Source organism: Syngnathoides biaculeatus, chromosome 3 (genome assembly GCF_019802595.1).
Source record: "Syngnathoides biaculeatus isolate LvHL_M chromosome 3, ASM1980259v1, whole genome shotgun sequence".
NCBI classification, from domain to species: Eukaryota; Metazoa; Chordata; class Actinopteri; order Syngnathiformes; family Syngnathidae; genus Syngnathoides; species Syngnathoides biaculeatus.
Genome location: NC_084642.1, coordinates 24,996,965 through 25,057,912, shown reverse-complemented (window position 1 = coordinate 25,057,912; position 60,948 = coordinate 24,996,965). Strand labels below are relative to the sequence as shown.

The window sequence follows — 60,948 nt, the reverse complement described above, 5'->3', positions numbered from 1 at the left end:
CTGCAATGTGAACTCCTTACATTTGCCACATGTACGATTCACAATAAAAAAATACAAACCTGACTTAAATAACCCTGTTTAGGTAGATTAATGCAAAATATTAAGATGATCCAACATTTTTGTGACCAATTATTCAGCGAAGTTGAGTAAATCTTGACCCGCACTAGACAGCCATGTGGCACAGACCACAATGTTTGCAGTGAGCAGCGACCTACAGGACGTTGCTCTTATTATCAGCCGAAATCTGACCTGCATTGCAGCTAGTAAGGTTGTTGATCTCAGCAAGTACTTTTACAGTTTTACTATATTATGTACTTTTGTTGTTCTACAGCGATGTGGGATGGAACCTTTTATATTCAGCAATGTCTTCCAAGAGATTTGTTTGAATGCATTTGCGTTAAATTCCCTGATGCAAGAGCTAATTCTGTTTAATGCTGCAAAAGTATGGAAAGACAAGAAGCTCACTGTAGGCAATGGCAGTCTTTTTATTCTCCATTCAACCATTTTAAATTTAACACATCTCACATGTATAATTTGTTATAAAAGGGCAAAACACTGTGTGGCTCTCCACATTGTAATAGAAAGAATATATGAAAGTCAACTAATATTGTCATATTAACCGGGCTCACACACAACGACAGATTCAATCACTTCACTCATTAATAACATGTCTATCATTTGTCCACTATATTCGCTCAGGCGTGGGATTTAACTGTATCGACTCACCCCAGAAGTTCTATGCTCATCTTGTACTTTCATCTTACCTGCTAACTACCCTTGCTCTGTCGATCACCACATGACCGCATGCTTTCCATTTTTTACTCAAAACAAAATACATCGTTGCCTGAGTTGCCATGAAAAACACAACCATGATTTCGCTGTTTCTGAAGGTCTTGCTCTTGTGATTCCTTGGTGCCTCTCTCACGTCTCACTGGAAGTTTTGTCAAAATTCACATGAAATGAAAAGATCAGACTTCCTCAGTGACCTCAATACTCAAAGCCTCAACAATGTCAGGGACGGCCTCTGGGTCTTCCTGGGCATCCCCGCTCAGGTTAACGTCCGTTTTCAGCTCCAAGTCACTCAGCTTCTTCATAGGTGACTCCACTGACTTCTCCATACCATTAACACATTCCTCTGTGTGCTCTCCATTCACAATCGGGAGAGCCGCTACTTCCGTCACGTCCTCCGTATCCCCGTTTTCCATCTTTGTTTCCACCGCACTCTCTGGGCAAGGCACATTTTCCACTGACTCTTCAACACTTACATCAGATCCTGCAGGTTCTGCTACGTCTGGTCCATCTGATTCGTCATTTGAAGGCATACATTTGTTGTTGATTTCCTCAGCATCCCCAGTCTTACGTTCCGTGCTGTCATCTGTGGCCACTGTTGGATATGGCTCATCTTCTTGACCTTGTTCTTCAGCTCGAGGTTCCTCTGTGTCAACCTCCTGTTCTGGCTCTGGGTCATTCTCAGTCACTGATTCTGGCTCAGGTTTTGTTGTCTGGTCAATTTCAGTCTCCGAAATTGTCTCTTGCTCTATTACAGGTTCAGTCAGCGGTTCAAGTTCCTGAACAAATGGAGGTGGGGCTGTCACCTCTGAAATGTCCTCGGCCTCTGTAAGAGTCACTAGATTAGGTTCTGGCTCTTTGCGTGGCTCCTCTGGACTGGCAGGATCCACGTGAGGTTTTTTCACAGTTTCTTTAGATGGAGAAGATTCTTCGATAGGTTCGGGTGCAGCTGCAGACTCTGGTTCTGCCCCAGTTGTTACAGCCTCTTTGATTGTAGCTTCCTCTGGTAATGGTGACGTTGCCTCAGATCCTGCAGCAGGTTCTTCTAGAACTGGAACTTCCTCCTCTGGTGTTGCAGTAGGTTCTTCTAATACTGCAGTTGCTTCCTCTTGAACTGGAGCGACTTCCTCTGTGCTTGCAACTGGTTCCTTTGGTATTGAAGCCACTTCTTCTAGTACTAAAGAGGATTCTGGTGTAATTGTGGCTGGTGCCTCTGGTGCTGCTTCCTCTTTGAGTGTGGCCTGTTCTTCTGATACTGGAGCTGGATCTTTTTGAATTGGCGCTACCTCTTCTTTGACTATGATGGGTTCTGTAACTGGAGCAGCTTCTTCCTTGACAATGGCTGGTTCTTCTGGAACAGAAACAGCTTCTTCATTGATTGTGACTGTCTGTTCTAGAACTGGATCTGCTTCTTTCTCAACTGAGACTGGTTCTTCTGGAACTGGAGCTGGTTCTTCCTTGATTAGGACTGGTTCTTCTGGTCCTACTGCTTGTTCTTCAGGTGGATCAGATTTGGACTGTTCAGCAGTTTCCCCCGCTTCGGTTACTAGTACAGCTGATTCAACAGCTTCCTCTTCCACGTTGCCTGATTCAGTTGTTACATGAGCTTCTGTGAGTGGTGCTGCATCATCCACTTTACCAGACTCCTCAGCACTCGCAGCTGGTGCTGCAGCTTCATCTTTTTTTTCTTTGGGATCACTCACATCATAGCCCTTCTTCTTCTTGCTCAGTTTCCCTCCCATGGTGTCGCCTATAAAAAGAGGTTATAAAGATTAAGACATTGCATAATCCTGGAACTTGTCTTAATTTGATCTTGATTAAATAAACCCATAGCAAGACATGGATAATAAATTTAATTTCCACTGGCAAATTACATAATTCAATTCACCTGGTGAACACGAGTTTCAACACAGGATTCTCTTGATGTAAGACTCATAACCAGACAAGCATGACACAGGTAACTTTCATTCCATACTCTATTTAAAACTGTTTTTTAGTTTGTATTTCATTGCATACCTACTGTATGTCCCAGTAACCCCAAAAGACCTTTCTAAATTAGATTGGGTCTTTGATTTTAAAGCCCAAGTGTCATCCCTATAAACATCCTAAAATAGATATTGTAATGAAAAATACATATAACATTATTCACTTCAATGTCTATACGAAAAAATAAATGTGAGCGGAGAGCCATCCATGCATCCATGCGCAAATTTGCAGAAATGTCATTCTACGATATCCAAGTGGTCGTCATATTGGCTGCATCCTCCGTCCGTGATGTCACCCGGACATTCCCCAATGAAAACACGCGATGCACCCTAAATATGGGAGACAAGCAGGCCCCTTCTGACACGGACACGGAGGACACCACACAACTGAGTGAAGTTACCGGGGCAATATTACACTATTGTTTCGAGCCCTCGGGGTAATATTACACGATTGTTTCGAGCCATATTCAGATGAACAACAGATCAACCACATCACTGTCCGATCCAGGCTCCGGCACTCCTGCCACCCTTGTGAGAATAAGCGGCTCAGATAATGGATGGTTGGATAATAATTTAGGGAATGTTTCAGAGTAAGTTTGGACAAAAATTAATTATTTGCAGCCAGGTTTAATGAATATTCATGCTGAAATTATCTTCAAGGCCCTTAGCTGCTGCCCACTGTACTGTGTCATTTGTGTATTGTACAAATTAAATTTGGAATAAATTATCATACATACACTGGAATAGTTTTTTTCGAGCCATATTCAGATGATATGCGATCACGGCCAAACATCATCCCCGTCCGATCCACTTCCGCGGCGGAGATGAGCCATCGTGGCGACGCGCAGCCTTCGCAGAAGCAGTGACTGCCGAACGCGGCGCCTGAGCCGGTGTGGCTGATTTTCGGCACCGTGGTGGCATATAATGGTGGTGAGCCACGCTGCTTTTAGGGGGATGTTCAAACCCGCCGCAGTACTTGTTGAACACCGTCGAGCCGGGGCACATTACTGCCTACCTGTTATTTGGAACCCATGAAGCTCTCATCCTCTGCACCTGTGCAATCTATTTTTCACAACGAACCGGGTCTCCTGCAAACTCATGAAGGCTAAATCCATTCACCCGAGTGTTCAAGCTATGTCCAGCAATGCAATGAGCTGGAATTTTGGCTAACACGAAGGAACAACGAGCTACCTTCCCGGAGGTAAAACTAATAGAAACAAACGAGTCCACTTGGGGGCGCCGCTGTCCTCTACGTCACTTCCTGCTTCTTCTCAAAAACAAATCTCTCGAGAGGATTTTCATGGCGGAAGTTACAAAAAGCTGTATAGGTCAAAATCATGTTTTGTGATGAAACAAACGCATAGACCCATATTGGCTGACATTTTTACATCCTAAAAATCATCCATTTCATGACAGGAGCCCTTTAAGAGTCCTGAGCTGACACACGCATTTACTGTATATGTCTGTGTACCCCCTACACACCATATAGTACATACATACTGTACATATACATGTTTCCCCAAATTGCCAGTTGTGTCTGGTAAATCTCTTAAAATCTGATTAGATAACTTGTTTTTCCCCTAAATTTAATGATACATATATTGTAGTGAGCTACTCAAAATGTTATTGGCCCAACTTTGTTACATTCAATTTTTGTCCTTTTTTTGTACTGAAATAAAAATTCAGTATTGAATAACAGATGGAAAGTAAGCGTTTATAGTATCACCAAATACATTATATATAGCCATATGACATTTCTGCCAAATACTATGTTAACACTAAGCACACGTTACAGATGAATGCGCTTGTCACAATAATTCACATTCGTCACAATTTGTAATCTGTATTCTGTTCAATGAGGTGTTCTTTTTCAGAGTTTGTGATTTCGAACTACTGTAAAATGATGCTATTACTGTTCAACATCTTTATTTTCTCAATTTGTGATGTTTAAAATCTCAGAAAATGTATAAAAGTAACCATTTTCACCCGATCTTGATCATCTGAAAACTATGTGGTCGACGCCAATTTTCGATCACGTGCTTGGATCGGGTCATCCTGATAATTGGCATTTAGTTGTTTTAAATGAATGGAATGGGGATCAAGTCATTCAACTGTTCTTTGTTGTTAAAAGTAAATTTAAGATTCCGCTTTTATTTTTAAAGAAAAAACAACAGCAAAAGGATAAAGAGCTAGCTAAATCATGCATGTTACTATTTTGTCTTTTTCAAAGGGGTTCTGGTCCTTCCCCTTCAACAATGAATTACGATATCTTTTTTGAGAATAGTTTCATCATTCTTGTTGCACTGTAGCATTCTGCAGTGGTTAATTATGACGACATATTCTAAAACAGTCTTTTTTAGTTGGAACTAGATAAGCGCATAACACAGTCTGTGCGTGGAGTGAGTGTTCAATGAGGATGTATCAAAGGCAGCAGCTGATTACTACACAACTGGACTTCCTTTCAGAATTTAAAAACAAAAAGGAGAACTATGTGTTCTCTTCCATTGTGCTCGCTGTTATTCAACTGAGTTAGAACAGAAAGCAATGTGTTTGAAAAACCTGCTTCAGATGACACGGTAACAGAAGCAAGATACTTTTTCAATTCATTGATTCCGACCAAAGATGCTAATACATTGCAACCATCCTTGTGTTATTAAAAATAAACCAATCAATCAAAAATGGGCAAACATAGAGACATAAAGAAGCCCAGGTGAGGACAACATGTGGGCATGGGCACCAAAGTGAAAGACCAAGGAACTGTCCATTGTGCTGCAGTGGAGCAGTGAAGCCACACCGTGGCCACGCAGCACCGTGCTGGGGAGTGGCTGCAGATCCACTTCACCTATGACCACTCCCCACTACGCCATTTCACTCCAACTGGCTTGTGTCTGCTTTCTAGGTGAAAAAAGTCCATTCGGGCTATTTCTTGTTGTGCATGTTAAACGGTGAAGTGAAAATATTTCACGTTTTCTCGATGAAACAGACATTTTTATCCAGGAAATATAATGACCATGAATCGAGATGACTACGTGAAGCAGATGTTTTTGGAGCAAAGGAGGTGAATCCTCATCACAAAAACAGAAAAAATGGCTTTAGACAACCAATTGAGTAATGCGGAATTAGGAGATAACTGCGCTTCATATTTCCAACCACTGTCCATCCCCCACTTTCACCTACCAACGCCTCTCTCTCTCTCTCTCTCTCTCTCTCTCTCTCTCTCTCTCTCTCTCTCTCTCTCTCTCTCTCTCTCTCGCTCTACTCTTTTTGTTCACCGGTTTGAACACACAAAAAACTATTTCCAATCATCATATTCTGTGAAAAAAAAAAAAAAAAAAACGAAAAAAAAACAGTCCTCCGGTATATAACCAAATAGGAACGTGAGAACTTTATTCCCTTCTCTCTCTCTTCTGCATTTATATTTCACTGGATAAAAAAAATGAAAACATCAAAGCTGCTGCCGGTAAAGACGCACCAGAGCAAGCAAGCTGAACTGCAGCCTCGAGGGAAAAAAGAAAAAGAAAGAAAAAGGAAACATCGGCGGCTTTATTGTTGTATGGGAATACATTTGCATAATTTTAGAAAAGGAATGGTGAGAACAATAGAGACTGGTACTTTTTCTTTCTATCTATTAAGAAAGGAGGGTGACGTATCTCGGTTGAAAAGGAACGCATTTGTTTAAAAAAAAAGGGGGAGGGGGAGGGGGGGAAACATCGATTTGACCGACCTGTGGTGAGGAATGGAATCAGTTGGTGTCCAGACTCGGCTCGAATTTGATAAAAGAGGTGAAAGCCTTGCGAGTGACAGCTGCGGATTCCGGTCTTGCTCTCCGAGGGTGCAGTGTGGGTCTGAGGAGGAGTGCCCCTCAGACATCTGTCGCGATCACAATGCAGCCTAGCCCACCAGCGCTCCCACTGCAAACCCTCCCGATTTTAACCCCTCCTCTCCCGCACACACCCTCTCCATTGCACAATTACCTAGCGACGAGGATTATCACAAGGCAACAATGTCAAATTCGCCAAACCAAAGATGTGAGAAATTATATTAGGGGTCCCCCTAGGGGAGTGTCATTGTAACATAAATTATGCATGGGAGGCAACTGGGCACCGTCACTCTGAAAATCACACTAATAGTTTGTTACATTCATCTTCAAATTGGGGGTTAAAAAGATGCTGCGTCACTTTTCTGCTCATTTAGAATAATAATCAAAACGTGAAACGTCAGACCGAAATCTCAAGTCTAAATGCTAAACATATATTCCACAGTTAAATATATATGTAAATATAAGTCTTAAACACGAAGGCTAAATTTATGCATAAATTTTACATGGAAATCTTACATTTAAATATACATTTTAAAAAGCCGTTTTGAATATATATTTAAGTAGAAATGTCAAATGTAAAGGTGAAATGTAAATGTTTCAAGTCAAATTAAACATTTAGTGAAAATACAAATACATACTGCCAAGACACAAAAGTAGCAAAATCGTGCTGCGTGTAAAAAAAAAAAAAAAAAAAAAAAAGACTAACTACTAACACTCTTGCCCTAGTTTTTTTCCCCAAGTCCACCTCCAGGGCTGACGTAGGTTCTCTCGTAGCCGGCAAGCAAGCACTGTGAGGCAGCCAGGCCAGAGGGAAGCACCGGTCTCCTGCTGGTTCTCCTTTCTTCCCCCAGCTTCACAGTCTCCCGCCCCGCTCGATATTTCCGCGAGATGCTTCTTCATAAACACTCACCGTGCTCATTAAACAAAGTTTCCATAAGTGGTTTGTTACTTCAGGTAGTGGTAATGTATTTCTAAGGATCTATTTCCCCCTTATTTTTTTAATTTCATTTTAATTGATGTTGTTTGACGCTACAAATACACAGCTTTTATTTTGGTGTTTCTGCTTCTTGGTAGTGTGAATTAACAGTTTAGCTAAATATGTAGAAACATGTATATTTAGCATTGAACATTTACAGTTAATATTCATATTTATATTTAATATTTACTTTTATGATTGTATGAATTTACATTTAGCTTAAATGTCTGTATGTGTATATATAGGAATCTGATCCAAAATTTATATCCATCCATTCTCTGAGCTGCTTATCCTCACAAGGGTCACAGGAGTCCTGGAGCATATCCCAGCGAGAACCGGTTGCCAGCCAAATCAGTTAAGATTTATAATTATATATATATATTTACAATTTAGATATAGATATAGTTAACATATAGATTTCAGCTTTATATTTAGATATACATATTCAACATTGAAATAGATGCTTAGAACCAGTTCAGGGTGTACCCTGCCTCCGGCCCGATGACAGTTGGAATAGGCTCCAGAGTCCAGCACTCCCGTGACCCTCGTGTGAATAAGCGGCTCATAAAATGGATGGCTCGATGGATACATGTTTAACATGTAGACTAAAGGTTTATGTGTAACATTTCAAATGTGGATTTAACTATAAAGTAGAGAAATATGTTTTTCTAAATGTGCAGACAAGTTACTCGAAAATCCATAGCAGTTTTTTCAACACGTTTTGAAGCTAAATGTGACACACCATTTCTGGAACTCAAACTCAATCTTCAAAAACTGAACCTCGTCGGGAGGAATCATGTCAGTGAAATCTCTACTTTTCCCTCTCTCTACTTCTCTACATTGAACCTACAGAAAAGGTTAAATGATATGAGTCTTATTCATAGCTTGTAAAATATTTGTTTTGAAAGTATTTATATGTCATTGCGAGATTTATGAACCTGTTGCGACATTTTCTATTGATAAAAGCAGTCAGGGAATATTTTTATATAGACACGCAGCACCCTCTCCTGTAAACACAGCACAATACACGGTTATGCAAACTTAAAAATGAGAGAGAAATTAATAATGCACAAATGTATTTTAAAACTGTTTTCACTCTGGAGTTTTTTCCTCCACACAGAAACAAATCAAGTCAATGTGACCTTAATTTGAATATTGAAAACCTAAACCAAATCATCTACACAATCTTGTTAGCTTTGGGTCTTGGACTTTTCATTGTGCTGTTGATTTTTGTGTCACCGGAGGAACAAAGATTCAGTTTGTGGGAAAAAGAAAACAAGATCAATTTAGCATGTTTTCCTTGCTGGAATAAATCATAGCTCGGCAGTGACAAATGGGCAGGAGCGAGAGACGAGTTTCACATGATGCAAATGTTCTGGAATGCAATCCCAGGAGTTGAACCACAAACTTTCTCTGCCACTTTGCTCACACAAACATAGGAGTCAAAATGCATGCTAACGTCTCAGAAATTCCCTTAAAGGTCCCCTTCCATAACCATCTTTTTTTTCCTACTGTCCAAATGCTAAGGGTGCAGGGAAATTCACTTTCAATATAATGATATTCAAATGAAATGAGAATTGGCGGCATGGTGGGCCAACTGTTTATATCATTAGCCTCACAGTACTGAGGACCAAGATTCAAATCCCCACCCTGCCTGTGTGGAGTTTGCATGTTCTTCCAGTGCCTGTGTGGGTTTTCTCCGGGCACTCCAGTTTCCTCCCACGTCCCAAAAACTTGCATTCATTGGAAACCTAGGTGTGATTGTCTCCATGTGCCCTCCAATTGACTTGCAACCAGTTCAGGGTGCACCCTGCCTCCTGTCCGTTGACAGATGGGGTAGGGTCCAGTAGTCCTGTGACCCTTGTGAGGATAAGTGCTTTGGAAAATGAATGACTGAATTAATGAATGAAATGAAAATTAAAATAATTTCAACAACAAGAAAAAAGACCAAGATGAACTGCACAATACTTACCTTGCGGCTTTTTCTCTCGTTTCCCTACAATGTCCAGAGTGATGTGTTCAAAGCCCCTTGGAATTAACTGGGGCTGGTCAGTGATCCCCCCCCACCACCACCACCACCTTAATAAATGAAATTATCATGAAAAACAGCATTTGTCTGGTATTTATAAAAGTTCTATGATCTTAAAAATTAAATGGGGAAACTATGTGAACATATATATTTTTTTTTGGGGGGGGGCAATATTTTTTTTCGCAGCACTGTACTGTGTGGGGTACCTTGAAAACTAACTTTTCAAGTGGAAAACATAAATTCAAATGTCAAGAAATGCCCAAGTAATCTTAATACAAATAATAATAGCAAACAATCAATGTTCAGCTGAGAGCACATTTATTGATGTGAGTACAGAGAACTGTGGAAAAGTCAAAACGGGAAAAACTGTAAAGAACACAGGAGAAGAAAAATATGAAGGAAAGATGGGGGTGGGGGGTCAAATCGTTGCTACTTTTGGTTTGTCCCATTAGGTGTCGCAACAGCGAGTTACATTCGCACTTTGGCTGTAATGATACAGTAATGAAATTAAGAAATTACATTCTGAAATCGATTTAAACAATTTGGGTGCGTTTTTTTTTTCAAATAAAAGATGTGTTTAAAATTTTTGATGTTCTACTTTTTGAAAGATTTGCTTCGGGCGCCACATTCATTGGCTTGGGGCCCTGGTTTGGAATTACAGTACAGGCAAAGGCAAACACGAATGCTTTACTCCCCTTGAACAAAAGCTGACAATGCCACCATCTACTGTATCATCCCAGCACAACAACTATTTTGCCAAAATCGTAATAAAAACAATATTTTAGCAATTTAACAAACAATTAAGTACAGAGACATAAAAAAAATAAAACAAAGGAGTTGCAATTATTGCTTTGTGTTAAATTGAAGGTGAAAAAACGAGAAATGTTTAGTTTGGGCCTACGTAGGCCTTTTATTTATCATTTTCTTCAAAATGTAGGTTGTAAATGAGAACAACAATGGAAAACCTACAGAATACATATAGCAGCGTCGTGACGTGACGGGGCAAAAGTCGAATAAGACAGTAGAAAGGAGATTAGAAAATAGTGCATCTATTTTTTGTGACATTTTGTTTAGTGGTGTACCTTTTTTGATAGGAGCAAAAAAGTGCCTCGGCTAAAAAAAAAAAAAGATTGGTAACCACTTAACTGTCATAAATAAAATATGCATTAAGTATATTTGACGATACGCCCGAAGACATGGAAAGTGTCGCATGGTGCCCCGCCCGAGAAGAGACTCCGGCCCGGCGAGGCTCCCGAAGAATGAAACGTACCTTTGGCCACTTGGACTAGGGCGGCGCAACAAGGCCTCGCCTTTGTGCTCGTAGCCTCGCACAGAGAGAAGATGGCTCCCGTTTTGGAGAAGCAACTCCCGGGCGTAGCCGGGACGGCAGGCGACAACAACAACGACGAGGAAGAAGGACTAGACCTTTGGCAAGTTCGGCTATTGCTTTAGCGCCGTAAAAAAAAAGTGTTGGCTTCTGCAGGGAAAGGGAGAGCCGCCACGGGTCTGCTTTGTCGCCACTGTTTGCAACTCAGTCAACACCGGTCCGGCTAACAGTAGCTTTAGCAAAAACTGAGGCTGGGCGACTAGTTTGCTAGCGTTCTTTGTGATTAGTGAGTGTCTGTGGGAGATTTTGAAACACTTTAAGTTATTTTTTCCACATATAAAGACAGGTCTTTTTTTCATCGCGCAGTCAAGTCTGACACCTATCGCTCGTTACTAAGTGTTTTTCCGATGTTATGTCAAGCCACGGCTAGCTAACTGTTGTCACTTTACTATGAGATACAACAAGCTAACAGGAACATTCGAGCTAACTAGTTGAAAAACAGAATGGAGTGAAACAATACATTTCAAAAGGATTTAACAAGATTTGCAGTATGTCGGTTTCACTTTTTCATGATGACCGTCTGCTTTCCACTTCAAAATGACTTATGTCAACTTACAGAGATGACATTATTTCATATTTTTTACTTGCAGAGTTCAATAACAGAGCGGGGGGGGTCTTTACTATCCTTATAAGTAACATTATTTTGACGAGATTTTTTAATTTATTGCCAAACTATATAAAAGTCTGATGTACTTACAATGTAACCCATCTTTTCCTCCCGTCTAAAAGGACTTCAATACTGAGTGATGTATCTACACGCTCAAGTTCAAAATTGCCATCAGGAAAAAACATTCTGGTATTTGGTAAGTGCTTATGGAACCTCCAGTGTGAAAAACAGATTTTTATTTTTTTTTTTGTATTGTGTTTGTGGTTCACTGAATGGAGTGGTACTCTGTTTGCCTTGTTTTTATTTATTTTTTTTAGTTGAATGTCCTTCCATGCAATTAAATGGGTGCAAACCTGCTGTGAAATATTTGGTATTATATTAAAGAGATCAGGTGTCTAGTGTTTTTATTGAGTCAACAATTATACAAATATATTTACTGCCGTGATAGATCTGTCATTCATTTAACAAACAACTGACTTCCATGATTGATCTATCATGTCTTAGGGGAGGATGGAACAGGGAAAACTACACTCATGTCTAAACTTCAAGGGGCTGAACACAACAAGAAAGGAAGAGGGCTGGAATATCAATATTTAAATGTTCATGATGAAGACAGAGATGGTGAGTGCACCTGGTTAAGAACTAATCTGTATTCATGTTAGTGGAACCTAGTCAATATTACAATCGATTGTTTAACTTTTGCAGATCTGACACAATGTAATGTGTGGATCCTGGATGGGGACCTGTACCACAAAGGCCTGCTCAAGTTTGCGGTTTCCGCTCAGTCACTAGCTGATTGCCTTGCCGTGTTTGTTGCGGATATGTCACGGCCCTGGACCATTATGGAGTCACTACAGAAGTGGGCCAGTGTGCTACGTGACCATGTGGACAAACTGAAGATTCCTCCCGAGGAGATGAGAGAAATGGAACTTAAGAGTAAGTACTGTCATTTCTTATGATTAATGAACACTCATGTATAATACGCACTCACAAAATTCTGGAAAACCCTTCTACCCATGTATGATGCATTTTTAAAATGCATGATTTTGCTTGTACCAATATGATCAAAACATGAAGTAGTTTCTGTATTTTGTGAAATAATTATTCCAAAGTGCTTTATTTGAACATGTAATCATTTCTATTTACTTGCTCTTATATTGAAATGCAGTCCTACTTTATTTAGTAAACGAGAGAACATAGAGTTGAGATCGTATTGTTTGATTACACTGGCAGAATTTGTAAGATTTGTTAACCCTAACCAGGGTTACAATGTATAACGTGCACTATTGAGTTGACATTTTTTTTTTTCGGGGTGGGTGTGAATGTACATTATACCCTGGAAATCACAGTAACCACTTACTTCATCTAACCATTGACTTCGTTTACACACATTTGGCATCATCATCATCTTTTGTTAGACATGATATTCTGGCCTGTCAGAAACCTGGTAGTTATTTTATATACCGCTTAGAAACTAGTGACAAAGTTTTTATCAAGCAAATAATTATTATTTTGTATCTCAGTGTCGGAATTAGGCATTTGAACTATACATAGACCAAGGATGATTCAAGTGGACATGGACAATTGTGTCCATTTTCCAAGCCACTTATCCCCAGAAAGGTCGCGAGAGTGTCCAGAACCTATCCCTTCTGAAATTAGGCTAAAGTTGGACCACACACTGAACTGGTTGTCGGGTCAGTCGCAGGCCACAAATCGTCACCATCACTAAACGGGAATCAAGCCCACCGCTTCCCGCACCAGAGTCAGAAGTGTGTACCACCACACCATCAGTGATCGCAGTCAATTATTCCACCATATACTTATAAAGAGTTGCAGAAAAAATGAACACATCAACACATTGCTTGATTGATTTCTTGTATGAAAGATTACTTCAATGATATGGGTGTAATTTTACATTTTGTTACCTCCAAATGTAGGCCACTGTCAGAACCCTGTGATCCTCAGCAGTGTGTTCTGGCCATGGGCAACTTCTACAGTAAACAAATAAGACATGCAGATGATGTTCTAGTGTTAAATTTAGATGTGGTCATATCTAACTCATGAAGCGCTCCATTCTATTGAGAACACATGATGCTTTTGTACGTTAGTTAAGCGTGTATTTTATTTTTTTTTTTAAGGTTTTTACTTCTCTACCTTCCATGGATGGGTGATCATTTATGATGCCAAAACATTCATTCACTCATTTTCCACATTGCCTATCCAGACTCGGATCATGGCTGTAATGGAGCCTAAAAATGTTTTCACTTTCAGCTGGATGATGATGCAAAAGCATGATTAGTCACCTCACAATTAGCTTATTTTCCATGCTGATCAACTAAGCTTCAACCTAACATGTCTGCACGTGACCAACTGTATAGAGTAGTTCTGCATTGTTGTGAAACTGATTTTTTTTTTAAATGATGTGATTCTATTATACAGTGTTCTGCAAGGTTATGATACAAATTATTGGAGCATATTTGTTACAAGTGTTGTGCAAATACCCAATTAGGCTTTCCTATAAGCAAAAGAAAATTAAACAAAAAAAACCCAGTATGGAGCATTAAAGGGGAATTCCGGTGCTTGGCATGACCAATGTATCCAATAGGTCTTGCAATATGTACTCTATTTTGACAATGTGGTGTTAAATCCTCTCTCTCATTTAATAGTGTTTTGAGACGGTTTTTATCGACAATTACAAATTTTCAGGGGCGCTGCCATTTTTGCGAGTCACATGACTTATGTGCGCGGATGTGACGGATGGTTCTTCGGGCGGGAATGACGCGGAGTGTGACGAGGGAGTTGAGCTTCGGTGTCTGGCGGAGCTCGCTCGTCAGACTCCGCATCATTCCCGTCCGAAGAACCATCCGCGGCTGCCGGCCCAGAGCTCTGGGGCCCTTTGTTTACACACTTACGTCCCGCACGTAGGACTCCCAAGTAGTCAGACTGCGGCGTCATTCTGCCCGAAGAACCATCCGAATATTCAACATTATTTACAGCCACAGGTTCAAATCTGTATGTAAGTATTCCTGCGTCTTCCCGATCAACCGATACTGCTATTTCTTCATCAGATGAGGATAAATCCGAGAAATCAGCACTGTGTACAAAGTAAGCGGGCTTTTGGTACGGCACCTCACACGTCACATCCGCGCACGTAAGTCATGTGACTCGCGAAAATGGCAGCGCCCCTGAAAATTCGTAATTGTCATTTAAAAAAAATCTTCTCAAAACACTATTAAATGAGAGAGGATTTAACATCACATTGTCAAAATACAGCGTACATACTGTATTACATGACGTCTTGGATACATTGTTGTGAAGCACCGGAATTCCCCTTTAATTGCTCCATGATGTCTTACTGAGGTTTATGAAATAATTTTCTCCATGTTTTTGAGGAAAGTATCCATTTTTTTTCTCATGTTTCAACACTTGAGACCACACCCATAGACCTGGTAAAATAGGAGCAACATAAATAGTTTCCTTAGCATGACAGCCTTAACATGTAGTGGGACTCAGTTACATTATGCTGTATTTTCATGGATGTGTATGAGCAAGACAGGCAGCAAGTTTGTTCGAGTGGCTCCAATCCAAGAGCTCTTGCAGCCCTCTTGCATCATGGTTCCCTGCCCTCCAACAGTAGCGTCAACGATTTTCGGCTTCTGAATCCTCTCTGTGGGCAGGACACAATGAAAGTGGCTGCTGGGTTTTTCTAGTTAAATTACAGGATTGAAAGTAAAGTGAAAAAGGAAGCAATGAAACATGAGGACTGAAGCATTGTTGTACTTGCATTAACTAGTTAAACTTTTGAAATAATTGCCATTTTAGGATTACTGTTCTTTAAAGAATTTTTTTTAAAAAGAGAAGAGGGTTACTTGCACCAGTTGTTAATAACGCAGAGGAGAGAGATGTTTTAGTGGAGTCTTTTTTTTTTCTCTTAAAGGTAAAAGATCATTTGCATGTTTTACAGAATTGCAAAAGCTTTGCTCTTCTTCTTTGGGACTCTATACAAAGACATTTGTTTGTTTTGCAATTGAATGTCAACCAGTTCAGGGTGTACCCCGCCTCCTGCCTGAAGATAACTGAATTAGGCTCCAGAACTCCTGCGACCCTTGTGAAGATAAGCAGCTCAGATGATGGATGTATGCTTGCTTGCTTGCTTTTCCTTAATTGGAGTTAAATTTTTAACCCCATTTACTACTTTCCATTTTACGATCGTGTCAGTTTTATTTATTTCAGTAGCAATAAGGCTTCTTTGGAATAATGTCCCTATGTGTTGCCCCACATACAAAATCCAGTGTTTCAAAGTCAAGGAATTGGCACCAAAATGCAAGTTAATCTGATGTTGCAGGCTGTCCCTAGTTACATACCAAAACTCCTGAGGAAGTAGGCCAAAGCTTCCTGCATCTAAACACACACACGCACATATCTTTAAGAGCTGGAGTTACAAAACAAGGATGCCATATTCCTGTGGATGTTTATTATCAAGATATGCCATGGCAACACTACATTGCCAGATTTGAAAATGTGCTTTTTTTTTTTTTAATCCACATTCTGCAGCTGTCACAAATTTGCCATGATCATTTTATTAAATTAATTTTATGAATTAATTTTATTGCTACCGTTAATTTTGAGACTCGGCATCTTAGCACTTTGCAAAACAGGCTGACAGTGACTTCCTCAATAATGAACATTCCCAAGGGTGTAAGTTGGGGATGCAAAGATGCTCAAGGATGCTGACCACAAGAACACTCTATTGTTCTCGCGATGCTCATAGAACAACGGAGTAGTATGAGGATTTTAAAAAAATCGTCAAATCTTAAAACTTGTGGATCATTGTCTTAAAAATATCTGTTCCTCGGTCCTGACACAACTATTGTATTAAACATTCACAAGAAATGTTATGTTGTCACTCAACCTTTTTGATTGTCAGCATCATTCGGCCAGATACTATACTTGCATTTTCATATACGTCGCTGTGGAGAAAGTGTTTGCCCCCTTCCTCATTTCTTATTTTTCTGCAAGGTTGTCACACTTAAATATTTACCATCGATCTATTCATTTTCTGAGTTGCTTATCCTCACGAAAGTCGCTTGCGCGCTAGAGCCAGTCCCAGCTGTCATTGGGCAGGAGGCAGGGTACTGTCTAGCTTTTGGGAGTCTTTTAGTTTACTTCACTTGGTCAGACATTTAAGACTATTTAAGCACTCTAGGATCAACAGGTATGGCTAGAGAAATAGAACGTGAGTATGATAAATCACAGTTATGTTTTAATGGAGTGGTTCAATAAATTTTTTCACACAGGGCAATGTAGGTTTGGATTTTAAGTTTGATTTAAAAAAACAAATTTTTTTTATCTTTGTGTGTTGTCTTTGACTAATATTCAAATTTCTTTAATAACGGAAACACTTAAGTGTGACAAACATGCAAAAAAATAAATCACGAATGGGGCAAACACTTTCCTACCACTCTAAATGAAGGAAGCAAGGAATGAGGAATGGAAGTTGCATACAGTCCTATAACAATGAAACTATTTGTTGTTGATCTTGATCACAAGTCAAAATCATTTTCTTTCATTCAACATTATATGATGGGTGTTTAGAGGACTCAAGAAAAAGTTGTTCTCAAATGTATCATAGTTCATGTTTCTCCTTGTCATTGTCTTAAGTGGTGAAAGCGTTCCAGGAGTACGCAGAACCAGAGGATGCGACCCCTGCCTCTCCGCAAAGACGGGCACTGGCGGCAGGAGAAGATGAGGCTGTTGTGTTACCACTAGGGGACAACACACTCACGCACAACATGGGCATTCCAGTTCTAATAGTATGCACAAAGGTAAGTGATTCAAGAACAAATCCTTTGAGGTAACAGTTTATTTCATCATAACCAAGATCAATAATCCAAATTACAAGAGTCCAGTTTGATTTCAGACAGGGTAATCCCGTGTCATGTACATATAGTGTGCACATAGTATAGTCTGCTCTCGCCAAAATGATCTGTTGTTCAGAAAAACTATTGTAAGGTCATATACCTATGGTAATTACTATGCACATGAGATAGTTCAGCATCATCAGTCAGAGGAAATCTATATCAAAAGACTTTGTCATTATATCATATGACGATATAACGAGCACTACTCCGCAAGGTATTTAGACCAATATAAATACAATGGAATAAAACGTATTAGATGTGAGGAAAAGTCACTGCGATAAAAAAGGAGTTTTGCAGTTTTAACACTTTAGTATCATGTCCTTTGTAAAAGTCCTCCAAAAACTTCCTCCAAGTGTCCTCCAGACAAATTAGTTTGACTCTACAGTTGAACTCTTTTTAGTTAAGCATAGTCTCCTCTCACTGCCTAAAATGATATTCCAGATGTTTTCTTGGAACATCTTTATATCTCTGTGTTAAGCCAAAAATACCTCTATTATCTTGGCAACCTCTTCCATTGCTGGATTTTATGGATGGGCTCTGAAATCCTCATACGGAGTCACTTAATAGTGTGAACTCGGCTCCTCCCCAGTGGTCTGTTTCGATGCCAGCTTTTACTTGCATATTTTGCTTGGTGAGAGATTCCCCTCTTTTAAAAAGCAACTATTCTTGCTTGATAAACCTCCAGGCAGACTTCAGCTGAAGGAGCCTTGCTATCAGCAGGGCTTCACATGCTAGTTAGCCGTGACCTTAAAATAACGACGATGCTTTTTCTCTGTGTAAGTCTTTTTCTCCATTAATATATATATCTCCACTAAAATATATATATATATATATATATATATATATATATATATATATATATATGATTCAAGGGTTTTTTTTTTGGGTGGGGGGTCATAACATCATCATCTTAGGAGTCAATTACCCCCAAATAATACAGAACGTCCACTGATGTTTTTAAACACGTTTTGGAGAACTCAAACTACACTGTGTTTTTGGAAAGTAAACTTGGAACTTGGAAAGTAATTTACAGGCCAAAAAGAACTTTTCACCTCCTTAAACATGCAAGTAATATTTTAAAATTGACTCTCCACTCTTTTAGTTTTGTTCTGTGAACTGTTGTCCCCTAAGGAAAAACACATTTTATAATTTATTGCACATCGAAAGTATGACAGCTATACAAAGCAATGTTAATCCATCAGATATGGTTGCTCAAGATGAAATTTACCACTGAAGCGACTGTAAAGCCAGTGTTACCACGACTGTAAAAAAAGTAAAATGTCCTTTAAGTCCGCTTATTTCATATTAATGTACTAGTCATTTTATACATTTGAAAAACGCCCCTCCCTCCCCACCCCCTCCCCAATCCACAGTGTGACTCAGTCAGTGTATTGGAGAAGGAGCATGACTACAGAGAAGAACACTTTGATTTCATCCAGTCCCACATCAGGCAATTTTGCTTACAATGTATCCTTCAAACATTTTGTTGTCGAATATCACCTTTGATTCTTACTTTGCCGTGTGTACTCCTACCTACTTTCTGCCTTAAGATAACTAAACAGATGGAGCTGGTCTAATCTACACCTCAGCCAAAGAGGAAAAGAATCTCGATCTTCTTTATAAATATATTGTACATAAATTGTATGATTTTCACTTTAGCAATCCTGCCCTAGTAGTGGAGAAAGATGCAGTGTTCATGTAAGTGAAGGTCAAAATTATCACCAATTTATCTTAATGCCTCGATCAGACTACACAATTTGAGCCCCGATTTTGACCCGATTAGCTATTGTGGGAAATTTCCCAGTTCGGGCCCGACGTATTTTATCAGGAATGAAAAAAACTGTTTGTAATGTGACATATATCCATGGCCAATGAGTTGTTTCCAAGATCCCCCTATAATGCCAAAATGAAAAGTCTGGCATGTTTGATTTTTTTGGGTATCGTCCGTGTACTATGAGATACAGCGGCTGGAATATTTATTTAACAAGTTTTTCGTTCCATACATTTCCAAAGGTGCTATTTCCATGATTTCTTTTTTTCCCACCAGATGTTGGGAGCAACCCAAATAATCCATCCATTAAAACAAAGTATAATAAGGATCAGAAATGAAGTTGTGTGGAATAACTGGAAATGATACAGCGAAAAAATATTTAACACATGAACAAAGGAGAGGTCCAAAAACGCATGGAAAGCCAAAACAACACCAAAGATCTACTCATAATAGAACAGCATTCCAACCCCTTGTCAGTGCAAATGAATATCAGATGGTTCAAACCTAATTAATGGCCTACAAAAAGGTCTCATTGCCAAGGTTCGAGTCAAGACTCATCCCATGATGTGATGTGTCTAAAGACTATCGCAAAGTAATAGTTGCAAAACATAATGATGGAATTGGTTACATGCGCATATCCAAGTTTCTGGATATTCCAGTGAGCACGGTTGGAGCCATGATATCATACGCTTGTAAGTGGATAGCCAGTCATGCCTCGATCAGGTGCTCCTCACAAGATTTCTGACAAGAGCGGAAAGAGTAATCAGAAGAGTTGTCCAAGAGTCAAGGACTAACTATGGACAGGTTCAAAAAAACCTGGAATTAGCAGGTACTGTCACAAGGAAAAAACTGAGAGTAATGTTCTCTATACCCTGTACCGACACTCAAGTGACAGCGCAATACCATAAATGTGTAAAGAAATGCAGAATTTTACTATCGCCACTCTATTTTGATTTTCCTTTGTAAAGTATATATTTTGTTGTCGCTTCTTTTAATTTACACAATAGCTTTGCTAGTGTGTTAAGTGCGCAATCCATTGTGGCACGGTGATGTCAGTGAATTCTATCTATACTCGAGGGCAACCCACGTGCTCAGTTTTGAAAATGTACTGCAGTTCTTCTCCAAGTCAGAGGCATCGCTACAGCTGGTATTGGCTAGGACGCTACGTGGTTGGTTTTCCTCAATATATTTTTGATTTCCCATAGCTTTTTTACTTTTCTTTTTGTTAGAAGAAACAAAGTAATAAAATTGGCGACGGTGGAAATGAGTCTCGTTGAACAAATGTAATTAAATGATCAGATGATGCGTTTGCATATGGTGCAGTATTGATTGAGAAGGCGGCGATGTAGGTGTTTTGTGCAGCTGGGAGGAACTGTCAGTACGTCATCACAGCATGTGACTAAACGGGCCGATCATGAGAGATGAGATCCCCACCCCTCGCTGCGCAGCAACTTTTTTTTGACGTGTTCTGCAGGCTATGCACAAGCTACGAAGAGGTGATGCGCAGGCCAAATGCGTAGGTCATGAGATGCAATGCAGGTGTTGACGATCGTGGAAGTAAAAAGTGGCCCTCAAGAGTCTTCAGAGAAGTGTACTTAGGATTAGTGTGCTTGTTTATGTTTAGGTACATACTGTAGTGTGTCTAAATTTCCCGTGTAGTCTGATCCAGGCATAACTCAGTGTTGTCTTAATAGTACTTATTAGGTTTCAACAAACCCCTTATGCATTGTTTCCAAATAATTCTTAATCATGAAACATAACATAATTGAATGACAATGTAAAAATTGTTTATCATACTCTTGTAGTCCATCAGGGTGGGATAATGACAAGAAAATCTCCATTTTACATGAAAACCTAACAACAGCCCGACCTGAAGATCCATTTGAAGATTTTATTACTAAACCTCCAGTTCGAAAGGTATGGCAGTTTGTTACTGCGGACTTACGTGTCTGTTTTCTCATATGATGTTGTCAATAATATCTGAGGTTGAATTTTATTTCCATCTTCCTTATAGCTGGTGCATGACAAGGAGATACATGCTGAGGATGAGCAGGTATTCCTGATGAAACAACAGGTATGTTTTATGACTTGACCAAGATTACAGTTGCCACTCAGAGAGTTGGCAGGCTGATGTTTTTCCACATCTAGGATAATCAAAATCCTAGTTATGGGTTACTTAAATGTTTTTGTTTTTGCAGTCTTTGTTAGCAAAACAGCCAGCCACACCGACAAGAGGAGCTACCGTAAGTGGTCAACACAACTCGTGCAACACTATCCTCCTCCCTGCCTTTTTACTTCGTTACTAGATCACACCAGCTCACTGCAGTGATTACATTCTCGCTCTGTGAGGCAGGAATCTCCAGGAAGGACAGCGTCAGGTTCTCCCAGGCCTGCAGGACGTGCTGGGCAGCCCACTTTGACCAGTGGTTCTCCAATGGCTGCTGTTAAAAAGCCTGATGCCAACATGAAAGGTTAATGTTCAAACATGATTATGAACAAAATCAATTTTCTCCTCAAAACCTCTTCCTTTTTAATCACCTGTTTCAGATTTACTTGATCACTTTTGCCAATGTTAAATCTACCACAAACATGTTTTAAATAATGATTTCCAATACTGCCACCAAGAGGTAGTCAGTAAAATTATGTTGCCTTAAGCGCTTCAAAAACAGAATTATCTTTATTAGCCAAGTATGATAAAACGCACAAGGAATTTGTCTCCGGTAGTTGGAGTCACTTTAGTATGACAGCAAATTGCCATTATGACAAAAAATGCATTTAGGACATGAAAAAACACACACATACAAAGAGTCATTGAGCAATGAAGGGGGCCCTGTCATGTGGTATTTCTAATACTATAACAATTGTGTCCCAATGAACCTGTTAAATCACCATAAAAAAAATACACGTTTATTTAGTATCACTATATACATTAGCCAGAAATATATTTGCTATTCCCAATATTTTCCCAGATTAGATTTATGAGATTAATCCTGTGTTTATTATACTATTGCAGAGTTTGTTGTTGCTGCTGGTAAAGCATTTTGATGGAGATGAATTCCCCTTGTTAAAGTCAAGGCAACCATTTTCTTCAGATTTTGCAATTCCATCACTCAGTAGTTTGCATAAAATATTTTTTAGCTATTATTTCATTTTTGCAGTGAAGGTCATTGATCATGGTATTGAAGTCAGTGAACGTTTTCTTACAGCTGGGGCTGCCAGTGAGGGCGTATTGGCCAACTTCTTCAACAGTCTGTTGAGTAAAAAGACAGGATCCCCTGGGAGCCCCGGAAGTGGAGCTGTTGGAGCTGGGGCGCAAGGCTCTGCCAAAAAAACAGGTACAGGCAACTTCAGAGCTGTCACCTCTGATCGATAATCCCGTTGTTTGTGTGTGTACATTATAGCAGTTTTGTGTCAATTTAACTCTTAACAACTGAAATGTAAAGAAAAAACATTTGCTGTGTGGAGATTTATCTTCACAGCCTGAACATAAACGTCAAAAAGAGATTTGCAAAAGCAATCGATACTGACCTTGTGAGATGCGAAGAGGAGCGCGTCTGTATAAACCAAACATTTAGTCCCATTCACGTAACATTTTACTTAACATTCCAATACAACTTTGTAAATCTACTGTACAACTAAGTGTTGGCTGACAGTGTTTATTTGGAGGCTGAAAATAACTTCCTGGGTGATAACTGTATATCTAAATAACTTGTTAGAAGTTCATTTATTGCAGTACCTATACATCATAACAGTCGTGTCAAACTAATTTTTTGTCACACCCAAAATAGTTATTTCTTAGGTGGGTAGGTCTTTCTCAGACAGCCATTGTGACTGTACTCATATAAATGTTTCATTACCTCATCTTATTATTACATATATGCAACAAATTGATGGATAACTTGTTTTGAAATCAGCTAAGTTTCACTCTTGTCCAAATTACTGGTTAAAGTTGTTTGGGAACAAAAATGTGCACAATATGTCAACCTTATTAATTACACATGATGATTAAATTTAACACCAATCTGATCAACTTGAAGTGTATTGGACCATAATTACCATTTTATGCTGATGTGCTTTGTCATAATTCGCGTTCCGATCAATGATGTCATCGATTGGGTCCGCAAAAGACATTGACCATCGTGTGCAGTATATTTTAAGCCAAAAGCAAAAGACAAATTTGGCCTTTCATGATTGCAATATGTCAGGGTACTCCAATAAAATCTTGTGTTGTCGATACCACCACATCCCGTCTTTTACGATCACTGGGCTTTATCTTGTCAACGTAAATGCAACCAGATATATACCCGTTAATCAGGGCTCGGGGGAGGACTTAAATTCAAGGCTTGCTTGAGATACTTTTAATATGATACAAGTCGCAAGCAGACAAGAAAATGTTATGTCGCCTAGCAATCTAGTGCTAGCGCTAACGGGTTTACGTAAATGCTGGTGTTATATGGAATCATGCTCTAAAGTTTCACTGTGTAAAATAATGTGGTTACAGTAAGTTAGCACCCATTATGTTATTTTGACCTGACTCATTAGAATACTTGAAAAAGTTTGGGAACCACTGGGTTAGTTTAGACACATTGTCTTTTAGTTCATAGGTTTGATATTGATCGTGGTTATAAAGAACCTTGAGTCAACTGCTAAGAAGGTGGATGTTCATAATTTGTAAGGTCTTTATTTAAATTATGCAAATGGTTTTTGACCCAGTCTCTTTAAAGAATCAGAATGGAGAATTGTTTTGAATCAAAATAATGAACCGTAAATAACTCAATTTCAAATGATGGCCCACCCCCAAAAATCATGGGGGCGTTTGAGTCTGGAGCTCAGGCCATGAGTTTGACATCTATGCTTTAAATAGATTCATTAAATTACTTTCTCCATTTAAAAATTATTTCCATTGTTATATTGTTTGCCGTTGGCTATAATCATCAAAACTATACCCTATTTGAAAAAAAATATATATATGAAGTATTCCACTCCAAAGGTGTGTAGTGAATCTAAGCTTCACTTTTTGAATTAGACTACATAAATAAATTACACTTTTGCTACCTCTAATTTATGGAACTCTACCTGCCAGAAACTGAGAATGCACACAGCAAATTACTGAAGCATAATGCATAGCTCATCCTGAGACCACTAAATGTGCTTTTTGTCCAGCTTTGGCCCAGCTGAAAGAAAAATGCACGTGCATGTTGTCTTTGCCTGATGACTCATTTTGCATGTTTTAACCATGGCAGCAAGTCAGCAACCTTTCAGCATGGAACAGTATCAACTCCCAAAATCCATTCATCTCCTTGCTTTTTATGAACGCGCACACAGACGCTACAGGAGATTACTTTGGGCTTTGTCTCCCTTTTGTTCCAAGGGCAGAAGCCGGGTTTGACTGACGTCCAGGCTGAGTTGGACCGAATGACACGCAAACAGGACCCCATGCTTTCAGCCAACAACATAGCGCCGCAGACTGAGAATGAAGCATGAAGTCCACAAAAAGAGCTGCATTGTTCACCACGTTAATAACTGAAATTCAAATGTACATGTGAGCATAAACAATTGACCAAATTCCCAACGTCTATATCAGAACACAGCAGGTTTCACCAAAACCCATTTGGGACACTATCAGATGTTTTGGTGTTCTGGTGCAAGAGATTGTAAAGAGAGGGTTAATAAGATGATAGTGCTGAAGATTCAGTCCTCTCCACTTTCAGTGTTATCCACCAAGTTGTCTGTGGGGAAATCCATGGAAATGTGCACACTTACACTGGCAGCGACCCTGATACACTGGGCTGCAGGCCTCCCAGTAGCTGAAGTATATTTAAAAAGAATGGGGGGGGCAAAAACACTCCTCATGAGTTTGAAAGTGGAAACACACTGGCCTTCCCTCAGCTTGTCTCATGGAAAGAATTGGATTGGAATTGAAAAGTTATTTAAACTTCTAATTGTATTTGTCATGAAATGTCAGATGTTAGCAGTCTAAATTAGTTTGCAAACAAAATGTTGGGGTTATTGCTGATGTATTTATACAACCTTCCTCCTTTTTATTTGTGTGCAACATTTAATTGTTTAAGGAGATGATCTTCAACACACATGCTCAAATGCTAATGATACCTTGAAATAAGTGTGACAAAATCTGGATAGCTGATAGCACAATATTATCACCCTCGTCATATCGAAGGATTCTGTAAATAAGTACCAGGAAAAAAAATCTCTTTTCTGTAAATACAGTTCAGTTCCAAATCCTGGCGATTGCCTCTTTGACTACGTTGACATTTGACAAGGCTGTGAGGGTCTAACAACATTTTCTTTAGCTACAGGTGTGTATAATTGGGAAGGGGGTTGGACAGCATCTTTCCTACTATAACTCCCAAAAGTGCCTCATACACTAGCTGGTCATGGATCAGCAGAGTCGCTTTTGTATGCGAGAGGAATTGCACTGTAGCGCCATCAGTTGAAAGGTTTTACTCCAGTTTTGGTCATCCAAATAATTTATTTTATTTTATTTTTTTTTTTTTTCATGTACATCAAGCCTGTGGTTGTTATTGTGTTAGGTTTTTTTTTTTTATGGAGGGGGCGTGGCCTCGTTGTGGTTTCAAAGAGAAAAAGATCTAACCATCTGAAAATGACTTTTCAGTGCCAGAACACAATGATTTGCTGTGATTTGAAACAAAATAGCATCCTTTCCAGTTCTATTTTTCAACTTCACCCCACCGTCTTCCCTTCTCCCCCATGTTGTATACACATCGTTCTTAGAGAAAACATTCCGTTTCTACAATGGATGAGAGGAATTACTTTCCTGTTGGAAACTGGTTTGTTCATTCAGGCCTTTTTATTTAGTCTCCCGTTTAGTGCTCTCAAATGCCTTCAAACGAGACCCTGCCTTTGCAGCATTATTTTTGTAACTCATCAAATTATCTGTCAGTTTTGTTGCTTTATTGACAGAAGCTTCTATTTTTCCACTCACTTTCACATACCACTTGATAAATCGGAAGAAAACAGCTGCTTGTTTAACGGTCCAATATTTTGACTATTTAGCCATGAATAGAGTGATTGATTATCTAACCTGGACTAAGTAGAAAAGTGTCAATTTCATAAAGAAAAAAAAAACCACCTTGGTTTTGTCATTCGGGTGTCCAGAAAAGGTGCCTGACAGGTCCTTTTGTTTGATCAGTTTTGTGTTTGCGTTGTTCGTATTTGGCTAGGACCACCCACTTTTCTCTGACTGGTTGGCAACGTGTAGAAGACCCACATAGAAGCGCACAGGTGTTAAGTTGATAGCGGTGGTTCCGGAGTGGATAGGTAAGGTGGAGCTCTTTGCGAGTGATGTAGATAAGTTTGAGAACTTCAAATGACCTGATTTCAGGCCCTCAGAAAAAAACATTGGAAATAAGAAATGCATGGGCAATTTTAATCATATTTCACATTTACTGAAGCACCACAGAAACAATTTTACATGCCAAACTAGAAGAAGTTGGTTTGGTCAAATATGGGACCTTTAAACAAGACTAGCAGCGAATAGGCACAAAGACTCAACTGAATTGTTCACTACCACTTATTTGTATTTGTTGTCACCAACTCACCATACATCTTTCTGTCCCAATAAATATTTTTTTCATAAAAATGCTCGGAACCCTGCTAAAATTACATTGCGGGTTTCTGGAACCATATAGGTATACAGATAAGTTAGTGAGTGATCTGATATATTGTGAGATCCCATTGCACGCTGATTACTTTTGAACAACATGAACCTGTTTTTGTTTGTGACCATATGGCGTATGCAGTCAATGAAGCTCACCTCCACAACAACCAGGACCAGAACATGTTTATATAAGCACTTTTCCTTGGACTTCCGAATCAGTTTCCTTTTGTAATAGTTAAAGAAACAGAATTCATACTTTTTCGCCTTGCCTTTTGCGCGCTTAGCAATGGACTGACAGTATAACATAACATTATTTATCTGCAATTGCTGCTTACATATTGGAAGGTATTCCTTTTGGTTAACTATGAATACCCTCATTTTGATTTTGTCGAAATTGTGCAGTGAGTATTTTTGGACATCTCGAAGATAGCCCAAATGAATATCCATTGACATATTTGCCCAAGTTTCCTTTTGTATGTTTCCAATTTTGTTTTTTTTGTTTTTTTTTTTCCCCCATTTTACATTTTCTGTTAAATTTTAAAATGTCGCTCCAAGATGACTTATGATGAGTTTAACCTTGGTCACAGAGCTGTAAATTTGGTGAAAGGAACGAAGTGCCCTCCTACTGGTTGCTTTCATAATTGCACATGTATTTTGTGATGACTGGATGTGTTTTCCCAAAATTGAATAATGTGCTAATGTAACTTTTGTATCCTGGCTTCAATTGAAGTCAACTGTCACTTGACAACTTTAATGAATTGCCTTTGACCACTCACGGCGGTCGGTCCTCATGTATGAGACAACAAGCTTCTGTTATCACTCCTTTTATATTCAGGATATCAGGACATTATAAGCATTCAAATGGATGCTTATTGTGTACTGAATTAATTCAGAATTTGATTGTACGACTTTAACGCAATTCTTTAGCCTCTATGCTGCCATGTGGTTTCTAGCTTGTGCCGATAAAGATAAGGAAAATGCTTATATCCCGGCTTCAATAAAATAATGAATTCAAAGGTGTTGTTTTTTTTTTTCCAATATAACATTGTTACATAAACTGACTCAGAGTAAAATACAGGGGTTTACGCTCAGAGGTGTCGTCACAGCGCTACGTTTACTCCGTTATATTTCAAGTAACATTTTTGATGAACAGTACTTGTCAGAGTACTTTAAATGTACTACTTTTTTTGTGGAAAAAAAACTTTTACAAATACAATGACCCACATGGTCTTCACTACTTTTATCCATTCATGCACGTCTATTTTAAGACTCCATCGGCAACTTTTGCAGACGCCGCCTGTTTCGCCAATCAAATACTAATGTCATTTCAATTCACCAGAGACGATAGTCGCATGACTGCGTATATTGCCTTTGCGAGCCAATCAAAATGACTTTAGTTGAAATATGATTTGATGTTCATGCTCTAATTTAAAAAATGAAATTACTTGTTTTACTGAATACTTTCTTACTGTACCAACCTCTGTTTATTCTGCCCCAATGGGGGGCTTTCCTACTGCAGGAACCTCCCAAGCTGCCCGGTAGCCAGAGTTCCCCCTCTTCTCCCTTGTCATACCTGTCAACTTACAAATTTTTCCCATATTGTATACGTTTTTGGATCATTTCAAATTGTGTACGTCGTATAACAACTTTTGTTTGGGGAAAAAATTGTAAAAAAAAAAAAAAAAAAAAAAAAAAAGGACTCTTTGTAAGACCGATCTCGTCTCACCCAATTAGGCTCTAATGTGCACATGCGTCACGTTATTTCCGTTTCTGTATATTTTGAAGTCAGGCATTTGTGTTATAATTGAAGAATAGTCCAGTTATAATCATGAAAGTAAGTATGGACGGACCGCCATGTAGGAGGAGAAGAACTCAAGGATCTGGTTGACACCAAAAAGAATGGGCGTCTCCCCAAGGTGAATATGCTGGATGGATTAAATCGTCAACAAAAGGTCCTGAGTTCTCGTTCTGCGTTCCGTGTAAAAAGGATGTGAAAATTGATGCTGGTGGATTTTAAGATCTTAAGAGCCATTTTAAAACTGACGGACACGTGGAAAATGTAGCGAAAAGCAAATCACACGTCTTAATGACCAAGCACTTATCCACTGCTGATCCAGCGGCATCCCACAAAGTTACAAATGCAGAAATTCTCTTCTGACATTTTCTCGCGGAGCATGATATCCTGTTTATGGCTGCTGACCACTTCTCTGACTTCGTGAAATATATGTTCCCAGATTCACAGACAGCTAAGGTAAAGATTTTCAAATGAATGTAGATGAGCTAAAGTAAAACAATACATGTGCGAGAATAAGAGGGGCAGAGGAGGAAGAGTAAAGCTCCAGGGAGAAGAGATAGCGAGGGTGGACGACTTCAAATACAATAATCAACAATCCAGAGCCATGGAGAGTGCGGTAAAGAAGTGAAGAAACGGGTACAAGCGGGGTGGAACAGTTGGCGGAAGGTGTCTGGTGGTCTGTGCGACAGAAGAGTCTCCGCTAGGATGAAGGGCAACGTTTATAAAACAGTGGTGAGGCCGGCCATGATGTACGGATGAGAGACGGTGGCACTGAAGAAACAACAGGAAGCAGAACTGGAGGTAGCAGAAATGAAGATGTTGAGGTTCTCACTCGGAGTGAGCAGGTTGGATCGGATTAGAAATGACCTCATTAGAGGGACAGCCAAAGTTGGATGTTTTGGAGACAATGTTAGAGAGAGCAAACGTCGATAGTTTGGACATGTTCAGAGGCAAGACAGTAAGTATGTTGGTAAAAGGGTGCTGAGGATGGAGCTGCCAGGCAAAAGAGTGAGAGGAAGACCAAAGAAAAGGTTGATGGATGTTGTGAGGGAGGAGATGAGGACAGTGGATGTTAGAGAGGAAGACGCACAAGATAGTCTTGGATGGAAAAAGATGAGACGCTGTGGCAACCCCTAACGGGACAAGCCGAAAGAAAAAGAAGATTGAAATTATTTAGTTTTCATTTAATGTAAATATTTGCTCCTAGTAATAAATAGAAAATATTTTTGATTTCAAGTCCTGGACATGGCGGTCTGTTTAATTGAAGAAAAAAAAAAAAAAAAGGGGGGGGAATAGAATTGTTAACTGTGGTGATGTATATATAAATAGAATAATATATGACTATGCCGGTATTTATAATGTGGTTAAACGTATTCTTATTATGATCATAACAGTATGGTCTGTATTTTTTCAGGGGTTTGCTTGTCGGAGGACGAACGCAACGACGATCATAAAGCAGAGCCTCACACATGACTACACACACCATGTCATTGAACACTGCAGAACTCAGCCCTTTACCTTCATGATTGACGAAAGCAGTGACCGTAGCACCAAAAAGAGACTCGTTGTATTGGCTCACTTTTTTGATGGGAATAACACGAAAACCCGACCCCTTGATTTACCGGAGTTGGCATTAGGTACAGCGTCAGCAATCTTTGCCGTTATTGATGAAGTGTTCCAAGAAAAAGACATTCCGTGAACAAATTTCGTGGAATTTGCTCATGACAACTGTAACACTATGGTTGGAAAGAAAAATTATGTTCTCTCAAGAATCATATAAAATAATGAGGCTGTGTTTAGCATTGGATGGATTTGCCACCTTGGCAATCTCTGTGTAAAAAGTGGACTGAAGACACTGCCGGTGAATGTGGTTGACTTGCTGGTGGATATATTTTTTTTTTTTAAGAACAGCTCAAAACAAATGGAGGATTTTAAGGATTTTCAGGACTTACCAAACACTTGAACATGAACAAATCCTTAAGCATTGCCCTACATGATGGCTATCTCTGCAAAAAGTGGGAGAAAGAGCTCTGACACAATTTGCAGCTCTCAAAAGCTACTTTGCCAGTCACGCTGATGATGAAAGGCCAGGGAAAGTCAAATCAATCAATGATAGGCAACAGGACCCTCTCACTCTCCTCACACTCCACTTCCTCGGCTTCATCTTACCTCACATCAATTTATTAGTCTTGTAGTCTTCCAAACAGAAGAATGTGTGATTGGTGATGTAATGCCAGAAATGGAACAGCTGGTCAAGAAATTGTTGGTAAAATTTGAACACATGGAGCACGTGAAATCTGTTGACACCTTGACAGAAGCGGACATTACCAGCAGATGCCGACACCATGAAGATAGCAGACTTACAGTTGGCTCGAGTACTGGGGCTCTCTTCAAAGACGATGATGATGACAGCAACCCAAGGATCACAACAGCAAAGGAAGCGATCTTTTCTTCCGTGCGTTCTTTCTATGAGGCTGTTGTGACCAAAATGATCAGCAAATTCCCCTTTCAAAATGCTATTCTCTGTGATTAAGTGGTGTTGGACTCAAGAAAGGATGTAGATTACAGCCACATTGTGAGGTTGGCTGAAAGGTTTGCACAACACCTGGATCAGGAGGAATTCAAGGACGAGTGGGAAGATTACCAGCTGCTACCTGATGCTCTCATCCCTCAGAAAAGCCAAGATGGAAGACCAATTAACCCAGAGTCTTTTTGGCCACACATATTTAAATTTAAAAAGTGCATTTGGGCAACATCACTTTCCATTGATGAAAGAGATTTACAAAGTTCTGCTCTGCCTTCCTCACTCTAATGCCGACAGTGAGAGCTTTCAGCCATGTGAGGAAAATACAGAGTATAGGAAGACAATGGCAACTGATCTTTGATGAAAATTAAACTAAATTGTGACAGTTTCTGTTACACAGTAAAACCATCTTTACAACAGATGAAGTCTGCAAAATACTGCACTGCTACTTATAAAAAGCAACACTAAATTTACTGCAAGTGGGGAAAGAACTAAGAAAGAAACTGAAAGAATTGTTTGTGTTGTTTATTTGGTAAATAAAATAATTTGTTCACACAAATTATCTTTGATTTTATTCTACATAGTCTGTCTTGCTGTGAGTAAATATGTACCACATTGTGTTTGTAAGGTTTATTATCGCTTAATAAGGGGAATTGCCATCATCAATAAGGGGAGCAAGTGGCCGAGGTTGACAGGTATGCCTTCTTGGGAAAAAAAAATGGATGAGCGCTACCAGAGACTCTTTTAGGAGGTGAACTGAGCGGGTGAAGACCAATTGGTTGAAAGACTTCTGTAGGTGTTTATTTTTTTTCATTCAGGCCCCCGCTATGCGACGTTACACAAGGGTCAAAATGAGGATTGAAGCATACGAAGAAGCAAAATGTCCACACTTGGCAGCCAAACTGTCCTCACCAAACTTCTGTTGCACAATCGATGCATGTCATCTCAATAAAAATTGATATACAGTTCAGCTATATATGTATTTTAAATATAGCTCTATATAAATAAAACTAGCTCAAAGACTGCAACCAGGTTGGCATTGTGAATGAGAACCAGTACCCTAATCCTAACCCTGAACTAATAAGTGGGATGGAAACACAAACCACATGGGCCACACTGTGCCCTTTTGCTACCAGAAACGTAAAGTGTCTGGGCTGGATGGTGGAAAAGCCCCTATTGTGTCTTATGTTTATATATGCAACCATGTCGTTTCCTATGTGTTCCAAGGTCAATCTACTGTCACAAGTCATGGATGTAGTCAGTACACATGGGTGAAGATTCATGCAAGATCCATTAAGGTGTCAAACTCATTTTTATTCACCCCATACCATTATAATGGTTTCCTCAGAAGTCACAGATTGTGTACTGGTAAATTTGCATTACCGTATTGTACTTTGCTCCGGGTTGTCTGGCTCGATCTTGCTTTTACTCACCTTGTAATACCACATCAATCCATCGGATGGCAGTATATTTTGACTACAGTATAGTACTGTAGCAACCAAAAGACAAGGAGTGGAAAATTCCTCCTTAAAATATTATGCAACAAATAATAAATGTACAAAGTACACGACACAAAAGTAAGAATGCTCGGAGTCACTGAAGTCAAGTGAGTAGTAAGGAAAGGGTTACAAATCTACCCAGGAAACAAAGATGAGTTTCCAGGCCTTCACTTGGAGGACGTGCATATGTTTTATGTTAACTATGGAGGAATTGCCAATTGGAAAAGGGAGAAAAAGACAAGCTGCCCGCCGTCGTGTATTTCTTGCCAAAAAAAAATGGCGTTCGCAGACTGTTTGGGAGCGCTCGAAAACTGTCGGCGAGTGAGCTTTCCTAAGTATGTGCCGTTTGCGAGGGGCGGAGACAAAGCTCCTCCGCATCCACAAGGAGCTTAAGCAGCCGCGCGAAGCTGCCTCAGTGCGGGCTTGGGGCTACAGCTACCCGGACCGCGAGCCCCAAGTGGACGCTAGCTAACAATAGACGGCGCCCTCTGGGCCGTGATGGGCGCTACTCGGTAGGCGTGTTGTTTTGTTTATGTGTTGTGACACTCACCAGACGTGACTGTGTGAGGAAACAAGTGACCCGCCTCGTAGAGTTCCAAGTGGAGCGACAAGTCGGAAACAGCCCCTGGGTGTCGACCTCCTTACCCCGGTGAACTCGGCTATCGCCTCCCGGCGGAGCGGCCGTGGGCAGTGGACCTTTCTGCTCGTTTTCCCCGTCGCCATGGAACACGTTGGACTTGTCGGCGCCGCATAAAGACGGCCGGCGTAGTTTGAGACACATTTGTTTAGTTGGACGTCACGAGCCCTTCGGCACCGCCAGAAACCACCATGAGGAACACGGAGGAGGCGGAGGGCTTGGACGGGGAGGCCTCCAACACCTCCATGATCTCCGGGGCCAGCAGCCCCTACCAGCCTACGACCGAACCAGTCCACGCGAGGAGCTTTTTGGGAGCCGTTCGGTGCAATGTGGACTACCTCAAGTCTTACTTAGGTCTATTCAAGGTAGTCGAAGTGGTAAGTTGTGTTTTACTGCCTGACAAACAATGAAAATACTCCCCAAAGTGTTCATAATGAGTAATGACGTACCATGAGTCCACAAATTAGCAAGTAACATATGGTCGCCGCCGATTTACACTAACCCAGTTGCTGCTCAAGTGATTGATTCAATTCATTAATGTACCGATGAGCACACGCTATCAGTACATTACCAACATTGTATTTAGTTTGCGTTTTCAAGATGTTGGTGGACGGTATGACGATGAATCGTACAATTCTCTTCAGGATTAACCTGTTTCTAATATTGCTTTATGGAAGTGTTTAATTTAAATTGAGTTCGTGCACCTGTCTGAATGCAATAACGCATCTGAACATCCAGATTGTGATCAATTTCTTGATGTCTGTTGCCCCATTCTATTGTCCACATAAGCAGTTTGAAGGAATCCAAGAGTCACATGAGACAGCGCTATATGGATTGAAAAGAAGCCTCTAGAAAACGCTCGAGTCTTCACAATCTCAATTGTGCATCATCTCCTGTGTCGACAGTGTTGAATGTATTTCTTGTCCAAGTAGCCAGTATCAACTTCGGAAGCCTGTATCTACAGTCTATTTAACCTGCATGCTTATTTGAAAATATGAAAAGGGATTTTCTTTTGAACAATTCCAGCACGATATTGCTGAGCACAAACAAGGTCTCTAAATGCACGGTTGGATGAGTTTGGTGTGGAAGACCTTGAGAATCCTGACCTCTCCAACAAATTCCAATGGGTGATTCGAACTACAACAGGAATGTGGTCCACCCCTTCCAGGCTTCACAAAACACTGCTTTGCTGTATTAATGGACAAAAAAAGTTAACCACAACCAAACAAAACTGGAGTCCATATTCTCTTCCATTTGTGTTTCCTGGAGGCTTCTTTCATTACGTGGTGTAATAAAATGTTTTTTTTTGTTGTTTTTTTTTTTTTTTTTTTTAAGTGGACCACCTGTGAATCTCGTGGAATATAAATTAGCTATCGTAACAAAAAAAATCTGCTTGCAATTAAAACAAGCCAAATGCATCATTGTAAGCATTTTCTGTGCCCTCTTTACAAGGATTCTATATTCTGGATGGTTTGGTCTTCTGCTTCAATGCAAATATTTCAGTATAAGCGAGTCATTAAGTGTATCCCCTTTCCAAACAAGGACAGTTGAACGCCATCCAAGTTCGCATTTGGTATGTTAGCAGAAGCCTGCAAGTCTCACCGCCAGATGTTTTTTCTTCCTTAGCCGGCAGTTTTACCGCTTCATTCTGTAAATGCTTTTACTTGGTCCCAAATGGGGTCATGTAATTATATTCTGTGCCCAATGAAGGTTAAAATAAAGGAAATGGAGGACAAGTCATTGATGCTCAAACTATGAACTCGGTTAGTGCTGAGAGGTCGTAGATGTATTGATAGCTTTCACTATGTACTGCTTACTGCAAAAACTCATCTTCCAAGTATGAATAGTTGTACATGCTTTTGCTGGAGATGTACTGACAGACCGACAGACTGTACTGCATCGACAGACCACAAACTGTACCACCCAACCCCCCCTCCTACCACCACCTTCTGTCACATGAAACCTGACCATGTTTTGTCTTGAACAAAGCTTAGCCGCTCCCCATTCCCTGTTGTGAAAAACAGTACACTAATCGTTCGCCTTCCCAGCACTTTTCAAAACTTTTGTGACAAATCATACTGAAATATTCTGCTGAGGTGCTCAAGATGTAATGAACTTTCCAGATGGTCCCAAATGTCCGTGAGCACTTCCTGCTGAGAGAGAGACACTGCGGTCGATTATTTATTCATCTCTGTGAGGGAAAAATAATTTTGTGAAAGCATGGGGGTGGGGGTGGCGTGGGGTGATGCATGCCATGAACCCCACATCCACCTTATCCTCTGTGGTGAAATATAACCTCCACTCAGGCTAGCAGTGGTTTCCAGTGCACAGACTGTGGGGTTGCTGCTCAAGCACTCTCACAGTACCATTTTTTGCCATTCTTTTTTTTTCCATGCACAGGAAGGCTTGCAGTTTTTGCAGTATTTGCATTTTAACAGTGGCAAAAAAAAAAAACAACTACTTTGGTGTCTAAAATAATAACAATCTTGTCACATAAGTAGTGAAAGGGAGGTTTTGTGTGATTATGCATTTGCACAGACAGTAAAAGAGTGAAGAAGAACATCTAATCATGACTTAGAAGATGATCTATCATGGAGCTTTTGTGGCTCCTTCTCAACCGCCTGTTTGGTAGCTCGACACCTATCACTTTTGGGGTAGTAATGGTATTTGCATTTGATGACTTGGACTCTTGTTTGGGTAGAACCTTTTTTGGTTGTAGTGGGCAAAAACTATCCAGATCTATACTTTTGATAAGTTGTGGTGGTTGTTGTTAGTATTGCTTGTATTCTTACCCCCAGCCAATCTCTGTTAAACATTCAACACGAGTTCATTGTTCTCCAATGTCGGACGTAGTTTAGGTGGGGTTGTTACTGTGGTGTTTTGCTTCGTTCTGTCGAGATTCTGGGTTTTGGATCCCACTCACCCAGCCGACAATCTGCATGCGGTTTTGCAGGACCTTCAATGGGAAAAGAACACCAAAGTAACGGAATTCGTCCCATAGTGTGGTATGTTGATGACTTGCTGGCGGAAGGCGTCCATTCGGGCTGCTATGAGTGGACTCGTGAGATGGGTTCATGACCTCACGTCTATTCCTAGGATAATCTCTCCATCATTGGGAAAGCCCAGAAATTCTGAACAAACATTCACCATTGGTGCCTGTTTGAGTCCCCTTAATGCTGAAAACCTCTGCATGCTATTTTTATCCTGCGTTGCATTTCAGCATTGTTTTTTCTCTCCAAGATCAAACTCCAAAACTGTATCAGTCAACACTAGTGTGGGAATTCTACAGTAAGACTAAGCTTAGTTTCACAGCAAAACCGTGTGTCACCTTTAGGTGTACTGTGCAAACATTTCCTTAATAATAAATATAATGGTCAATCAATAGCCAATTAATACAGGTATAAACAGTAACATGATCAACTAATAAGTGTGTGGGAAACATCAAGAATGTGTAACTTTTATAAAGAATGTCAACCCAGCAGTTTTTCCCCAAAAGGCATCAGGCCAACCTTATGTATCAAAATTCAGCAGTATTCCCACATAAAAATAATTCTTAATGTTTCACCACAGACGTATTTAATATTCTGGGCACTGTGCATATGGTCTCCATTGTATCAATATTAATGATTATTGTTTTATTCCGTACCAGGATTTTGCCCATCGCTTGCTCGCTATGTTTACAACTGTTTACCTTGCCTATGATCCATTTCTTTCTAGGTCCTGTCAATGATCGGGTTTATCTGCATCGAAACCATCATGATGTGTTCCCCGTGCAGTGGCGTCTACTTCTTTGAGTTTGTCAGCTGTACTGCCTTTGTGGTCACAGGCACACTCCTGCTGATTTTCTCTCTCAACCTGCATACCAAGGTGCCTCACATCAACTGGAACCTAATGGTTAGTATGCAATTTATCGCTGGTGCCGCAGGAACCAAACCGTTGCATGCTGTACTGGGGCCATCGTACATCAGGATATTTGTATGTTCTGCTTTTAGCAAACTGTGATGTTGAGTATAATCATGCTACATTGAGTGACATGCATTCTGTTAGCACATTATGCTTCATCTGCTTTTGTTTTACCTGGTAATCCATTTTCAAACCCCCTTTATGGATATTTGCAGCACATCAGCTGTGTTTATTTTGGATACTTCTGCATCCAGAAGAACCTCATTGCAGTGATATTTGCAGTGAAATACTGGCCCACAAATTTTACAACATATAACTGTGGTCTTAGATGGTAAAATACATCATGGAATATGCTTTTGTATGACACCAGATAGCAACGTCTGAGTGCCTGTGTTGGCATGTTTTTTCTCACATCCTCAAAACATACCTCTCAGGTTCTACTGTGTGTGTGAATGGCTGCTTATACAGTACTGTACAGTATGTGCCAGGACTCGACTGAGGAAAACCAATGGAGTATGGAAAATAGATGGATGGGCTCGTGTCACCACCGTGATTGATTGGTTATCATACCATTGCAATTAGAAGCTACCCCCCGACCCAACACACATACACCCTCCACACACACTTGTACAAGAAAAGGCAAAAGAGAAAATAGGAGTGTTGTTGTGGCTTTGTGACCTGTTGGCATACCTCACGTCAGTGTTAGTGTGGAATGATTTTTTTTAAACTTTTCTTTTGCAAAGTACATTATTCCCTTCCTCTTAAGAGAATAGCCACTATCTGACCTGTGATTGGAGTCTAAAGGGAACGTTCTTCAGATCCTGTAAAGAGTCTGAAGTTTGCTGGGAAGCCCTCGGGATCCAGTGTCACTAAAACAAGCAGTTTCAGCTGGAACTAAATGAGCTGTTTGGTTTTCTTGAAACTGCTTGCCTTTTGCTATTTGCCTATACACACAAGATGGTGTTGTCTGTGCAGCATGGAGTGGAAAATAGCTTCTAGCTATAATTCCAGAAGCCACACAGTTTACATGTCACAGTCAAGCAGTGAGCGTTCCAACTCGAGCTATCAGATTGCCTTATAGCTTCCATGGGATGCTATTATGCCTCAACCAAGGACAAATGGTATTCATTAGGGCTAAATATTTTTTTCTTTTTTTGTACTTGTTTAGTGACGCGTCAGATTGACTGCATTTAGAGAAATAGGTGGCCTAGCTCTGACCAGTAGCGTTCATACACATAATTTGAAATCCTCAGGTTTGAGGTTTTGTTTACATTCTGTCATTTCCTTTTTTCCTGCGGCTTACTGAGCCGTCTAGTTCTGGCTTAATAATCATAATTTATTCATTAACAGGCTGTCTTTTGTGTCCTTAAAGAGTTGACGTGTCCTTACTGGATTTGTTACTGTGCAATCTTTTATAGTAATGTTTTTTTTTTATATTATAGCTACACCTCTTTTGGGTTTTCATCCTCTTTGTTGGTAGCATCCTACCACTCCGACTTCCCCTTTGAGGCATGACTCCCTTAGGTTAGGCCCAGCAGGCAGGACAACCACAGATAGAGAGGGCCACCCCGCCCAGCCCTGCAGCACCAACCCCCGGGAATCCCCCCACATTCCATCCAGCACTGGGTGCGGGATGTGGACATACAAGACTCGTATCTCGTGTCATTGTTCTGAGTATATTATGATTGCCTATCCTCATTGTGTTTACGGTTCGTGCTTTGTCCTCTGTTGCCTCCTTTTCTCACCCCCCTCGAGAAACCTTGTTCTGATCGACTCTGGTATGCAATAAAATGCATTTAAAGACTAAGAAACCACAGCGGCAGCTTAAAAAGTTGACTGTGACACAGTTAAACTGTTCTGCCATTAAAGGGATGCAGATCCTCCTTTCTGCTTGACCCAACAGTTGAACAGGACAAAAAAAAAAAGTTCGTTGAGGAACTGCCTGAGGACTGGACTCAATCAGAGAGCCAGTGGTTTGGTCTGGTCTGGTCTTATTTAAGCTTTTACAGTGTCTGTTGGGCGAAAACATGGAATGTGTGAGACTGAACCGACCGGATGAGTAATGTGTTTGCGCCATCATGAGACACGACCTTCAAAAATTATACTTGATCCTGTTCAACTGTGTGTGCGTGTTGGGGGTGCGAGGATATGCCCAGTTTTGGTGCTGACTCGGCATGGTTTGGATTACGGCTTTCCATCCATCATTATGTGTCCTTATTAATGGTTTACTGATGAACCCACCCTGGTGTGACATTATTGTGAATCATTTCCCTTAAAAGATGTATGCGAGTGACCACTTGTCATTGCAGTTGTGCGAATCTTTTGTGTCATATGACAAAAAAAAGCATGTCAGTGATAATTGAAATCATGCAGGCAACCCCCAACACCGAGCACGGGATGGCATCATTAACCCCAAACTGTGTTAAACACATAAAGGAAGTAAGGATTTCTTTGATCTCCCTTTGGGGGTGGCTTTTGTCAGAACTATGAGGCGTTCACTCATTTTAAACCATGTACTTAGTTTATAACTGTGCTATAATGAAGGAACAGGGGTGCAATCTGAGTGGTTATTATAGCAAGCCAAATTGTTCTATTTTTTTCCCTTCTGTTGCAGTCAAAACAATTTGTATGATGTTTTTGTGTGTTCCTATAGGATTTGGGGAACACGGCAGCTAGCACCTTCCTCTTCTTCTTGTCAGCGCTCGTGCTCGCGTGCATAAACCACAACAGTGGAGCTGAAATAGCCGCAGTGGTGAGTAAGTTGGGCTCAGGCTGATTGTCGTACACACGGTGAAATGTCATGCAAATATATTTGTTCCCTTTACAACTAAACATACTCCACATATTACAAAAGCAAATTAGTGAGATGTTAAGTAAGTACAATGATCAACTCAATTGATTCTGAATTGAAAGCTATACATGTATAAAGTACTGTGATACCTGTAATGAAATGGTACAATGGGTAACAACTAAAATAACAATAAAACCAGTGGATCATAAATGGTTAAAAAAAAGGGAATCCCAACTTATTTGTGCTTGATAATAATTTCTAATAGTATAAAGCAATGGGTGGATATCAAAGTTAAAAGAATATTTCATTATTTCCCCTACGTTATATTGTTTGGACAATTTATAAAAGCTACAGTTGAAGAGAGTATAGAGTTGGCAAGGTATACGGAGTCATTTGTGTGATTATAATATACTTGTAGTATTGAGCACATTATTGGGGGTGGGAGGTACTAAAAAATGCAATGTAGTACTATTTTAGTACCGGTACAATGTGCCACTGTAGTTCATGGTACTGTGGACAGGCTTTACACGATGAGGATTTTTGGGGCCAATCACCAATCAGGGAGTTTAAAGAAAAACAATAAGTGATCACTGATCCGATCACAAGATGGACCAATAAGTATTTAAATGAGGTGTTCTTTTATTGTATTCACAGGTGTACTTAATTGGTCAAAATAATATATATTTACAATAAATAATGTGTCTATTTTATGCTAATGAGTCACAGTGACAGACAGAAAAAAATACAGTAATCTTCTACTAGATGGCAGTAAGTACATACAGCAATGAATGTAGTATCTAGTTTTTGTGACACTTTTATTTGTTGGTGTTCCGTGAGATTTTTCACTTGTAAAGTGTGTTCCTTGTCTCCAAAGAGGTTGGAATTCACTGCTTTGGTCAGATTATGTGTCCAGTTCAGCAGAACGGCAGCATGTTTACGCTCAACCACAAGTGTTAGCACAAGTTAGCTAGGCTACATAACATTTTGTTGTTGGCTTGAGAGTATTAAAATTACGTGAACATACGTCAAGGAAGCCTTACACAAAGTCCTCTCCTGTTCTGAGCACCGGTGACTTACCAATACACGTCGTCGTCCCCACCCCCATTTTTTTTCGTATAATAGTTGGTGCGATCCAACTCCTGTCGTCATCCCCACAGTAACGAGTGTAGCCAGTCGCATTTGAGATGATAAGATAAAGCCGAATGATTGTAAAGAAACTGGATGTACTAGTCTGACATTGTGCAATCACGAGCGAGCACATTTGCTTTTCGTCTGATCTGCGCATTACGTGTCGTCTCTCTCAGCCGTCTTGTCTCTCCCACGCAGACGCTGGACTGATCGGGGCAGTACAAAGTTCATGAATACATAAATACATTGGCATATTTAAAGAGGACTCATAACTGGAAAGTTGCCTTTTAATACGAAGCAACAAATAAAAATAAAGACCAAGCTACAGCTTGTCACCATTCTCTATCAAAACAGTTATATGGAACATTAAATATTAGTGCTGCATGTATCAAAATGAACTTTCTGTTGTTTCATAAACAGTTTGGCACGTTTAACTTCCCACTAAAATGTGCATTGTTATTCACATCCCGTTTGCTTTTGTGTCCAGATCTTTGGCTTCCTGGCCACAGGTGTTTACGGCCTAAACACTTTCCTGGCGGTGAGGCGACGGCGGCGTGGCAACGGGACTCAGAGAGCGGCCCAAAGCAACGAGTACATGAGAGCGCGCACAGCCTCTCGTGGGGAAATGGAAGCACGGCCCGAACTTGCGTGATCTAAAAAAAAAAAAAAAAAAAAATTCACATGACTGGCAGCTGACTGAAGCTCAGCTCCTGTTGTGGAACCTCCGGCTCTGGTTCCTGCTCCCATTCCTCAGCCACAGATGTTTACCTGGAATCCAATATAAACATTCCACTATAAAGACGGATCACTGAAGTAATGGAATCACTAACGGTTCCATCCACATGTAAATCGAGGACGATGTCCACGGCGGTTGAAACAGGCTCACACAGCTGCACACACAAAAAGCGGTCCTTTCCTAATTTTTGATTTTTCCAAAGGTTGCATCTATCTCACTGTGAAGGAGTTTGGCTGAGCTGTTTGAGCGGCTTTTGTCTTCTCTGTCAGCGGTGATGCTAAACCGGCAACCAGTTACTACAGATCAGGAACACAGCTTGACTGTTCCTTTCTCTACTGACACCATCTGTTGCCCAGACAAGATTTGATCTAGTCTATTTAATCTGTAAAAAGCACTCGCGTTGATTTCTTCTTTGTCTCCATGAACTGCCTTTTAATCCGTGACGTTTAGCCACGAAAAGAACTTTGCTGCGTGCAATCAATAGTCTACTTTTAGCTCAAAATTTTTTTCTCTTTAGAACGTGAATTCTGTGCATGTCTGATTAGAAAAAAAAACATGGTTATTGCCTGTACAATTTTTCTCAATCCATTCCATTAATGTTAATTTGATGTCAACACTGTGAGCAAATAATATGAAGCAAGGATGTGTGATTGATTTGTTTTGTCTCCCTTTTGCACAAGTCAAATGCTTTAAAAGTGATGATGACATCTTGTTAAAACACACAGTCCAAGTCGGTAGCACGTGGTAGTGGGTGCTCTTAAATCTCTACTGCATCCAAGGTGTTGTTTCACCTTTTAACTTCTGACAACATTCGGATGACAATCAAGTGTGCTTCACTGTAAGCGATTCCATGTACTTGCTAGGTCTATTGTAGCTGGTTTGTGTAATGTTTTTGGGATTTGCTGCGTGGTCATTTTTTTAAAAACAGTTTTCAGTATTTTGGTTGACTTAATATTTTTTAAAAACCTACATTCTACCAATTTCTAACAACACCTAAGTCAGGTCTTGTTTCCTTGACACTCCATTAATGCATTTCGGGCAAACTGACCGAAAGTGAATGTACTATATACTTGTAGTCGACATTGCATAGTAGGCCGGGGTCAAAGAATTTGCTTGTAGACTGGATGTCTGTCTAGCGCCACCTTTTGGTCTTTTTCTCAAGTGTACTTCAGTAACCTGTGTGCACAGTACAGATCTGTGTACATATGACAGAAAAGAAATTTTTTTTTTATTCATGCACAACATATCAGTAATACACCAAAAATCTCTTCAGGTATTTATTATTCATTGCCTTCATGTATATTATTAAACTAATTGAACTAAAGACTGGGTGTATTCTTCATGGGTTTTTTTTTTTGCTGTGTAAATTGTTCGCTCATGACAGTTAATGAATGGAAAAAGTTGACTTTTCTTTTGTCATTTTTTTTTCTCACAATTATCTTTTAATCCAGATGATTATCTATTTTAAGAACCTGCGGAGTTTTGACAATTTGGCTTGAAAGTGACATCCGAAGCTTTGTGCTTGATTCAGTTAAAAAAAAAAAAAAAAACACCAACAGGACCTAGACTGAGAAAACCCCATTGAAGAATTTTATCACTGACAACAATTCATAGCCTCTATGTGGTTTAATTGTTTTTTTTTTTTTAATAATGTTATGAGACTGCATACCATTCATGTATACTTCTTAACCCATTTTAACTACAGCATTAAAACCAGGCTGGGGAAAATGAAGGGGTGTGTTAAATACAATTCAAACACTAATAATAAAATATACACAAGTACAGATTTGATAACTGGGAACAAAATCTTTTAATAAAGAACTGTTAATTATATATACACATTTTATATTGTCTTTGTAACAAAGCATGTTTAATAAATTATGTCAGTATTCAGACTTTTTTTTAATTTTTTTTTTTTAAGTGCAGATATTTTAGTAATTGTCAATCAATGTCCAGATGTAGATGGATCCCATTTTAGGATAACTTCACTGGAACGCGTTTGTTTGAGACCAACACATCTGCTGAGGAAAAGGAAAACAGGACAAAAAAAGTAATTCAATTAATTCAACAGTTGGTTGCATTTTTATACTGATGGTTTTGATCATTTATTTTAGTCTTCAATCCACCATAAGCGCTGATGATAGGGAAAAAAAAAAAAAAAAAAGTGAACATTGAGCTAAAACTTCTCTGAAGCAAATTACATCACAATGAATTGGGACGATATTCACAAACATCTCACAGCCTCACAAACACTAAGCCTGTGCCTCATCTATAGGGAAGGGAAAATAAGGAATTGTTTTGTTGGTTCCATCCATTAAATAAAATCAATCAAATAAATCAGGCGGCACAGTGGATCAGCTGGTAAAGCATTGGCACATGGAGACAGACAACTCACTCACAATCACACCCAGAGGCAATTTAGAGTGTCCAATTAATGTTGCATGTTTTTGGGATGTGGGAGGAAACCCACACAGGCACGGTGAGAACATGCAAACTCCACACAGGGAGGGTTGGCATCAAACCCGGGATCCCAGACTGTGAGGCCAACCCTTTCCAGCTGCTCCACCGTGCCGCCGGACTTACTCTATATTGTAATATAGTATATGGCACAGTACCCTTACCTGTATTATACTATTTGCGTGCGATCTTGATTGCAGAGTTTGTCAGCGCCTTCTTTGTCAGGCCAGGGGTGACTTCAGCAGGACGCTTGTTAGCAGAGGGGCTGTGCTCCAAAGTCTCCTCACACACTGATTTAAAAAAAAAAAAAAAAAATTATATATATATATATATATATATATATATATATATATATAAATATTTGACTGACAACAGCTCAATTGTGAGGAAAGGTAGAAAAAGTGGATAGAGTCATTTTTAACATCCGGCTCACAGGTTTGATTCCAAAAAGCGTTCAGTGAGCTTCAAGTTGATTCATTGTGCGGCAAAAGCGCAAAAAGGTTTGGTGCGATCACGTCTGGATGGACAGCCGATACCCGCACGACAATTTAGTGATGGGACCCACGACGTTAGTGCGTTAGTACTGTGTCAAGCATACAAGTGTGAAACTTTCGCTGCGGAATAGGCACGGATCATAGATAAATAAGGGGGGAGGGGGGGGGTCAACTGACCGATGCGGGAAATGTGTCGTTTGGATGTCCCACTCCGAATCGTGTTTATAAAGAAACAAATTGTGTTGACGTGGATTTGTTGGATGACGTTTTTGTTGTTGTGTTGTGGATTTTTGCTCGCCCTCATCTTGTTCCGCTGACTTCACGATTGTTGCAAGAAATTCTCCCATTTGGTATTATTTTGATCTTTTGATGCCAAATTAGGGAAATCTTTTTGTACTTGGAGCATTGTTTACTTTTCTGGTGAGAGGTTTTAATTGTTTTCAGATAAATTAACTTGATTTGATTGTATGTGAAGCATCGGCTCTGCTTCACACGTCAACGCTGAGGTGTTTTGAGCTCGGCATGACAAACAAGTGGCAGATACTTGTGTAAGTACCTCAGGGATCTTGAAATCCCTCCCCCCAAAAAATTGGAATTTTAAAAAGGTGGCACAGTGGAGCACCTGGAAAGCGTTGGCCTCACAGTTCTGAGGTCCCGGGTTCAATCCCAGCCCTCCGTGTGCGGAGTTTGCATGTTCTCGGCATGGCTGTGTGGGTTTCCTCCGGGCACTCCGCTTCCCTCCCACATCCCAGAAATATGGATTCATTGGACACTCTAAATTGCACTTAGGTGTGATTGTGAGTGCAGCTGTTTGTCTCTATGTGCCCTGCGATTGGCTGGCAACCAGTTCAGGGTGTACCCTGCTCCTGCCAGTTGACAGCTGGGATAGGCTCCAGCACTCCCAGTGACCCTTGTGTGGATAAGCAGCTGTAAAGATGGATGGATTTTTTTTTTTTTTTTTTTTTTAAACACAAAAGGTTTTGCATGGAAGTTTTTTCTAGGGCAGAGGAACTCAGGAGACATTAAATCGCCTTTGAGCAAAGACACTTCAAAAACTGAATAAACGAATCGATTTTTTTTGTCTATTTAGTATGACACTTGTTTCACAATATTCCATAAGTTTGATTTTATTGCAAATTTGGTATATTTCACACATTCACACAAGGTTTTGAGCAAATGTTAAAACTCTTTTCATAAACAACTACGGGAACAAATTGAGCTGGCGCGTGAATATTTCACGGCCTGACGTCATGTTTGCAGCATGTGCGCGTTTCTTTTCAACTGCGATTTTCGAACGATTGGAGCTGTCACTATTGAGCGAGCAACACTTTTTCGTGTGGTGTGTCAATGAACTTTTGTGGCGTCTTCATCCACATCGCAAGTCCAATCGTTCCCAACTTGAATACACGTGAGGGGAGGACTGTTGGCAGGCCGTTCATCAAAGGGTAACTTCCAAACGACACAACACCCTTTGGTGACCACATTCTAATCACGTTGAAAGTACTGCAACCGTGTCTGTTTTGTTATGACGAGAAGGCCGTGTTTTCTCAGATGGACGACGTAACATATTGGCGTTAAGCTAGCTCGAGTGGCGACATCCCCCCCCCCCCCCAATTAAGATGAGAGCACACCGCGTAGGAAGGCTTTCACCATACCATGCGTGTACGACGTACTTATATAATATACACACACATATATATTTACGTATACGACGTACCCAGCTCGGCAGAAGGGGACATGCTGCTGCCCACCGAGGATTCGTGGTAAAAGGCTGCGGTGCGCTCCACGCGCTCTTTCTCCCACAGCAGGCTGCCGGACAGCGGCGTCTCAGTCTGGAAGCTGAAATTCCAGCGCAGGGTGTCCTCCTGGATACTTTGGACGAGCTTGGTTTCCAACTCTCGCTCCATTCGCTCGCGGACCGCGGCGCCGAACAGGTCTCTGCGCACCGACTTTCGACAGACGACGGCGTCCATGTTCGCTATGCTCCACCAAAACCTTTCGCGATGGAATGTGCCGAGCTGCAATTAAGACGGCGCCAAGCATTCAAGTGGCGGGTGCAATTACGTCACAAAGAAGGGTTCCAGCCAATCGGCACGCTGGGTGCGGGGAACGTCAACGTCAGTATTCAAATTTGTCTTGATTGAAATCAATCGTTATTTCAAGTCTTTGAAATTGATGAAAGCTCAATTGATTATTGATATCCGTTTAGAACCTTTTAAAATGGAGTCTCACGAATGTATTCTATGCATAATTTTATTTTTGTAATTATTTTCCCTTAATGGATTTATGTTTGTTTTGTATGATGTAAGTGAACCAGATTGTTTGACTGATTTTATATATTTATCAATCCATTTTCTGATCCGCTTTTCCTCACGAAGGTCGCGCTCGCGGGATTGCTGGAGCCTTTCCTAGTAATATTGGACATTTATTGTAATTACTAATCCATACAAGTATTTCATCTGTGGTGGGTAGTCAGAAGCACTGACATTAAAATCTACGCTGTAATATTTGTCTCATCACATTTAATTTACGATTATTGTCTTCATTTCAATTTTTTCACCCATAGTGCTTCCAATATACATCCACGTATGATGGTTTTGTCATACAAGTGTCCAGTTTTGGCCATCTTTCCTCTGCTTAGTTGCCTCTGTGTAGAGCAAAAATATTGTTTATGTTGACAGTGCTGCTCACAGCGGTGCTCCTGGCTGAATGGCTACTTGGTGTGGGGGTGTGGTGTGTGCTCCATGGCTGTTCTCTGGGTCATCTCTCGTTTCCTTCCCTTGTCAGGCGTCCCTCTCTGCCTTCCTTTCCACCAAACTGGGGACACCGTCTCACCTTCTGGCTGGGCGGGGGACTGACTACATATTGGGTCTAGTGGGTTGGGGTGGGATGTCTTGCTCTACTGCTGGTGATGGGGCATGGTGGGGGCCTGGGTTGTTTTTTTTTTTTTTTGGGGGGGGGGGGGTAGGTGCCGTTGGGTCCCCGCTGCCCCCTCTGGATGGCCAATTCTCAGGACCCTCGGTGGGGCCTTTGAAACACTGCGTATCCCTTGGCGTGGAAGCTGTCCCGTCCACCGGGCTACTTTCAGGTGGACACCTGAGCCCGACCCATCCTCTTGATTGTGTGGGGTGGGATTCTCAGTGTTTGCACGCAGTGCAGTCACAGCATAACACTGTCAGTTACTGTGGGCGCGAAACTGTCGATTCACTTGCATGTTTCTGCAAACAGGAGTCACTGATGGTGTAGTGGTACACACGCCTGACTTTGATGCAGGCAGCATGGGATCGATTCCTGCTCAGTGACGGTGTCAATATCTGCCCTGTGACTCACTGGTGACCAGTTCAGGGTGTAATCTGCCTTTAGCCTGAAGCTAGCTGGGATAGGCTCTGGTTCTCCTGTGACCCTTGTGAGGATAAGTGGCTTAGGTAATGTACGGATGAATGTCTGCTCAACATATTCCTGAGAAATTTGATTGTTACTTGGAAAAAAAATGTAGGAAACGAAAAAAGCAAAATATAAAAATATTCTTAACATACAGTACATTTTAAAAAGTAATTTTCCCTCGGCAAAGTATTTTTCCCAGTTAATAAATCTATATACAATAATGTATGAGCACTGAAATGAATGGACTTTTCTGTTATATTCAAGTTTATTGACATGTTCCTGTATAAGGACCAATGGCAACACAGTGAAGTACAGCAGTGGTTGGTTAGTTGTGGTGTGACATTTTCACAGTTATTAGGTCCAGAGTTCAAATCTCAGTTCAGGCCTAAATTGACCATAGGTTTGACTATGAGTGTGAATAGCTGTTGTCTATATTGCATGCACATGACCATACTGGACAAGTTGTGTTGAAAACTCATTGATAAAATGTAAAGTGTGTTTGTGGCCAGGATGTGGAGGGCCTGCTTTTGTCCTAGTTTGGGCGGTGTGCAACTCCTTAAGGGTGGATAGAGTCTTCCCTGTCAATCGGTATTTGAAAACTGTAGTGCATAATGCGCATAAATTTTATGACTGATGATTACAATGCAACTTTTATTTTAGTTTGGAAAAAAAAAAAAACAGCTGTTTTTCACGGGACAAGTGGCGAAATACAAGACATGGACACAGGTTGCATTTTTAATACTTAATCCAGAGTATCAAATCATGGAAACAATTTCTATGAATGTATTGGTTGTAAGTACAAGTTTTATATTATTGCACCCTATAATTTTGCAATTGAAATTCCACAAATGATTTCTGCTTCACCAAGTGACAATTTCTGTTGAGTTAATTCTGTCATTACGGTTGTGATGCTGTGAAACTATTCACTCTGGCTTTTTAGTGCCTCTAATTAATCAGTAATGGTAGTGTAAATTAAAAAACAGGCGACAAAAGGCACTGGCAGCTCTTCTATGCTCTTAGGTTGCCGTACTTTATTGTTATTCAATATGTAAACATGTGGAAAGAATCGCATACTGTACAGTAGATTAATTCACATTCACAAATATTCAAACGTGACATTTCAGAGAAAAAAAGATTGAAGAATAAACTGACACCAACAGTTTTGATGTCAACACATCGAAAATACACCCTTGTAAAGTTAAACATAATTGTGTAACGGTTGAAACCAGCCAACCTGCAACACATCTGTACGTATTAAAAAGAATGCTTTATCACAAATTCACTTTTATGCTTATTAAAACAAAACCTTCATTTTTAAAACAGGTGAAAGCCATTCTACTGTGGATATACTTTAAATTGCAGACTTACACATGACTGAAGAGATGAAAATGTTTTTTTGAAATTCAATGTTTTTTTTTTTTTGTTTTTAAATCAAAGAGAACAACCAGTAACCCTTCAAAGCTAAATTTAGCATAATGCTAAGACACCATACTTTACCAAGGGGTTGAGTAAAAATTTGATTCTTACAAAGGGAAAAAAATAGATATCCTTGGTCTTTGATGTACACACAGTACATTATAACAGATGAATTCAGACAGGATTACCTACGTACCACATATTTACAAGTTGGGGTGTCAATTACCCTGAAATATCCCAATTGTGCAAGAGTCACTTCGTCACTTCCTCTACGCACAGAAGGAAAGAAGCCTTGCAAGGTGTCATGATTGCCGCAGGTGAGGTCTTGTCTCCTGGGGGTGTTCGTTACTGTGGTACAAATGTTGTCATTGGTAACCATCTCAGTCTGAATCAGAGTCTGAAAATTCATCTGGAAGACAAAAATACCTTCATCAGGATGACTGGAGTAAGAGTAATTCCACAATGTTACAAGTGCAAGGATTGTTGTATTTAGTAGTTTATTTTTTTTCAAAACCAAAATTGAAAGCAAGTTCTTTTGATTTCCTCTCTTACATGTATGCACCTCTTCAAGAGTATTTTGTAATTCCTTTATTATAGCTGTTGGCCCAAAAATAAACTCTACTTCAAAAGAAGAATATGAGACAAGAGATTACAATTTCAACAACAATTTTCTGCGATTATCATCTGCATCTATTGCACAACTTGAACAATAGTCTCTTTTCTTGGTACCGACTTCTTGTTCCTACAACATCTAGCGGGAAGAAGTGAAGGTCTTGAACATGAAGAATAGTACAGCTGCTTGACAAGAGTATGCAAAGCAATCATTTGGAAGAAGAAAAAAAGAGGCCCAGGCTAGAGTTTGCTGAAGATTAGAGATGGGACTCCAAAAATCTGGTTTAGAAAGTTTTATGGAGTGTCAAAGTGGCTTCAAGAACAAAAGGAACTGCTCAAGATCCCAAACATACAAGTTCAACGGTGAAACTCAACTAAGTGAACTCAGATGTCCACAGACATTTTGTCTGCACGCGCACATGCACACACACTCAACGAACGCATGATGCGTGACCCAAAACGACAAAGGAATTTAGCTGGCATAACAAGCCTTAGAGAAGTGCTTAAAAAATGACACAAAACAAAAGACAGATGCACTTGTGCAATTTGATGTACAGTATGTGGAGACGCTGCTGGTTCAATGACTTAGGCTGGGTGACATTCCCCCCCAAAATAATTAAATAATCATAGAATATATCGCTTCCTTCAACTATAGCATGAAAAATGAAATCAGGTCTAACGATAAAAGTCAGGCAACCTTTTTTTCCGATAATAATTGCTCTTTTTTTACATTTCAAATGTTTTTCTTTTATCAACATCTTTGAGTCTTTTTGTAGAACCATAAATAAAATGTAAGTAAATATTTGATACTAATTTATATGTATATGTTAAAAAAGGGTCGACAGTGTTCGTATATGTATTAATTAAACTGTTAATAGTAGAGGAGGTATGGTGGCGACAAGTGGTTAGTGTTGGCCTCAAAGTTCTGAGGACCTGGGTTCAAATCTTGGCCCCGCCTGTGTGGAGTTTGCATGTTCTCCTCGTGCCTGCATGTTTTTTTTCCCAGCACTCCGGTTTCCTTCCACGTCCCAAAAACATGCACAAATTGGACACTCTAAATTTCCCCTAGGTGTAATCGTGAGTGTGAATGGTTGTTTGTTTCCATGTGCCGTGCGATTGGCTGGCGACCAGTTCAGGTTGTACCCTGCCTCCTGCGCGTTGACAGCTAGGATAGGCTCCAGGACTCCCTGGACTAAAAAAATGAGTGGATATCAATTGCAGACAAGTAATAGGTTAATAGTGAATTCATTTCTCTTAAAAAAAAGTCTGTGGATCAAACTCCATATCCTTCATCATGTTTGAGACTATGTTTTACCCTTCTTATGCAATACATTATTTGATCAGAGTGGGTGTGTTAGGTAATCTGGTGACAAATGTGGTCAGGGAAGCATGATGTGAAGCCACAGTGTTTTTTTTTAAACCTCTTTTTCTTTCTCTTTGTTCACCTTTGTTATTTTTCTTATCCTGGATTAGTGTTTATCAGATTGTTTCAATTTTGAGGTATATTGTGGGCCTGAAGAAAGATCCATCCATCCATTTTCTTAGCTGCTTATCCTCACATGGGTTGCGGAGAGTGCTGGAGCCTATCCTAGCTGTCAACAGGCAGGAGGCGGTGTAGACCCTGAACTGGTTGCCAGCCAATCGCAGGGCACAAGGAGACAAACAGCCACACTCACAATCACACCTGGGGGCAATTTAGAGTGTCCAATTAATGTTGCATGGTCTTGGGATGTGGGAGGAAACCGGGGTGCCCGGAGGAAACCCACGCAGGCACGGAGAGAACATGCAAACTCCACACAGGCGGGTCCGGGATTGAACCCGGGACCTCAGAACTGTGAGGCCAACGCTTTACAACTGCTTCACCGTGCCACTCTGGACAAAGATGTATATATACAGTACATTTGTGGATGGTTAGGGGATGATACTGATAGTTGTGGACCACTACCTTGCTGCCTGGAAGGCTCCTCAGTGGTCTCTCCACCTTGCTTCAGGAAATTGGCAAGCTCATTAAAAATGAGATAAAAATCTAAAGCAAATGCAATAGTAGCAATGAAGCCAAAAACCTGTGAGGAGCACATAAGAAAAAAATTGAAATAAGGACACGTGTGATTCAGTAGAACAAATAAAGCCCCAATTCCAATGAAGTTGAGACGTTGTGTTAGACATCACTAAAAACAATACAATGTTTTGGAAATCGTGTTCAACTTATATTTAATTGAATACACTACAAAGACATGATATTTAATGTCCAAACTGATTAACTTTATTGTTTTCAGCAAATAATCATCTTTTGAGTTTCATGGCTGAAAGAAATTTACAAATCATTCCATTCTGTTTTTATTTATGTTTAACTTAACATCCCACCTTCATTGGAATTGGGGTTGCACATGGTGAGATTAATAAGAGATAAATAATGACTGAAGTGGCCAAACTGTCAACTTTACCCCGGCAGCTTTGGAGGAACTATCCACATATTTGGATACTGCAATGATGGAAATGATGAAGTAAATGATGGCAGCGGTCACACATCTCATGAAATCCTTAAAAGAAGAAGAGGGAAACATGGATCAGGAAGGTTCGGCATCAAGAATCAAGAACTGATTGGAACCGGAAATAATGTTCCGGTTCTCCTGGAATCTATCAAATTTAAACATTTAAGTTCCCAGTTTTGATGCCAAAAACCAACAGAAGAAGAACACGCATAATGGCGTGCTTGTGCCCAATGGTGGTGGCGAATAAAAGTGCGTCTTGGCTTTATTAAAACTAATGAGCAGTCGTCTCAGTGCAACCTTTGGAATTAAGATTATATTGTGCAAAGGAGGCTTTGACGACGTGAAGCAAAGAAGCTCAAGTCAAGTCAAATGTTCATTTTAGTCTATGTTGCGGGCTGATAAGAAAATGGATGTTCATATCTTGGACACTGTTGATTTAAACCATACAAACTTTTTTTTTTTTTGACCCAGCCCCCTAAAAGAATAAAATATGAGAATTGTTTGGAACCAGAATCAAAACAAAGGACTGGAATCGCTCAAATTCAAACGATTTCCCAAATTTATACCACGCGACCACTTTCTTTTGTTCAGAGCAGTTCAAAAGTATGCAAATGTGATCTGGGTCGATGAGCTTACCATGAGAGGCCACAGGAAACCTTTAAACCTCTCGTTGAATTTGGTGGCGTAGGCAAAGAGCAGGAAGAGAGCAGCCAGGAACTCCAGGAGAGGGACCGTCACAAAGGCAGCTGCCGTGGATGCGGCGAAGCACACAAAGTCGATGAAGGACAGCGCCTACAAACACGTGACGGGGATGCTCCTCATGAGAAACGCAACACAAACGCTTCCATAAACAACAACACACCATCAACTCCCTCTTTGCCTGAATAAATCATATCAAAACTTCTTTTTCTTTTTTCTGACACTTTCAACATGGAGTCTGATTATTTCCTGAGATGGATCACTATCTTTTAAGCCTCCCACCACCTTTTTTTTTAATTTTTACAATCTCTATTTCCTTTCTGGAATACTCCGCTTACCAACCATCTGAATTCCAATGGCCATATGTACAACGCATACAGGGAGACATCTGGCAACCAGATCTGGCTTGTGGCCAGTAGTAATTCACAGCACGATTTAGTCAAGTACTATTTAGCACAAGTAGGTTGAGTCCAGTTTTAATTGTCTCTAAGCGTCCCCTTTCCAAGCAAAGTGGCATCCCCAAGAGTGAAAACTTATCCACCCACGGCTCCGGGCCTACTTCCTGTAAGGAGATACAGCTGTGAACAGACATTGTTTATACACTGTTACACTAAATCCCTCTCTCTTCCACTCCGGGACCCAAATACTCAGACAAAACACAAAGCGGTAACACAGTTGCTAAAAATGTTTTATATGAGGAATCCCCTCTGCCAAAAAGAAATATGTACAGTATGTGTACTGTACATCACTCGAGGCAAAGTGAAAAATTTGAGTCAAATCTTCCAGTACATAGGCTTGAATGATATATATTCATGAATTATATATATTCATGAATTATATATATATATATATATATATATATATATTCATGAATTTACTGAAAATAACTTTTTCACTGTGTCATCTGCCTCACAGTTCTGAGGTTTGGGGTTTGAATATTGGCTCAGGGCTTCCTGTCCTCCTCGTGCCAGAACATGCAGTTAGGCTAAGTGAAGATTTTAATTTATCATGATAATAAAAGTGAGTGTCAATAGTTGTTTTTCTCTATGCCCTGAAATCTGTTGGCGGCTACAACAGACAAAAATGGATGACTTGTGTTAACTGTCAGCGGTGTCGAAATCACTTTCATCAAGGGTCAGACAGTAGATACTGTATGATTTCACACTGTTTCCCGTTCAGAACAGCTTGCGGTACTGTAAATGCATGCATCTCCGAACAGCAAAAATAAATATAGACAGATTTCCCCAGACTCTTTTGTCCCAATGCGCTCGTCTGAAATCAGAAATGACCAACTTGATACTTTTCAGGAATGCAGCATAAACGTGGGAGCGTGTTCTCCAGTGCAGTACAAAGATCGCTGCAAAATGTGCACAGATAACTGATAACTCTCCTTGGGAGGTTGGAGACTAGATTTCCAGGTAATACATGCATTCATCCATTTTCTATATAGCTTGTTCTTATTAGGGTGACGGGTGAAGCGCAGAATTGTTGTCTGTTTAAATGTGCCCTGCGACTGGCTGGTGACCAGTTCATGGTGTACCTCGCCTCCTCCCGGATGAGAGTTGGGACTGGCTCCGGCACTCCCGTGACCCTCGTGAGGATAACCGGCTCAGAAAATGGATGAGTATTTTATTTCAATTGATGTTCATGCTCATTAAAAAAAAAAAAAAAATCAGAAGTTACTCATCATTTATTCAGTCCTTTTTTTTTTTTCATTGTGTACTTTTTTTGGGGGGGGGACTTCTTTTTTCTTTTACTTGAGTCAAATAATAGTCAACTAACATTACTCTCACTTGAGTATAATATTTGTCTATTTACACCTACTGTGTAAACAATTTCGAGTTTTCAGTGAATGTAACATGCGTATATTTGGATTGTCAGCGTAGCGGTAGGTCCAAAAACTGTACTGAATAATTATGAACGGATTGTTTGGGCAGAATAAAACACAGGCATTCTTAAGAGTACTGAGGATAAAACACTTGGCTTGTCACATCAGTACAAGTTGACGTTTTTGTTGTATAAATTACAAACACTTAGCTGAGGCTCCAGGCAAAATGCATTAATGGATCATAATAATGGACAAGTAGATTGTACTTAAAAGGTATGGAATGAGTTAGCAGGTACTAAAAGGTCGTAAAACTAGCTGTGATGGTAACTATGAGTCACAAACACAACGGGTGAGATTCAATTCTCCCATTCTATGTTCAAACCAAAAAAGGACTGATTCCAAACTAAATTGTTGTGTTCTGCAGTTATGGAGTAGTTCTTTGACACGGATGGAAAACAATAGGTTTAGCTGGTTGGGAGCCTGATTAATATGTACTATAAGAAGTGTTTCTCTCATTGAAACGCGCATTTTTCAGATTTGTAGACAGCATGCAATACAGTTGGAAGCCATTCAAATAAAGATGCCGCAAGGATTCACGTACAAGAAAGTGGACAGACTGCAAGTTGATAACCATCTCTAAAAATGTACAAGTTCTGTCCAGTCTCCTCTGCTAAAACAGCCAAAACAATTTTTCCACACACAGACTTAAATCAGTTACAGGGTGCAGTTTCCATCCCGTGCTTCCTACCCACAATACCCCAAATGTTAAAAACTAAAAGTGGGCAGAGACCAAGGGGTAAGGGGAGTTTATTGTGGATCTTGGGTCATATGCACCCAGTGAGCGCTCCGCTGCAGGCTACATACACATTGTGGAGATGAAGAATGGAACCGTGAGGAAGAGAATGACCACTCTGTGACCATGGCCCATCGTTGAGCTGAAAGTCACATGACACTAGTAAGGGTGCGCGTGGGGGTGGTGGAGAGAGAGAGAGAGAGAGAGAGAGAGAGGTCTTTCTTGTCACAAGCACCGCTGATGTTGCATTAGCACCTCATGCATAAGTACAGAAAACGCCATAAACTTGGAATTGCATTTTCAATTACTTTTCCTCACGAGGATCGCTGCTGAGCAGGAGCCCACCCTCACAGTCACAAATACAGTTTGGAGTCCACAACGAACCACAGCTATATTGCAAAAGTACTTCTCCTTTGTTACTGTGTATTGAAGTAAAGTTTTTCAGGTCTCTGTACTTTTCTGTAGACTTTTTACTATTTGCTCCTTGCTTTTAAAAAAAAAAAATATATATATATATATATATATATATATATAATATATATATATATATATATCTTTAATTCCCAGTCCTTTATTTATTTATTTATTTATTTATTTATTTTTAAAAAGGACCTCATTCTGTTGACTTTAAAACAATCTCAAGTTAGCGAGAGCGCCGAAAATGCGGAAGCCGGAAGTAAATAAGTCAAGCACAATTTTTGAGAACGGTACAATTGGAAACCAAAATAAAAAGGATGCTTGCACATTGCAATGCGTACAATTGCGCACTCGTCGTACTAGGACAACAAGGGAATTCTGAACTGTGGATAACCTTTCAAGCTTAAAACCGTGGTAGTCATAACCGAAGACACGCCATCTGTACTATTCAGAACTACTAAAAGTATATGGGGTTGGGGTTGTTTTTATTAATCTAATAATGAACAATTTACTCAACATTTCTTAATTTCACATTACATTTCTTTTTCACTATCTACACTGGAATTTCTCACCATTTATTTAATTATTGTCCAAAAATGAAAATAATCATGCTACAGTATATAGGCATGATGAGTCAGCCCCCTCCCCCATCCATTATCAGTGATTTCTGACCTCACAAACTCCCTAACCTTGGAGAATGTATTTTTAAAAAACAAGATGCAGAGGCTTTGTTCCTTCATTGGTTGTAACAGTGGCAGCTTCTCAACACTTTTGCTCTGACAGTATTTAATGAATTCTACAACTGGAGTGCAACCAATGAATTTTTTGAACACACGCTGCCAAAAAGATGGTTCTCATTCAGCTCGTGGATTGTGGCTATAAAAAAAAAAGTTGCTTTGGTGCCAAGTGTTTGCTTTAAAAAAAAGAATCAGAAAAGGGGTACCAGGAGAAAACAAGCCTGGGGTGAACATGCAAATTCCACATAGGAAGAATCGAACTAAAGTTCAAACCTTAAACTGTGTAATTGTGAGGCGGATGTGCTAACCACCATACTGCAAGTAATAAATGTAAAACAAACAAAAAAAAAAATACACTAGAAGTAAGCCACGCTTTTATACTCTACCTTTAATTACTGTGTGTGTGTGTGTGTGTCTTCTTGATTTAAAATACATTTTAATGGTAATGAGGCTGAAGGTCATATTGACATGAAAATTCTTGCTGCATCAAAAGAGGAGGAGGAGACCTGAGTTAAGCGAGCCGATGATTTAAAAAAAAAAACGGAAAAAAAAGTTTTACTTCAAACCTTGGGAACGTCGCCCTTGATTTGGTTTTTAACGTTTCCCACTCCTCTCATTAATAGAGAAGCTTAGAGTAGATGTTTGTGTTTTCTTTCTATCAACACCAACAGCTAATTGTTTGGTGCACATTTTAGGATAGAAAGTTTACCACAGTGATTTCCAACCTTTATAGAGCAAAGGCACATATTTTACAATTGAAAAATCCCACGGCACGTCAACAAAAGTAAATGTCACAGAAAATGGATCGATTAATTACTGTATGTACTTCCTGCCATCTAATAGAAGAGGAATTTTTTGTTCTGTCTGTCATTGTGCCTCACTGGCATAAATACATGAATAAAGATACCTTATTTCTTGGAATAAATGCTTTTTTTTTTTAGCAATTACATAAAATTGGATAACTTCCCGAGGCACACCTGAAGAGCGCTCACGGCACACTAATGTACCCCTGCACACTCTATGGTAATCACTGGTTTAGCAAACCTTCACCAGGGACAAGATGGCTGGGTGGATGCATAACTTGATACATGTCACCTCACTCGTAGTCATGGTAAATTGCCTTTTGTGCTTATTTTTAAGATTATGGTCCACAATAACCATTTAATTTTCAAGATGGGCCACCTCATGTGAGTTTCCATCATATAAACTCGTTGTTTTCAAACTGGGGTGTGTGGCTTGTTTGAGACCCGTGCTTGACAATTTTTCAATTAAAAAAAAAACAAGTGGGGAAGGGAGGGTGTGGGCACAGAAAAAGCTAATCTCTAACAATGGGGGCGCCCCCCCAAAAAGTTTGAAAGCCAATGATATAAGATACCACCATCGCAGTATGTTTGATTCCCTTTGGCGGATCCATTCAACACGCCCACAACATGTGAGAGCTGAGAGGTTTGCCCTTATTTTACAAGTTTTCAAACCTGATTTGATATACCTAACGATTTAATCGATGCATTCAAATTCGGAATTCTTCTTAACGCGACTCTTTTCCGCGGTGTATGGAATTTAACGACACATGTCATTTTGGGGGCCTTCTTAGTGCCACTTTAATAGAAACCCCGTGACTGACCCACATCGACGCAGACACTCGAAGAGTCGACTTCAAATTGAGTTCAAGCAACGAGGCGGTGACACGTTTGACTATTTCCCACTACTTTCGGACTCGTTGGACATATCTCGTGGAAAAAAAAAAGTTTCCTACCACTTCAGCGATGAGCAACATTCCTTTCCTGGAGGAGGCGAACTCTCGGCTCGGGAGGACCGAGCGCAGGACACTGCGGCTTGGCTGCCTCGAGGTGGGAGCTTCCATGTCTCCCATGGCGGAAACAGAAGGGAGCGAAGAAGAGAGCTTCGGCCGCGCTGAGGTTCGGACGGAAAACGAGGGGACGAGGCTCTCCAAGCTGGAAGCGGAAACAATGACAGCGCGGAAGCACGACGGTGGCTCGCAACATCTGTTTGGCCAGATGTGGAGCCCAGCCGGGGCACACCCCCACCCCCAACACACACTGATAAGAAAAGGTTACTCAACAATGACGTCACATAACTTGCAAACAGGAGCGTGGGGATGAGTTCTTTGGATATCATTTGGATCTATATGATAAACGCAACTTTCACTTTTATATCAGATCAAAGAAAAACAAATCAAAGAGCTATGCGTATCTTTCTTTGCATTCCGTTTTGATTAAAAGTTCATGCTTTCTCTGCAGTTTGGTTTCACTTCTCGTTTTGCTCAATGTGCTCTTCTCGAAAAGTGAGTAACAGTCCACGCTGCAGCAGCCCACTCAACAGGAATGCAATTAGCTGAAGATGGAGATAAGTAAAACTGTCAGACATTCTGTAAATTCGCCTGTTCCGTACAGTGAAAAAGTTGGAAGTGATTACACGGCAATTAACCACAGTTCCCACTGCATGAGATTTTGCCAGACATCACTCAGTTACTTCATTTTGTAGCGGAAACTGTGGATCCCAGCATGCATTGCACCATGAAACGTTGAACTGTTGGCGCAATAAAGACATTAAACTTCAATGTTCATCAATGATCAGGATTAACATAACATGAATAATGTGTGCTCATGTTACACGTAGTCCTTTTAATGTGTGCCTTATTTAACTCTCACATTAGATTTATGTTGTACTTCCCGGAACACTGGTGTGACATCCTGTCCAGCTACATCCTAAATGAAACTATGCTAATAACCACCTGGTGATTGATCAACTGGATTAGATACGAGGGTGAACTTTTGAGTGACTACTTGATTTGTCCTGGTTCTTCTGCTGGAGAGCTTTCTTGGTCAGTGATGGCGTGTTGCTGGTTGGAGTGCACTCCCTGGAACTTTTTGCTGCGTACTCTCTCCACCACAGTCCAGTTGGTGTTCATAGGAGCCTGGTGGAAGTGTCCACGAAAATCTCCTTGGTTTTTTTTCTTCATTTAGGGAGAGATTGTTGCCCATGCACCACCAAGTCAGGCGGCTCACCTCAGTCCGGCAATCAAATTCTTCAAAACTTTAATTTTGACTACCATAGCTATGCAGATGACACACAGTTATATTTAGCAGTGTCTCCAGATGACTACAGTTCAATTGAGGTATTGTACCACTGTCTAAATCAGATAAATAACTGGATGAGCCAAAATTTTCAGCTAAATCACAACAAAACCGAGACAATAGTTTTTGGCAATAAAGAAAAGAGAATTGCTGTTAGTAAACACCTGGACTCTCTATCTTTAAAAACCAAAGACCAAGTCCAAAACCTTGGTGTTCTGATTCATTCCGACCTGACTTTCAACAATCAAATCAATCATAAAAACTGCCTTCTACCATCTGAAGAACATATCTAGAATGAAGTTTCGTATGTGTCAAGCAGACCAGGAAAAGCTCATCCATGCTTTTGTCTCAAGTAGACTTGACTACTGTAATTGTCTTCTTGGACTCCCAGAAAAGAGTATTAAGCAGCTGCAGCTCGTTCAGAATGCTGCAGCTCGCATTCTGAACAAAGAGGTCGGAGCATATAACTCCAATGCTAAAGTCCTTACACTGGCTTCCAGTCATCTTTAGAATAGAATTTAAAGTTCGGCTACTAGTCTATAAATCACGAGATGATTTAGGTCCTGAATACATGAAAGAAATGC

At 40.2% G+C, this 60,948-nt stretch overlaps 5 protein-coding genes and 1 long non-coding RNA gene across 11 annotated transcripts; 2 read left to right on the top strand and 4 right to left on the bottom strand.

Moving 5' to 3' along the window:
• Nucleotides 1-465: 465 nt before the first annotated feature.
• Nucleotides 466-6,764, bottom strand: si:dkey-56m19.5 (proteoglycan 4). The gene is made up of 2 exons (XM_061815315.1): nucleotides 6,499-6,764; nucleotides 466-2,539 (listed from the first exon to the last, which is right to left on the bottom strand). Exon 2 carries the CDS (start codon nucleotides 2,529-2,531, stop codon nucleotides 969-971), a length of 1,563 nt encoding a protein of 520 aa, XP_061671299.1. The 5' UTR covers nucleotides 2,532-2,539; nucleotides 6,499-6,764; the 3' UTR covers nucleotides 466-968.
• Nucleotides 6,765-8,247: 1,483 nt separating this feature from the next.
• On the bottom strand, nucleotides 8,248-11,000 carry LOC133498306 (uncharacterized). Its single transcript, XR_009794261.1, has 3 exons — nucleotides 10,870-11,000; nucleotides 9,543-9,649; nucleotides 8,248-9,446 (listed from the first exon to the last, which is right to left on the bottom strand). It is a non-coding gene; the product is annotated as an uncharacterized LOC133498306 (long non-coding RNA).
• dync1li2 (dynein, cytoplasmic 1, light intermediate chain 2) lies at nucleotides 10,790-31,747 on the top strand. 3 transcript variants are annotated; one of them, XM_061814987.1, is made up of 13 exons: nucleotides 10,790-11,029; nucleotides 11,716-11,789; nucleotides 12,098-12,214; nucleotides 12,299-12,529; nucleotides 17,255-17,418; nucleotides 18,888-18,981; nucleotides 19,077-19,212; nucleotides 21,091-21,202; nucleotides 21,300-21,359; nucleotides 21,484-21,528; nucleotides 21,639-21,756; nucleotides 22,492-22,620; nucleotides 30,134-31,747. In XM_061814987.1, the coding sequence occupies exons 1-13, from the start codon at nucleotides 10,941-10,943 to the stop codon at nucleotides 30,190-30,192; spliced, it is 1,428 nt and encodes a 475-aa protein (XP_061670971.1). In that variant the 5' UTR covers nucleotides 10,790-10,940; the 3' UTR covers nucleotides 30,193-31,747. The 3 variants fall into 3 exon arrangements, with proteins under 3 accessions (XP_061670971.1, XP_061670973.1, XP_061670970.1); XM_061814989.1 differs by lacking the exon at nucleotides 30,134-31,747 and adding an exon at nucleotides 24,662-27,940 and having other exon boundaries at nucleotides 10,791-11,029; XM_061814986.1 differs by lacking the exon at nucleotides 30,134-31,747 and adding an exon at nucleotides 24,657-27,940 and having other exon boundaries at nucleotides 10,792-11,029.
• Nucleotides 31,748-32,834: 1,087 nt separating this feature from the next.
• Nucleotides 32,835-43,261, top strand: cmtm4 (CKLF-like MARVEL transmembrane domain containing 4). Its single transcript, XM_061814981.1, has 4 exons — nucleotides 32,835-33,756; nucleotides 37,097-37,273; nucleotides 39,936-40,034; nucleotides 41,689-43,261. The coding sequence occupies exons 1-4, from the start codon at nucleotides 33,571-33,573 to the stop codon at nucleotides 41,851-41,853; spliced, it is 627 nt and encodes a 208-aa protein (XP_061670965.1). The 5' UTR covers nucleotides 32,835-33,570; the 3' UTR covers nucleotides 41,854-43,261.
• Nucleotides 41,716-46,969, bottom strand: LOC133498304 (cyclin-dependent kinase inhibitor 1C-like). Of its 4 annotated transcripts, none has more exons than XM_061814984.1 (3): nucleotides 46,606-46,969; nucleotides 44,559-44,684; nucleotides 41,716-41,854 (listed from the first exon to the last, which is right to left on the bottom strand). In XM_061814984.1, exons 1-2 carry the CDS (start codon nucleotides 46,859-46,861, stop codon nucleotides 44,569-44,571), a joined length of 372 nt encoding a protein of 123 aa, XP_061670968.1. In that variant the 5' UTR covers nucleotides 46,862-46,969; the 3' UTR covers nucleotides 41,716-41,854; nucleotides 44,559-44,568. The 4 variants fall into 4 exon arrangements, with proteins under 4 accessions (XP_061670968.1, XP_061670967.1, XP_061670966.1 ...); XM_061814983.1 differs by lacking the exon at nucleotides 41,716-41,854 and adding an exon at nucleotides 43,720-43,958; XM_061814982.1 differs by lacking the exon at nucleotides 41,716-41,854 and adding an exon at nucleotides 43,720-43,955 and having other exon boundaries at nucleotides 46,606-46,968.
• A 1,714-nt stretch (nucleotides 46,970-48,683) lies between these two features.
• On the bottom strand, nucleotides 48,684-60,001 carry LOC133498302 (CKLF-like MARVEL transmembrane domain-containing protein 3). The gene is made up of 5 exons (XM_061814980.1): nucleotides 59,023-60,001; nucleotides 53,429-53,584; nucleotides 52,745-52,840; nucleotides 52,246-52,363; nucleotides 48,684-50,097 (listed from the first exon to the last, which is right to left on the bottom strand). Exons 1-5 carry the CDS (start codon nucleotides 59,137-59,139, stop codon nucleotides 50,069-50,071), a joined length of 516 nt encoding a protein of 171 aa, XP_061670964.1. The 5' UTR covers nucleotides 59,140-60,001; the 3' UTR covers nucleotides 48,684-50,068.
• Nucleotides 60,002-60,948: the final 947 nt, after the last annotated feature.

Excerpts from the sequence above, each read along its gene's own strand:
- si:dkey-56m19.5 (XM_061815315.1), bottom strand. The coding sequence starts at position 2,531 with ATGGGAGGGAAACTGAGCAAGAAGAAGAAGGGCTATGATGTGAGTGAT.
- dync1li2 (XM_061814986.1), top strand. The coding sequence starts at position 10,941 with ATGGCTCCCGTTTTGGAGAAGCAACTCCCGGGCGTAGCCGGGACGGCA. Across the intron at positions 19,213-21,090 it reads GAGAAAGATGCAGTGTTCAT|TCCATCAGGGTGGGATAATG; the intron begins GTAAGTGAAGGT and ends ATACTCTTGTAG. Across the intron at positions 21,360-21,483 it reads TATTCCTGATGAAACAACAG|TCTTTGTTAGCAAAACAGCC; the intron begins GTATGTTTTATG and ends TTGTTTTTGCAG.
- cmtm4 (XM_061814981.1), top strand. The coding sequence starts at position 33,571 with ATGAGGAACACGGAGGAGGCGGAGGGCTTGGACGGGGAGGCCTCCAAC. Across the intron at positions 37,274-39,935 it reads ACATCAACTGGAACCTAATG|GATTTGGGGAACACGGCAGC; the intron begins GTTAGTATGCAA and ends GTGTTCCTATAG. Across the intron at positions 40,035-41,688 it reads GAGCTGAAATAGCCGCAGTG|ATCTTTGGCTTCCTGGCCAC; the intron begins GTGAGTAAGTTG and ends TTTTGTGTCCAG.
- LOC133498304 (XM_061814984.1), bottom strand. The coding sequence starts at position 46,861 with ATGGACGCCGTCGTCTGTCGAAAGTCGGTGCGCAGAGACCTGTTCGGC. Across the intron at positions 44,685-46,605 it reads GTCCCCTTCTGCCGAGCTGG|TGTGTGAGGAGACTTTGGAG; the intron begins GTACGTCGTATA and ends TTTTTAAATCAG.
- LOC133498302 (XM_061814980.1), bottom strand. The coding sequence starts at position 59,139 with ATGGGAGACATGGAAGCTCCCACCTCGAGGCAGCCAAGCCGCAGTGTC. Across the intron at positions 52,841-53,428 it reads GTTTCCTGTGGCCTCTCATG|GATTTCATGAGATGTGTGAC; the intron begins GTAAGCTCATCG and ends TCTTCTTTTAAG. Across the intron at positions 52,364-52,744 it reads GTTCCTCCAAAGCTGCCGGG|GTTTTTGGCTTCATTGCTAC; the intron begins GTAAAGTTGACA and ends TGCTCCTCACAG.